Genomic DNA, 60,948 nt, shown 5'->3' with positions numbered 1-60,948 from the left:
TTATTATAGATTACAGAAATTATTCAGAGACTTACAAACACAAATCACACAAAAAAACACAAATTTCCCATACTGAAGTATTGAAAAAGAAAATTCTTTAAGGTATATATACAGTAAAATTATTTCAGATAAAAAATCAATAATACGTTTAAAAAAAAGAAAGATACACATAAAAATAGCTAGCCATGGAATACAAAAATAATAAATTCATCTTACACAAATTCATATATAGAGGGTAAGTTAATCATAATAATAGCAGGGAAGCTTATCAAATATACTTTTATAACACTCTATAAGTCTATTACTTTTCTTATTGTCTACTGTTTTTTGTATATTTACATGTTCGCCTCGCTCTGATGACGTCACTTCTAGTCTATAGCGCCCTCACATTTGGTCACATCTATGTGAGGTGAGTTCACGGCGTTTCGTATATTTACTGATTCATAAACGAATTTAACAGTTTATTCTGGATCACTTCTGTATTGTTTTCATTGCCGCTATTTGTGTGTCTTCTCTGGGTTGTGTTGACTGAAATAAACATTTAGCTTAGCGGCAATGTTAGTTGAGACCTCAGCGATTTTGTGTCTTTTTGTATAGGTGTGAATGATAGTTGCGATGTTTTGACGTTATAATGTCGATAGCCTATTCATCAGTCCTGCAACAAAGCCACTTGAAGGCAAACCTGCAATCCTAGCCGGAAAAAAGCGAACGGCTAACCTGATACACAGGGGACGAGGCCGTTTTTGTTTATTGGATGAAGGACAGGCTTCACAAATGCTGAATAAACCGCTCTTGTAGCTTTTCTTTTAATGATTCGACTGCCTGTCCTTATCTCTGACAGGTTTAACGCTAAACAATACCTTTGTTGGGAACTATAGCCTATGTAGATTTTACTATAAGGGAAATATAATTTTATTAGAGCAGAATAGGACTCATTTATGGCATTACCACTTGCAAATGTGTAGCAGTATTTAATAATAGGTGCTGTGCAATATTGAGTTATATTGTCTGAAGAAAATAAATCATATCTTTCTTTGGCTTTCAACTTGAATTGTAATGATTATGACTGCCATGTGTGCCTATAATGCTGATGTAATGCATTTTAATTAATAAAGAGAAAATGAATCATTTAATTATACATATTATAATATTTTGTATGCTTTAATGGAAATAAAATGTGTTCTCTCTATGGCTACTACTTTTTATCAAATAAATTAGACTTGAATTGTAATGATTTATGACTGCCATATGCCTTATAGTGATATTTTATTGAATGAAGATTACCAGAAATATAAAAATTTTAAGAAGTAAAAAAATAATTCTATGGCTTCCAGATTTCTACAATAAAATGAGTTACATTTTAGTGACTAGTATCACTGCTATGTATGCCCAATAACACTTTTTTTTAAAATGAACAGATTAAAATCTAATCTAAAATGTGGTTTTATGCACACTGCATTGACCAGTAATTTGCAGCTAATAGAGCAATTCACGCTATTTTTTCCCACTCGTTAAAGCACAATCCACAAACAGTGCAGTCCTACTGTACATTTACTAGTGACATCACCAAATATAGAACATTATTTGCAAGACGAACGAAAGAATAAAATCATCAGATTTCTTCTGATGATTATGTAAGGCTTTTTGTAGGTGTCTATGTTAACCTCTTATTTGCGAGTCAATATTTTCACCTCATTCATAATGCTGATGTATTCAGATCACATGTAAACTGCTACTTAAAGCTCAATTGATTGTCAACAGATTGAGTCAACCTAAATGATTATCACTTTTGATACAAAATATAAATCTATTAACAGAATTTATTCCATTTAGTCTGATGAAACAATTTTTCATGCAAAAATAAAACAATAAAAATCAATGAAAAAACAACAACAAAGAATTAAGTTGATTCCATTGGTCTGTTATTTTTGCATATCTGTACATGTATTCCATGTATTTTTCTATTATCTATTTAAAAAATGGTCAAAAATAACCATAGATACAATTACAAATATGTAGTAGAATAAATATGGTCATAAAAGAGGTACAGTCCAGTTCCAACTGTGGTAAAAAAAAAAGATATGGTCTGAGAGTTTTTAAAGCGTATCCACCAGAGGGTCAGAGGTCTATGAGAGGCATTCTCCGGAAGACTTCAGCCTTGCTTAAGTAGGTGCGCTGTTCCAGTCCTAATGTATCATTCAAAAGTTGTTTAAACAGATACATTTTTGGAGACCTTTGTAATGTCCAATGGGGTTTCCAAAATTTGGCCATCAAATCGTGTAGCCTACCTCTTTCTGAAAATGTTTAAGTTTTCTAAATTCCCATAAGATACATGCTTACGATGCTTGATCCTGTATGTTTTGCATCGACGATATCTTGATGATACATTAGGATACATTTTACACAGACAAACTGGGGTTAGGGACATCCTGTGCATTGACTTATTTTGTTACAGAATAATGAGGTGAAAACATTCTTGCATATAGTCCCTCACTGGGCTTCATCGAAGTTGACACAAGGTAACATTTTTAAGTGAGGCCTGAGAAGAAATTTGATGGTCTAAAAGAGCACAATAATATCACAGAGATTTCCCCTTTTAATGTTGTTCAATTCACCAGAATCTCCTCTATTTTGGACCACTCCAGTGATAGTTACCCTGCCTTTTCAAAAGTGGTTATCAAATGGTGAATTTACAAGTATTTGTAAAATCCCTGTTTTGTAATCTTGAACTCTGAGTTTAAATTTGAGAAGGACCTAAGGGAGCAATTGGTAAACAAATTTTGAAACTGGTGTACCACGTTCTTTCCAATTTATAACAAGGATTTTCCAAGATCGGGCGGCAGGTCTGGATTGGAGGACAGAGGAGTTAACATATATATTTCCGCAGAAACTCTTTTTTCATCTTGCCAGCCCAGAAATGTATTGTTTCTGTTTTTTTTTTAAATATAAATATTCAAATAATTTTTTATATATTTCTTTATCAGTATGCCCATATTGCAGATAAAGGTAAGAATTTAAAAAAGTGGTTAAAAAATGAATTTGTTTAAAAAACATTCAGTAATTTCACATTTATAAACGTTTAAAATGTGTGTATTAATGAAACTGTCAATTTAATAACTGATTTATTTTTTATTTTGTTTTTTATAGTTTCCTCTTAGGACCACAATTCAGCAATAAATACCCGAATATTCCCATCAAGTGAAGATTTTATGAGAGATTATGAAAGAACAGTGAGAACATGAATGATCCAGAACCCTGCAGAATAAAACATGAAGATACTGTAGAACAAAGAGGTGATCCTGAAATCTGCAGAATAAAACATGAAAATACTCGAGAACAAAGAGGTTGGTGTTTATTCTTGATTCTTTGTTAATGATGCTGAAGATCATTAAGATTATAAAATTTCTAGTAATGTCATGTTCTATTTTTCATGTTTAAAAATAAAGCTTTTTACTTTAATTTTAGACATGATGGAAGAGATCAAGGAGAGTGAAGAAATTATTGAAGCAAAAGAGAAATTTGTCAAAACTAAAGAAAGTTGCTCACAGACTGAAAGTAATTTTGAACTGAACAAAGAAGACAAAAAATATTTCACCTGCCTTCCTTGTGGAAAGAGTTTCCCATACAAGAAAAGTCTTAAACTTCACATAAGAATTCATAGTGGAGAGAAGCCTTTCACATGTGATCAGTGCGGGAAGAGCTTCACACTAAAAGGAAACCTTACGAAACACACAGCAATCCACACTGGAGCGAAGCCGCACACATGTGATCAATGTGGGAAGAGTTTCTCACGAAAAGGAAACCTTAAAGAACACATGAAAATCCACAATGGAGAGAAGCCCTACACATGTGATCAGTGTGGTAAAAACTTTGGTGGGGCAGATGCACTGAAGGTCCACTTGAACGTTCATTCAAAAGAGAAGCCTCATGTGTGTCCTTTGTGTGGAAAAAACTTCAGTCAGCTGGTTGCTTTAAAATTACACCTGGAAAGACACAGTGGTGTGAAGAATTATATGTGCTTTGATTGTGGGAAGACCTTTTTAAAAAATGTTGAATTGAAAAAGCACCAGAGAATTCACACTGGAGAAAAACCTTACAAGTGTTCACTCTGTGACAAGAGATTCAGTCAGTTAGGAAACATGAAAACACATGAGAAGACCCACACTGGAGAGAAGCCATACACATGTGATCAGTGTGGGAAGAGTTTCACACAAAAAGGAACCCTTAATGATCACATGAATATCCACACTGGAGAGAAGCCATACATATGTGAGCAGTGTGGGATGAGTTTCAAACATGTAAGCGCTTTTAAATCACATCTATATTCTCATTCGGGAGAAAGAAAATTTTTCTGTGATCAGTGTGGTAAAAACTTTTTTGGGGCAGATACCCTGAAGAAGCACTTGAAAGTTCATGCAAAGGAGAAGCCTTACATGTGTTCTTCATGTGGAAAGAATTTTAAATGGCTGGGCGCTTTTAAAATACACCAGAAAATACACACTGGTTTTAAAGCTCATGCATGCGTTGAGTGTTTGAGGACATTTGCTACACCTAACAAATTGAAACGTCACCAGAGAATTCACACTGGAGAAAAACCTTACAAGTGTTCACACTGTGACATGAGATTCAATCAGTCACAACATCTGAAAGCACACGAGAGAATCCACACTGGAGAGAAGCCGTATCACTGCCATGCATGCCGGAAGAGTTTCACTCAATTATCTACTCTACTCACCCATACAAAAAACAGTTGTCCAAAGTCAAGGTAAGTACTTAATATCTTTCAGAATCCGCAGTTTCAGGTGTGACACTGCATCCTCTTAAAATATGCGATAAGAGAAAAAAAGTTTATGTCTTAACTGCTGCAGTGTGTGGCAGGACATATTTTTGATTGCTTAGTTTCTATTATTACATTGTTATGATAGATAGGCCCGCTTACCGGGAAAATTCATTGGTCATAAATCCCTCTCCACATAACAATGTTAAACATCATATGCTTCGGTCGGTTGTTATTGTACCACATCATGCAGCATTGTGACGAATCACAGTAATCTTGTCATGTCACATATGGTTGGGACAAGATGTGAGATTCAGACAAACTCAAAAATGTTTATCAAAGTGAAAGCAAAATTATTTAGATTTGACAAATTTAAATGTTATGAAAACAAATGTGGTGCTGTGGCTTTGACAAAAAATGATGATCCATTTTATCTAGCATGACTAGAATATATTGATTCACATGATCAATGTAATGTGATTAGTCACTAAGAAAGAGTGCAGAATCTGAAATGTTTAATATTTATCTTGTGTAATGTTTTTGTAAACTGTTTTTGGCAGAACAATGACAGAGATCACAGTTACACTGGAAGAAGATGACGTTGAGGAGTGGAAAGTTCTTCATGATACTGAAAAACAAAGAGGTTGGTGTTTATTCTTGATTTCTTGTTAAAAATGCTGAAGGCTCACTAGATTTAGTGGCTGAAGATCATAATAAAAGTGAGGGGCATGTTTGGCTGCAACCTTGATCAAAATGAAACTACAAATATTTTCATGGAAAAATATTTATCACATATAGTACAATAAAAATTGACAACTGATAGCACATAAAAACCCAATTTAATTGATTATGTACAGTATGTTTGGGGAAAAGCCCAAAATACAGAAATTATGGCAGTTGTAATGTCTACATGCCCTTTCACACAAAAAAAGTAGTGTCTTTCTCTTTTTTTTTTCAGGGAGTGTATTAATTTTCAGGCACTTTTGATCAGAATTCTAAAGGGCAAGCACACTAAATTCTGTGCTCCCGCGAAAACTCCCATTAATTGTCTCAATTGTATAATGAATGTTTTATTTACATTGTGTTTACACTATTGGTTATAATGAAAAGATTTGCATTGAACAAAACAAAACCTTGTGCTTTTTCAGCAGTTAAGCAGTTTCTGCTTTCTATTATTACATCAGGCCATTTCCCTTAACATTTATCTCAGATTTATTTCATGATTTAATGAAAATTAAAGCATTTTACTTTCATTTTAGACCTGATGGAAAGTGAAGAACTGAGTGAAGCGGAGGAGAAAATTCATGTCAATACTGGAGAAAAATCATTGAGTTGCTCAGACTGGAAGTAATTTTTTACTAAAATAAAGAGTAAAAAAAAAAAAACCTGCTTACATATTGGAAACAGTTTCCCATACACAACAAATATTAAACTTCAAATTCATTTCACATGTGATCAGTGTGGGAGGACTTTCACACTAAAAGGAAACCTAAAATCCACATGAAAATTCACGCTAGACAGAAGCCGCACACATGTAAGTGCATTTAACTGTGATCAGTGCTGTAAAAACTTTTTGGCAGATTCCCTGAAGAAGTTCGAAACAGCATGCCAAAGTGAACTTTGGAAAAGTTTGCTCTGGCTGGTAAACAGCTTCGTACTACCATTGGTCTGTAGCGATTAAGTAATAGGTAGGTGTGTCTCTAAAGGGGTCCGCACACCGGACAAGAATTATTCTCTATGAGTGTACACACACCGGCGGCGCCATCCGGCGTCTGTCCGCGGCACCCAGCTATGGCTCAGGACCTTGTTCAAAATCCTGCCGCGCGCCAGAGCGCCATTTACATAGTTTAATATTAAATTTACATTTATTTGTCTCAAATTGTCGTTAATGTATATACTGACTTCACCCTGTGCTGCAATATACATTTAGTTTTACATTAATTTACAGAAATCAGCTGCTTGAATGAAAATTGCTGACGTTATCGGATCTCCAGGTGATATTCTCAATTCATTCAGTTAACAGACACTCTGTGGTAAAGTGAATTCAGACTGCAGACTAAGCAACAATTGTATAGTACAATCATAACATCGTACAGACATTATCTTAATTCCATAATTTCCTTAAACATAAGAATATTGCTGGCCATAAACTGACAAAGTGCGCGTCCGGTGTGCGATACCTCAAGTTGTCATACTTTTGTCTCAGAATTGAGTGTGTTTCACAAATCTGACTTTATAACTCACAATTGAGAGTTTATATCACACAATTCTGACTTCATAACTCACAAATTTGTCTTCATATCTCACAACTCTGACTTTTTAATTCGCAATTGTGAAAAAGTCCTTGAGTCGAGTCCTTCGTTCATCACGAGACAGCCACATATGCTTTGGCAATGCTGTCTGTACAGAAACAGATTTCTTGTTAGGAATTTGTAAACAATATGTCAGGAGAAAGGAGAAAGAAAAAAACACTAATAATAATAAATTAAATTAAAATAAAGAGCTAGGGTATATTTGTCAAATCATAATCTTCTAATTGTGTTTTTTTTTTGCATCATTTTTAGGGTTACCGGAAACAGAAATATATTTATTTTGTTCGTTCACTAAAAAATGTGTTCACCTCTTTTGTCACGTGACCTCTTCCCAGCTCACTATCTTGACACTAATACATTAGTATTTTTGACTGTATGTTGTATTATAGTTGTATACTACCTTATAATTATCAAAATACATGTGCAATAAACATTCTCTGAAACAAAAATCCACCCTGTTCTTGTTCCTGTCAGTCTTTTTTTATTGTTAAATGTTTTTGAGTATCTGTGGTGTGTGTGGGTTTACATTAGCCTGACAAGCCAGACCCACATTAAGATGTTTGGTCTGGGAACACACCATACGCTGATTTCACGCAGCCGCCATTTTGAAATAAAAAGTGAGGCTCCGGTGGGAAGAACCCCGTAAGTAAAGATAAACAACAATGCCTTGGACTACCAACCTGAAGCTGCTGCCGCGATTTACACTATTGGATGTTAATATCCAATATAGGATATGTATATAGTTCGTTCCTGCTTCTTTTTTTACTTTCTGAATTATATTAAAAAAATAAAATTATAAATGGATTTCACTGTATATAGTCTAAATTATGAAAGAAATGTGTGTACAGTTTTAGAATAACTCATTTCCACATTAAACATTCAAAGTTTAATGTCGCATTCGCGACTCTCCTGTGATTAACGCCGCCTTCACACTGGCAGTTGAAATCAGCTCCGATACGGCTCCGAAATGACCGGAAATCATTCATTTCCTATGGATATTCGCAGACCGCATGCAAATGGGTCAGAAGCGGGTCCGACCGAGTGCGGTGCGAAGAAAATCGTGTCCGTTGGTTATCTGGATGCGTTCAAAAAATTTAACTCTTGCGGACGGTTCCTATCCGACAATTACAGCGGAAGTTAGCGTTGCTATGGTACTGATTAACAAACCAGAATTCTTAACTTTTAATAAAAGAAATAATGATTTTATAATGATAAGTTGTCGTGTCATTTTTTTATTTTCATGATTTTATAATGTTATTAGGACAGTTAAAACAATTAAAATGTAGGCTATAATTAAATAATTAAAATGGATAATTAAATATTGTGGCCGTTTACCCTCACCCCGCTCATTCACATAATGTTACAGTCAGAAAATTACATGATGGCAAATTGTCGGCTGGTCAATGCTCAATCAGCCTCTCCGCCACTTTTGTTCAGCTTTTCGCGGTGTAGTACGACGGCCGCTGGGGGCGTACTGCGTATTACGGAGCTGATCTCAACTGCCAGTGTGAAGGAGGCGTAAAGGCGACACTTCCGGTTTTCTTCCCACCGGAGCCTCGCTTTCAATTTCAAAATAACGGCTGCGTGAAATCAGCGTATTGGCAGGACTCAAGCCGAGGGGTGGGATAAACGGTTGTCTTTCAAATTCCCTCTGCATGCAATAGGATAACGTTACAACCAACCAGAGCAACGAAGAAGGTGAGGTAGTCGGAGCGACGGAACACATCTTCCTTTTTTTCAGAATGACTTCAGTGCCGTTCTTTGTTCTTTTCTCAAAGAAAAGCTTAATTTCAAGTCTTCCAGAGTCACGGCCAAAGCCGATTTTAAAGACCGCTGTTCGCCAGCCGCCGCCATCTTCTTTATTTTCAAGAAGCAGGGAATTGACGCGGAACCGTAGCAACTCTGCCGTCATTATGTTAAGCCCGCCCACCAACTCTATACACGATGTGATTGGCCTGACTAGAGTTTGTTTTTTCCAACTCGCCAATAGGCTTGTTTGAGATGCGCCTCGCCTGAAATGTAGGTGAGAGTAGGCGGCTGCAGTGAGGGGAGTGAAAAAAGCGCAGGCAAGACGTACAGATCTCTCTTCTCGCAGTGGATCAGACACCTATGAGATCAGGCGGATATATCAGGATTCACACTCGTGCACTGTGTTGCTAATAAACTGGATGTAATTTAAGTTCTGTTGCTTTTATATGAAAATAAATATAATGAACAAGACACCCAAGTACTTAGTACTTGTTATTTAATTCCATTCCAAATACGTGTTTATCAGTATTTTTTTCTTTAATACAGACATGTCTTTTTATATTTTTTATTTATTTATAAAAATGACATCACATAACCCTTATCGCACTGTCAGAGAGTTTATTCACACATAACCTATACACATAAAACATGATACCAGTTTTAAAATCAAATATTTTAAAAGAGAACAATACATCACGGTTGTTTAAAACAATGAGTATTAAGCTGTCTCGTCAGCAAGTCATTTCCCATCATGCTTTTGATCAGCGCAGTCGGTGGAGAGCAACTGCGCGCGACTGCAGAATCCGACACGTGCGGACCGCTCTCGGACACATTTCTAAACGGCATGCATCTCGCGGTGATCGGTTCTGCACAGATTTTGCTAATCTCAAACAATCCTAATGGAGAGTTGCTAGCCGATCCTGGCTGCAAATTAAATTTGGTGCCGCTAGGGTTCATCTAGATTTCTAGGCTAGGTTTTACATGTGACTTCAGTTAAAAAGACTTCTAATTTTTTCATGCAATTTGAGTGAGTGACTCAAAATTATGCATGAATCCTTAATACATAACACTACATTTATATTTTCTATCCATAATGGTTCATTTTTATTGTTTTAACAATTTTAACTTGTTAAAGTCGGCATGAAACGGAAGTTGAGATTGTCATTTTTTTCCTTGTTGTGACGTATATCTGAGTGAAACGGCTTCTGAAATTAGGAAAAAATGTTGGGCGGGGCTTGATTTCGTCCTTCGTGAATAGATTGGATCATTGGAGGTTGGGCGTTGCAAACAAAATGGAGGCAGATTTGAATGCCAGTTTACATTCAGTTGTGGAGGATTTCTCTCCACCGGACTCCCCACCGTTACCCTCCCATGAAGGATTTTTTATTGAGGAGCCTGGCGACGAGAACGAGGACGAGCAGCTAAATTTTCAGACAGGAATCAGCTCTGGCTCTGGCCGCACCCTTTTGCCATGGCACGTGACCGAAAGAGAAGAGAGGTCGTTTCGATGGGGGAGGGAAGGGTAATGTATTTGATTAAAAATTATAAGGGTACATGAATATAAAATAAATAAGTGCACAGATAAATCATTTATAATAAACACTACGATATTACATATAAAAAGAAGATTTGTCAAATTTGATTTCATGCCGACTTTAATTGGACAGCCCAGAAGATACGGAGCCTAGCGATTGAGAAGACCACATAAAAATGTTAGCCTACTGCTAAATACTTCAAATTGAGCCTGAGAGGAGCCACACACAACATCATCAAACTGACACCGAGAGACAATACAGAGCAGGTTATTTATGATTAAAAATAATCTTAGGTAAAAGATTCTGTCAATTTTATCACGAAATTACAATAAATACCGCTTTGGCACTTGTAAATGCGTGATCGTTGTAGCGCCTCAGTTCAACCGATCATCTCTACTAGTTGATAGCAAAAAAAAAAACTATTTTCAAAAACTTTTTTTGATAACTCAATTCACTCTGATGTATGTCAGAACATGAAAGAAAAGATCTGTTGCACCTTCCGTTTCATTGCTACTTTAATGTGAATTTTTTAAAAAACAAAATAAAACGAGAAAATCACTCACTGTTCTTTTGTAGATTTAATAAGATTTGATGTATTTTACATTCATAGAGTGAATAAAATAAAATAAAGTTTTTGTTCATCATCATTTGCTCCCCCTCAGGTCATTCCAAATGGGCATGTTTTTATTTCCCTTTAAGCACTTTATGTCCCTTCCACTCGAAAACTTAGTAATTGAACTTCAAAAATAGAAAAAAGCCTTTATAGAAACCATTTGACAGTGGGTGAGGAGTCCGTTTTAAAACATTCACTAACCCACCCCCTCGACCGTTTTGACGGGGAGAGTTAAAAAACGAGCAGTAATTTATAACCAGATCAGAAAAAGGACCCACCTGTGTCCAAGATTCGGTTATAAACATAAAATCTAACTTGTGAAAGGAGAACAGGTTGTTCAGCAGAAATGTCTTGTTTGCCACAGAACGAACGTGGATCAAGGCCATTTTTGGTGGAGTGATGGCGCTGGGAGAGAACAGGCTCTTTCTCAGGAGACGAATATTAGCGTGATTCACTTCTCGTCGAGTGCAAAAGCCGATGCGGGCTGTACCGAACTGCGGGCTTGGAGCAGACAGGAAGAATAGGGCGAAGCCAGCGGCAGGAGAAATCCAGCGAACACCAGGCAACAGACGCGTTACACGCCGACTTCCAAGCCGGAACTGGAAGGCTGAATACAGATCCAGCCCGCAGCAGAGCTTTCCGACGTTTCCTCCTGCGCTTTCTCCATATCTATGTTTTCAGTGGTGTATAAAAACCTTGCAAAATAAACTGTTAGGTTTTCATTACCTTAGAATGAACCATTTCTATCTACATACACCGTGGGTCCCTTTTACGGTGATGCTTGCGCTTGCCTTAAACAGACTGAGCTGTCTGGTTCCTGAATACTGAAGGCAGCATAAAGTTCCTGGTCCTTAGGAAAATCTGCATCAAACATGTACAAGAGTTCAGGCTCTGGGCTCAACCTATAGAAGAAAACAGAACCAGCCTTTTGGTCCACAAACACACCGAGTTTTCTGTTGGACTCTGTTTGAAGTGGTTTAGTTAATGATTCAGTTTTTTTGTTATGATCCACACATACTTTTTTTGAGCAACATAAACTCCACGACATCACATTGCGTCCCAGACGTACTCCGTCACTCGCACCCTTTCTCTTGATTTCCTTACAGGCCACGCCCATGTGCACACCTGTCCCGATCACGTCCACCGTAAAAAAGCAGCGTCCTGAGAGCGGCTGGCAGCACAGGACCTGGTTGATCTTGTCAAATCTTCCGTCATTAGCAGGAAGCTGTTGTTTCTCTCTCTTACGAACAGCTACTGTGTTGTTCTCGCTCAGATAGATGTATTCATTAGCTGTTTGAGGGTCAAAGTTGAGTGCGACGGCATCTAAAAACAAAAAGACATTTATCAGAAAATGTCATCTTAAATATCTAGTTAGCATTTGCAGTAAGTTCTCATTTTGTCTCCAGTAGCACATCCATGTGTGTAGATTATGTGAAATACTTTTCGAAAGAAAAATGCAATTTCCATCTAAAGCTATTTTAAACAGATTTTCAGTAATTCCTTCATAATTTGAATACAGGCAGGTTAATTTAAAGAAACACTGTGGTCTGGTTTCACATACAGCCCTTAAATTAATTCAGGATTAGACTATAGTTAATCTATGACATTTAATTAGACAGTTAGAAAAGAAAATTACCAGTGTGTTAAAACAACTCAAATATGCATTTTTGTCTGGGACTAGACATGGGACTAAACCGGGCAATTAAGTATGGTTAAACTTATTTTAAAGTGACATAGTAACATTGTACTTACACAAATAAGTACAGAGTAATATTAATTAACTACATGTTCTTACTATAGTTACAGTTAGGGTTACTTTATTATAACTATGCATATTACAGTTATTATAGTAAGTACATGCAATAATGTGTAACTAGGTCACCTAAAATAAAAATAAAGTGTTACCTTAAGTATTTGTATAAATTCTTCTGTCAGACCGCAAGACATATTAAATTGAAATGGAAAAGGTGTTAAAAATACTGAAGCAGTTACAGCATCTACAAATACGCCTTCACTTACAAATTCAAATACATTTTAACCTACAATCTTTTGTGTTGATCCATGTGTATGTTTAAACTCACATTTGTACAGTCCTGGTTGGTCTTGGCACACTCCTCCAAAGGAAATTCTGATTAGAGTCAGAGTTAGAGTTAGTATGGGTATTAAGTGAAGACTTGAATCACACCATTACTCATTAATTGAAGCACATTTTAAACATGAATATAATAAGGATTCCTAAATTAATTTTGGGTCCCATGAAAAGTTCTTCAAAAAGTGTTTTTGAACAAATCTTTTAAAGATGCAGTGTGTAAATTATAGCGACATCTAGTGGTAAGGGTTGCGAATTGATACCAACAGAAGTTACGGTGGCCGACAGGAGACGTCATCGTCTGAGACAGCAGAGAGTGGCCAGTTAAGCAATGAGGTTTATCATTGGCCCTGTCCCAATTCTCACACTAAGCCCTACGAGTTTTTCAGTCGAGAATGTAGTTGTTTAAAGCTCAAATCTGTGGTTTATTTATAAAGATAGTGCCTATTCAAAAATTTGATATGACGTTTTCGGAGTTGTGAGATCCAGGTGATCACCGGGCGCTCAGCGCTCATGTAACCCGCCTGGAACAGCCTTAACTCGGCTAGTGCTTCTGACGTTTGCCACTGGCTCTGATGTCTCGAGTCTATTGGTTAAACATGAGATATAATGGCTATTATTGATCAATAAAACTGAACTTTAACAAAAAGAGACGAGGTTGTGTCATTTTATTTTATCGGTGGGACTCATCTCTTCACCACACCGGCTTCCCTTTTCTTCTGAGTTTTCGAGGTTTCCTGCTGCCGACCAGCACCACGGCAGCGGGATAGTTAGTGTAGATAGATAGTTAGGACATTGTGTCAGTATTGTATTAGCTGACTTTAGCTAGCTTCTTTGTGCGAAGAACAACATACAGACAAAACATGTCTGTAGTAGTTTGTCCGTTTAGGGCTACTGTAGAAACAGGCGCAAAATTTCAATGTGAGGGGATCACCACCTACAGTACTTGTGCAAAAAAAAGCAGCCTATAGGAAGTATACCTGAATATAACAGTGAATAATTCACTGAATAACTAGGGCAAATCAATGCATCCAGTGGATGTTCATTCCAAACTTCCACATGAACATACAAAATAGATGCTACAGTACCTCAGTGAGGGCAGCTTAGCCTTCAGTTGATTAATTTTCTGTTTGATGTTTCCAAGATCATTATACTGCAGGTCCAGCTCTGTCAAAAAGGATTTGGCTTTCAAAGACGACAGCAACTTAGAAACTCCTTGTTTAATTTGACAGCCTGATAGTCTATAGAGCAAAACAAGATTATGTTTAGATCAACTGGTCAAGGAATAACATTCATGACATTCATTTGTTTGCCTATTTCAAGGACCAACCAGCTTTGGTTGTAATGTTTCCTTACATTTTTAGATTTATGCATTTAGCAAATGATTTTGCATTCACGCTACACATTTTTTGATAAGCGAGTGATTCCTGATAATCAAACCTATGACCTTGGTATGGCTAATGTCATACTCTACCAGTAAGAGTACATCAAGGATTCCCAAATGTTTTTGTCAGCCAAACCTTAGTCTCAGCCTCAAATTTTACGCCCATGGATCGTTGGCTAAGCATCCGATGAATAAGGCACATAAATGGGAAACACTTCAGGAGTTTCAAAATCGTTATCGTAATCGGTTGAATTCTACAGGATTTCCAGAAGATGTGTGTGTCGTGTTCTTTAAAGGGGAATATGGCAACTTAAGCCATTTCTTCACTGATTTTCACTTTTGCTGTCGCATGTTTTCTCAACGAGCTCCCCCTACAGCTGTGGGCCGTATATTTCACAACACTGTTGTAAAAAAAACTTCACTTGCGGCACCCTCCTCCCCCTTTATACCACTGCTCATGTGCATTTGTTATTATCGGAGCCGGCCAACTTTATTGTGTGGAGTTGTGTTTACCAAGGTGGGTAATACATCATCCACAGTATCGTATGCCGTGTGTGTTTATGTCGAAATATCATAAATCAGTTCAATTCTGGCTCGTTCTCGCTTCTCACGAGACTTCCTATTTCCATCTGACCGGGACGTTAGTCCCCATGTTGCAAAGTTGGTTTTCCGCCTGGGAACGCTGGGGTGTGCGGGGAAAGTCACCATTCTCTCCAGAACAGGTTATTTAACGATCCAAATGATTTCAAAACGTTTTTATTAAGTTGAGATAGTTGCCAAGTTCCCTTTTACGGTCCGCCTGGAAGCAAAGCCGTTGTGATGCCAAATCCCCTCATGGAAGAAAAATGCCATTGTGTTTACAATGTGACATTGATAGCTTATCAGGACCAACGAAATGCTGGATTTTTAAAAGTTTGTGAATCTTGCGGCTCCATTGTTGCAGTAAACTTGCACAATGTTCTTGAATGAATAATTTATTAGATGTATGTCGGTCTGTTATCTTAGAGACATCAAATTTACATTTTTACGCTGCTTAAAATTAGTTGCTTTACATGTTGGTCAAATGTCCTCTTGGGCGGTCCGTGGCCACTCTTACATAATCTATTTAACTGTTTATTTTATCCATCTGTCTCGACCCTGATGTTTGCAGTTAGTTTTACCTACTTCAGAACCTCAAGATGACACTTGGCACTCCGCAGCCCAGCTGAGAGAATCTCCACTCCTAGATCTCCTACATGATTGTCGCTGAGGTCCAGGATTTTCAGATTAACATTTGATCCTGAAAGCACATCCTTGATCAGCTCCATGTCCTGACTATGGAGGTTGTCGTGGCTGAGATTTAGCATCTGAATCTGGCATTTGGGATCACATAGGACTTTAGAAAGCTGCTTCACTGCACACAGACCCAGACTATTGTGGCTTAGATCAAGATGAGTCAGGTGAGAGTTTGGAGAGATCAGGAAAGACACCAGGATTTTACAGTGTTTCTCTGTAAAGCCGCTTCCTTCAAGTCTGTCAATAATAATGTAATTGCTGTTAACAGATGTTCTATGCATTTGTTTCATAATTAATTCATTTATAAGTAAATCCACAATTGTATGCATTCATCTATTAGAGGTACAATGTAGAAATGTGTATTTGATGTAATGTTATGTAAATTATTCTCTGATGGTGTGAGAATGCGTCACTTTAGCGGAAATGGCGAAAAATATTGCGTCGCCCTTGATGGACTGATCATGAGGGGATGCCTAACGAGGCTTTGAGAGTTGAATTTAGGTTTAAAATAAGTGTTGTCTCAAGTCAAAAGGACAGTAAAGAGGATTTTGTAAAACAAAGGACTCAAAGATCTCTTTTCATGACAAGCAACCAACAAGGTCTTTGTTTCACATGTATATTTGTTTGTGTGAAAATAATAATTTTTTGTTGCATCTCGTTTCCTTTAAGACTGTTTTGTATAATATGCTGATGTGTTTGTACTATGTTAATTTATGAATGCAGTTCTCACGGCGTAAAAAAAACGAGCCAAATAATTAAACGCCCGTTTTAAGGAACCAACCTGTGTCTGTGTTGTTGTGAAGAGAGCTACAATTGAATTTAAACCGTTACAGTTTTACATTTATACCCTGTTGCAAATTTTGCATTTATACCCTGTTACGGTAACAATTTTACATTTAAACTGATAGAATTGAGCATTTAAACAGTTACACTAAGGCCTGGGACACACTAGATGTTTTTCAAATCTTAACCGATTTTAAAACTATGGAAGACCACATACTTAAGGGCAGTTTCAACCTAGTATAGCATTATAATCTCCCACACCCACGAAGATTCGTCCAGACCACGAGACCACACACATTTTCACAGTGAGATGAGGTCTCACGGATACTCACAAGATCAAACTTGACTTGAGAAGAGAAACAAATGGAGGACGAGTTTTGTTTTACGGGGAGTAAAAAAAAAGAAAAGAATATTTGTGATCTTTCTCAATATTGTGGCATGTTTGTGGCTGCCAAGTTTCAGCTATAGAAGCATGAAACATCCCATTGGAGAAGCTTGCTTGATCTCATTGGCTATCGTGGGTATCACATCAGAGGCGGTCCGATCAAGAGTTGGGATCGTGCAGCTCCAACGTGATCAGGAGCAGTGAAATAATCGTAATGACACCACACTTTGAGGATTTTTCGGGTCAAAAAGTCGTTTGAGACAAGCCTCGAATATGCAAATCAGACTCAAAATGTGGCTTAAAATCTTCAAGTTTGTCTCCAGCCTAACTTTGACTGGGAATGTTTAATGATACATAATGAAGATTTTCACACCGTCATAATACTTACTGAGCTTTTCTGAAGCACTTGATGGCTGGAGAGAATCTCTGAAATCCTTCTAAAGTGATGTTGTATTTCCTGAGGACAAACTCTTTGTGGTCTGTATCTGACATCACAAACCGGAAAGCCAGAAACGTGCACTGGAACAGTGTAAGGGGCTTTTTAGTCCGTGAGCGTTCAAGATTTTTCATCTGCAAAAAAGAAATGTCTTTGAGCTCCACAAGGCAACGAACAAGACTGAAGCATCTCTCAGGGGTCAGGTCTTTCCTCCTCAAAGACTTAATGTACTTTGTCACTTTTTTGTGATCTTCTGAACTACTGCCTTGCAATGGAGGCAGGAATCCTTCAAGTATTTTTCTGCTGGAATCACAAGAAATTCCGAAGAGAAAACAGTTAAAAAGATCCAGGTGTTCATTTTTGGTTTGCACGGCCACGTCGATCACGCCTTTGAGAAAATCCGACAAATAAGACTTTTGCCCCTTTTTAGCTTTAATCAATCCCAGGGAGTCTTGATTTCCTGATAGAAATTCATGAAAAACAAACATAGCTGCAAAGAATTCCTGGACACTGAGATGGACAAAGCTGTAAAGTTTAGTCCTTCTATATCCAATCTTGTCCTCAGAGACACAGGTAATGATGCCAGGATATCGGAGAGCTTCTTCAGGAGTGATACAATATTTCCTCAAGTCTTCTTTACTGAAGATTGCATTTTGTTCCTTTAGCTTCCAGTATGCCAGCTCTGCCAGTTTCTTAATCATTGCTTTGTGCTGTATGAGAGCATCTTGTGATGGCAGTTCTTTCCCTTGATATTTGTTGTGGCTTAACCTGGTCTGATTGTGCAGATAGTGTATATACATTTCTGTCTGATTTGAGGGCATGTCGCTATTTTTATTTTGACTTTTAACGTTTTTGAGAACAACCGACGAAATCCAACAAAAGAGAGGTATGTGGCACAATATCCACAGGCTCTTATGAGACTTCAGGTGACAGATGACTTTTTGGGTTAGATCTGGATCCTCAAACTGCCTCATGAAGTACTCCTCCTTTTGTTCACATGTGAATCCTCTGATCTGTGTAATGTACCCCTGTCTGAAGATCTCAGATGGAAGCTGTCCAGCTGCCACAGGCCGGCTGGTGATCCACAGGTGTGCGGATGGGAGCAGTTTTCCTCGCAGAAGGTTTACTAGAAGAACATTGAGTGTGTTTTTTTTTTTAACATTTGACAAAATGTTGGTTTGAAAGTCTAAATCCTTTTTATATTCATCCAGACCATCTAAGATGAAAAGGACTTTTCTATCACAGATCCAGTCAGAGATCTGTCTTGCATCTTTGAACTCTGGGTAAAAGACACAAAGCAGGTCAAAAAGACTCTGCTTTTCTCCCTCATGCAAGTTCAGCTCTCGGAACGGGAGCAGAAAAACAAGCTCTAGATCATCATTGGCTTCTCCGCTTGCCCAGTCGTGGACAAACTTCTGCACAGTGACCGTTTTTCCAATTCCGGCGATTCCTTTCGTTAAAACAATCTTTATGGGTCTATTTTCATTCGGTGGTTTAAGAATTTTATTGTAGTTTATGACTTCCTGCAATGATGTGTTTGAATCATTCGTCTCGATCTGCCAGATCTCATGTTCTCTATTGATGGGGTCCGACTCGTCATTGATGATAAACAGTTGTGTGTAGATCTTATTTAGATTGACTGACTGTTGTGCACTTCCCTCCAAAATCCTCTCAGAATCCTGCATCATTCTTAATTTCATCTTATTCTTTATGCTCTGAAGAGTGTCTAAAAATGTTGGAAAGTCATATTATTAACAGGAGCATTGCACTTATGAACAGTTTTATGCAGCAACAGTTTTGAAATGTATTTATGGCCCTTACCATTTTTGTTTATTGAGGTAGAGTGAGACTCTTGTTGCTGAAAAAAAACATGTACATATAAATATACAGCATTTATAATATACACCTCTTAACTTAGCAACTCTGTATAATGTACAAAGTGTACAATATTACAGTGTATTAATGATCAGACACTCACCACTTGTAGGTTAAATGCAACACCACCAGCTATTTTGCATCCTTGTATGGTTGGAGCATTTATTGTGCCACCATTCCTCTGTTTAATAAGACTATTTACCATTTTGAGTACTTTTTTCCCTCCACATTCATTTTCCTGCATTGTTCCACTGTGGTAAGATAAATAGTTTATGATTAATTCTTATGTTTTATGATTAATGTTTACATTTGACAGCAAATGCACACAGTACTATTCAAAAGTTTGGAATCTTTAAGATGTATTAATGTTTTTAAAAGACGTTTCTTATGCTAACCAAAGCAGCATTTATCTGATCAAAAACGGCAATATAAATATTTTTATGGAAACATTTTCAGGATTCTTTAATGATCAATATTCAATATCAATCAATATTCTTGAGCTAAACATTGTTAAAACACAAATGACATCTATTTACAATCAGAGTAACCTAGGCAACAAGCTACAACCCAATTCTCCTCAAAACGAGCTTTATAATATAGGCTAAATGGATCTCTATGAGCAGGCGGCTGAGAGACAAGTCCGAAGGGACCATCTGCAAAGTGCAATATAACCCAAAAAACGACTACAGCATCAACTCAAAGTCAAAAATATAAAAATAGTCATTAACTTCAATGTTACAAACTGTAGTGCCACCCAATTAAGTTTACACATCAATAGTGATCCACTGGTCATACTAAACTGCTTTTGCACATTTTGTATTAGGAAAAATATTCTATAACTTCACTGTAATACACCAAATTTAGTTCACACACTGCTCTAATGTTGGTTATACACTTATAGCAAAATAGGTAGGCCTATTCTTTACACAAATTATATTGGTACCGTACTCCGCTAACATAACTTTACAACCATAGCTTTTGCATTATATTTGCTTACTGAATTCGATGGTATTACACTGTATAACAATGTGAAGTTATTCAATATTTTTTCTAAAAAGGGTAAATTGATTTTATTTTATAATAAATAATCATAAAAATCATGCTTTTTTTTTATCAAACTAAGTAGCCTATTTTAGTGTAACCAGCAGGAGAGCAGTGATATGTGAACTGAATTTGGTGACAGTACAGTGTATCACAGTGAAGCTATTGAATGTTTAATAATATAAAATGTGCAGAAGGGTTTTGGGATTTGCACTTTGCAGACGGTCTCTCAATCGGCTGTTTAGAGACACATATTAAAGCTGTTTTGAGGGAGATTGGGATGTAGCTCGTTGTCCGGTTTACTGTGATTCTAAATAGGTGTCGTTTGTGTTTTAACAACGTTTAGCTCAAGAATATTGGTCCTGACCGCATTTCTTTATATTCGAGTCCAAGTTCAAACATATGAAACGCTCCATTAACGTACGGAGCTCTGAAGCACTACCACCACTAAGCAGGAAGTGTCTGTCCGAGCTCACAACAGGTTTTGAGAACGCATATTTTGCGAGGGAACGCAAAAATGAACTTTGCGCGGGAACCCAATTTTCTCGGGGGAAAGCAAACGTTTTGCGCGGGAACGCAAAAGATTGATAGAAAATATTCTCCCATCAAAAAGAAATTTCACCACCACGTTACTTTAGGGGCTCCGTACATTAATTATTGCCATAACTACACAATAACTTTTATTAGCCTATATTTTTATATTTTAAATGCGTTCATTGTTTCATATTGGGGATATAATGACATGCCAAGCCTGTTTAAACACCTCGTTGTACCTAACAATCACTGTCCCTTTTTCTCAACAGTCTGAAACAAATATGTTAATGGGGTATTAGCCTACCTGTTCTTCCGCTTAGTCGGTTTCTTCTGTAATAAAGGGAAGTTATTCTCAGTCATATCTTTCATGTTCACGTGCTCCATCACTAAACATTTGTTTGTGTGTTTGTTTCTTAATAGCTTTTAACCTAAACTGTAAAAGCGCCTCGCCTGAAATCTTCTTCTTCTTTCTTCTTCTTTTGTTTTATTTATGGCGGTTGGCAAACCAACTTAACGGTGCATTACCGCCACCGACTGGGCTGGAGTGTGAATCAAGAGATATTGGAACTTAGAGAAAAAAAAAAAAAAAAAATTAAATCCTCTTGGCTAAGTCTATGTCTCTCAGATACTTAATAACAAAGTGATAAGTGTTACTAGATGTTTTCCCTAATAAACCTTGCATTGTGAAATTATTCTGATTGATCATTCTGAGAGACTGAAAAAGCTGGTTTCTTTCTTGACTGTATTTTGTGCACTGAAATAAAATATGCTCCACAGTTTCTAAATGAGTACAATGTTGGCATTTCCCTGTTGGATGTTTCCCTATTAATTTCAATGAAGAATTGAGCCCTGTGTGTCCTATTCTTAACCGTGTAATTATACTTTCCTCTCTTCTACTCCTACACTCTATCCTTCCTATACCCACTTCTGGTTGTATATTATATAAATGTCTCCCTTTATCCTGATCCACCCAATACTCCTGCCATTTTGATCTTGCATATGCTTTAATTAATATTTTAGCTTCAGTTTTGCTATATGGAACTTGTAATATTCTATTATGTTTTAGTGTTTGTTTTGCAAGTTTATCAACCTCCTCATTCCCTTTCACTCCAACATGTGCAGGTACCCAAAGAAACCTGATTTTTAAATCCTTTACATTTAACTTACGTAAAACCATACATATTTTATGAATTATATCATTTCTTATAGATTTCCCAGATTTCATGCTTTCTAAAGCTGAATAACTATCAGATATAATCACGGAGTTATTTAAATCATTTCCCTCTACCCATTCCAGGGCCAACAAAATTGCAACCAGCTCTGTTGTGTATACTGATAAATTATCTGTTATTCTTTCCTGACATATTACCCCATTCTTTGGAATATATACTGCTGACCCAGCATGTCCTGTCTTTGGATCCTTGGAACCATCTGTAAATATAAATGTATATTCAGAAAAATGCATATCCAGATAACAATTAACAATATCATTCACTGCTACTTCCTTTGATTTATTTTTGATTTCCTTATGAATGCCTAAATCTACATCTGGTATAGAGAAAAACCATGGAGGAATAGGAGGGACTGAAACCGTTGAACAGTACTGTAACTTATGTAACCCTATATTCTCAGCTTTCACATCACCAATCCACCCAAAACTTCTGTAATTGGACTTACTGTGTTCCCAGCAGTCTTTTAAGATAGCTTTAGCTGGGTGGCTATCAACTTGTCCCCTCACATTAACCCAGTATGCCAACATCAGTTGCATCCTTCTGATCCTCAAAGGCATCTCACCCATTTCCACTTGCATAGAAGACACTGGGGATGTTTTAAAAGATCCACTACATATCCTTAAAGCCTGAGCTTGCATGACATCCAATGCTTTGACATTAGACTCTGCTGATGACATATATGCTATACACCCATAATCAAAGACAGACCTCATTAGTGCCCAATATATATTTTGTAATGATGCCCTGCTTGCTCCCCATGCTTGTCCTGATAGACATCGTAGGATATTAACAATCTTTTTACATTTATTAACCATTTTTTCCAAATGAATCTTCCATGTCAACTTTTCATCAAACCACATCCCAAGAAATCTAATAACCTTCACTTGCTCAAGAGGCTGAGTGTACAACTTTAAGGATACAGGTGTGATCTTATGCTTTTTTGAAAAACATATGACTTGTGTTTTAGACACTGATAATCTAAATCCCCATTTATTTGTCCATTTTTCCACTTCCTTAATTGCATTTTGCATTTTTGATTTAACATACAATTCATTACGACCTCTAAACCATAATGCTCCATCATCAGCATACAAGGATTTCCCAATTTTCTGGTCAATATTTGAGAATATATCATTAATCATAATATTGAATAATAATGGGCTACATACACTACCTTGTGGAGTTCCATTCTCAACTATATATACCTCAGATAATTCTGCACCTACTCTTACCTGTATATTCCTATTAAACAAAAAATCCAAAATCCAATTGTATACTTTACCACCAATTCCTAATTGTTGTAATTTAATTAATAACCCTTCTTTCCAAAGCATATCATATGCCTTCTCAACATCAAAAAATACTGCTATTACCACCTCCCTATTAGTCTGTGCTTTCCTAATATCTGATTCTAAACATATTAATGAATCCATTGTACTTCGTCCCTTACGAAACCCACTCTGATACGGGGAAAGAAGGTCATTGCTTTCTAAATAATGAGTCATTCTATCTGTAATTATTCTTTCCATTATTTTACACAACTGCGATGTTAATGCAATTGGTCTATAACTAGATGGGTCAGATGGGTTTTTCCCTGGCTTTAAAATAGGCACTATAATTGCATGTTTCCACACTGATGGAAGCTGACCAATTTCCCAAATTTTATTAAAAAAATTTAGTACTATTTCTAATGTTTCTTCTGTCATATTTGCTACCATTTTATAACATACCATGTCTTTTCCTGGAGTAGTTTGTTTTGCATTAAGGACTGCTTTTTTCAATTCAAACATATTTAAAGGTACATCTAATGGATTTCCTGAATGTCCTTTCTTTTCTAAAACATCAGGGACACTTTCTAACACTTCCCTTCTATTCACTTGTGCTTCCTTAGTGAGGTTCTCACAACTATGCACTTTCTTAAATGTTTGAGCTAAAACTTCAGCCTTTTCTAAATTAGTAACTGCCACTTTATCACCACTATTTAATACAGGTAATTCATAATTCCTTCTAACTCCTCCCATCCTCCTTATCATTCCCCATATATCAGATAACTTCACATCCCTTCCTATACTATTACAAAATTTCCTCCAAAAGTTGTGCTTTTGTTTCTTAATTGTTTTTCTAACTTCTGCCTGCTTTCTTTTGTACTCTATCAGAGCATCCTGAGAATGATATTTTTTAACATATTTAAAAGCTTTGTTTCTTGCTTTAACTACTTTACTGCACTCATCATTCCACCATGGTACATTCTTACATTTCCTATTTCCTTTACTTTTTGGTATTGATTCCTCAGCTGACAATATTATTTCATTTACTAATACATTAAACTCATTTATTTCTATTTCTTTAATCTCATTAAGTTTAAGACATTTAACTGCACAAATGATCTGAAAAAGTTCCCAATTCGCATTCTCTATTTTCCACCTTGGAATATTTTTAATCCTTTCTTGACACGTCCCTGATCCAACTTTAATTATAATAGGGAAATGATCACTACCTATTGTAGTTTCCTTATCTACATTCCATGTACTAATACCTGCTATTATACTGGACACAAAAGTTAAATCAAGTACTGATTCAGTATTATTTATACAGTTAAACCGCGTTCCCTCTCCATTGTTAAGACATACCAACCATTTGTCATCGATATACTCTTCTAAAACTAAACCATTTGCATCTGTACTGTTGCTACCCCATAACGTATTGTGTGCATTAAAATCCCCACACCATATTACCTCACCAAGTGGTGATCCCAAAATATTTTCCAAATTACTACCCTCTATTTTCCCACAAGGGTTATAATAATTTATTACATCAATAGAACCTTTACTAGTCCATATCCTTATTGTAATTGATTCCTTCTTATCATTTATTTTAATAATTTCATAGCTTAAACCATTTTGTATGAACGTTGCTAATCCTCCCCCTCTACCATTCTCTCTATCTCTTCTAACTGCTGAATATCCCTTAATAATAAAATCTAACTCTGATTTCAACCATGTTTCTTGCACACATATTATATTTGGTTTCTCTCTTAACTCATCTACATATTTCTTAAATTCTTGGCCGTTTGCTATCAAACTTCTAGCATTCCATTGTAGTATGCCAACATTTACCACCATTTAATCTACACCAGCACTGTGCTGGGAAGACTGAGTATCTGTACTTAAGTTATCCCTAACTGTTTCCCAAACCATTCCTTTTATCCCCAAATATTTTTCAGCTGCTTTCACAATAATTTTAATCCTTTCGGTACGACTCGTTGTCTGTGCAGAACAATTGATAATTTCAACCATAAAAATCACAAAATCATGTTTGCTGACAACTAAATTGTCTTTCCTTGTCTTTCCATCATCTTCATTTATTATGTCATTTCCAATGCCCTCCCTTTGTTGTGGTATTACATTCACTCTGGGGACTAGCTTTACTGCTTCAGAGTAGCTAATGCCTTCAGTTACCTTGATCCTTTGTACCTCTTTGTCTCTCTTACTAAATTCACAGCCCTGATATGCTGCACTGTGCTCCCCTCCACAATTGCAGCATCGATTGCGAACTTTGTCACATTCATCATAATCATGTTCTCCTCCACACTTACTACACCTCTTCTTTCCTTTACATACAGCCGCGATATGCCCAAACCGTTGACATTTATAACATCGAAGTGGTGGAGGGATGTACAACTTAACCACATAACTCATAACACCAACAAAAACCTTATCTGGTAACGTTTCCCCTTCAAACGTAAGCATAACTGATAAGCTGTCGCAAATGTCTCCAAATCTCTTAGTTTTGAGTCTTTTGGCTTCACATACTTTAACATGCTTAATGTTTGCCATTATATCATCTGTTTGTACATTTACCGGAATGCCGGTAATGACTCCTCTAACTAACTTTTTATCATTAGCCTTTGAACATTGCACTAGTTTGCCATGAATTTTACTCATCTTAACTGCTCTTTTGAGTTGTTCTTCGCTTTTACAAAATACCAGTAGTTGTCCATCTCTTAATATTTTTGCACTCCTTACCTCTCCAATTTCTTTACTTAGACCTTTTGTAAGTTGTATCGGATTCCACTCTCTGAACGTGGTACCTTCTTGCCCCAACTTAACAAATACCTTAAATTGTTCCCCATCATCCTTTAAAGAAGCCCTTTCACCACATTCTGTTGTATTATTCTTTTTCTTTTTTTTCTTTTGATTAACTTTCCACTCTTTGTTACCCTCGTTGTCTTCCAATTCTCCAGTGTTCCCCAACTCTCCTGTCTCACTACCTACTCCGTCACTTCCTTCCTCCATCTCCTGACCATTCCCAGCCCAGCTGTTGCCATGATCCACCTGACACGGAGTCAGTTTCCGTTTGTGCTGACGTTCACCCGTCATCGTTCCGCCGCGCGCGCACGAGACCCAAAAAACTCGACAGGGTTTGCTGTTGTTTCTCTCAGACTAAACACTCATCAGTTTATCACTCAGACTCGGTAGTGTATCAAACTTATGTCGCCTCGCCTGAAATGTAGTCGAAAGTTGGAGTGAGGGGAGGAGTGAAAAGACGAGATCAAAGGTGGATATCGCGAGATTCACACTTTGAACTCGATGTAGGCCTAAGTTCTGTTGCTTTTATAGGCTATGCAAATAAATATAATGAACAAGACACCAAAAGTACTAGTTATTTATTTCCATTCGAAAGACGTGTTTGTCAATCATTTTTACTTTAATTACAATTTATTTATAAATATGACAACAATTAGTACATAACCCATAGAGAGATCTGTTAGCAGAATTAGATTGTTCAACGGTTCTGGCGTGCACACCCAGTGTGTTATAAATATTGACGGAGGAATAAAACACGGTGGGGCATCAGCGCTGGACCTCTCACCCAGGAGAAAACTTTATTGTAAAAAAACAACAACAACAACATCACATGTCACATGTCAATCACAGCACATCTTATTGGTTGTTGGCATTGCTCATCACACAAGATCTGGGGCCTGTACCATGATGGTAGTTGAACAAACTCAGGGTTACAGGATTAGTTTAGAGTTGACAAAACCAAACCAATCCTACCAGGCTTTGTTGGTACCATCATGCTGATCATCAACTTTCTCTGTCAACTCAGGCTTTGATCCTGAGTTTAGGAGTTTAAGTGTGATATCAGTAGCGAACAGCCAATCACATGCTGAGAAAGAGTGAAACTGAGATTAATTTCTCGCGAGAGAAGCAGTGCAATTCACTTATTAAATAAAAGTATTCAAATAGTAAGAATTTAAACAAATTTACACAGCAAGAAAACAGCTGTCTATGAAAGAGTACAACTAAAAGAAAAAGTCTCGCTACTGTATATCAGTGCAAGTAAAAGTTGTGAAGTTATTTTATACAGTTGATAAAGGTATAGAGAGAATTGAACATTTAAGCTCACATGTAGTCATTTTATAGCTTCATCTATTGATGCTAAAGCGTATTTATATTACCTTTATATATTTATTCATTTAAATTGCGTAATAATAATTGATGAACTAAAATTGTACATGTGTGATTGATAAAGGGTATAATAATTACATAAATAATACCTAAATCATTCAAATGTATTATTCTAAATAAGCATCACTAAAAACCAGACTATTTTGTCTTTAAAAATAATTTGCTATGTAGTGACCTTTAATTTGGAGTAGAAACAGGTGGAGTGACTTTATCGCATCAGACATGTGTCACTTTGCTCACAGCTGATTGGTCCAAGTTCAGTTTGCAACCTCTTAACTAGAACATAACCTGCCCCGGACCAAGTTCGCCGTGGAGCGTAAGTTACTATGGCGATGAACACTGCTAAAAGCCAAACCACTTTCATGGTCCCTAAAACCCACGGTTGTCGCAAACTAAACTGAAACATAGCTGGCTAGGCACCTAAACCGGCTTCATGGTATAGGCCCCTGTTGAGAGCACATTTGTTTCTATTATGTCAACAAGATCGCACTCGCGGACCGGTGATCGGTTCTGCGCAGATTTTACTCATCATCTCAAACGAGCCTATCTTGAGATGCGCCTCGTCTATGGCAAGTAGAAAAAAATATGGTAACACTTTACTTGAAGGGGTGTGCATATATAAGACCGACATGACACCTTCATGTCATGATTATGAAGTAGGGTTTATGCATGTTTATGATAAATGTCATTAAGTGTCATTCGCTCAATTATGACATTTTTAATACTAATATGACATTGTTTGAGATGTCTTTGTTATGACACCTTGATATAAACCTATACATCATAACCTGTCAGTGTCTTGGTAATGACAACTTGACATTACTAAAGACAACACAACCTAAGACAACATAAACATGACTTTCAAACTTAAGAAACCAGTTATAGCTTTATTGGTTAACATTACATTAAACTGTCAGGTGGTTGGTTTTGACATTGGCTGTCATGAAGCCATTATAACATTTTAATGACAAATTCAATTTGTACCTCTGTAGTTGAGGTCAAGAAAAATATTATGACAGCCAATCTCAAAACCAACCCCATGACAGTTTAACTTAATTTAATGTTAAGTTGTTATGACAAAGACACTGACAGGTTATGATGTTATGGTTTATGTCAAGATGTCATTACAAAGACATCTTCAAAATGTTATTATTTAGCGAAAGACACTTAATGACAGTTGTCATAAACATGCATAAACCCTACTTCATATTCATGACATGTGTCATGTCATGGTTATTAAGGTGTCATGTTAGTCTTATGCACACCCCTTCAAGTAAAGTGTTACCAAAAATATTACAAAATTAGGTTTCCACTTTTTACTCGGATAAATTATAACTTGTGTTGTGAACCCAACTGTTATAGATATAATCTGTGCTGCAAGTATGCAAAATGAAACATTTGAGAAGTGAACCCAACTGTTACATGTACTGTATATTATAATAACCATCTCTTTAACTTAAGATAAGCTATACATTTGAACAAAGCATGCTGCAAAATATCATTAAAAAACTTAACTAAATCTGGACTATTGAAATATTAATGAAAACATGCAAAGTCTTTTTATGTTTCTGGATTTTAATATTGCAAAGCAAAATGAAAATCCAAACTGTAATCACGACAGTTCAGGCTAATTAGAGAGGCACTTCAAGAGGCACACTCCAAAGACAAGAGAAGTCAAAAAGCTAAATAAAATCAAATGCTTTAACTGAAAAAAGTGTCACATTGTAAGCTTTTATTGAGTAAGGTCACATTCGACCAAAATATTTGGCACTTTTTCAGTAAAAGCATTTTATCTTTTGATGTCTTGTTTTATCTTTTGATGTCTTTGGTAGTGTGTGGACTCTCTTGAAGGGCCTCTCTTTTTGTCTACGTACCTCATATGTACTAATACACTAAAGTCGTGGTGAATATACTCTTCTGTTGTAGAGGTGTGGACACATGGAGGGGGAATAAAGGTGGTCAACTTTTATAATCCATGCAATCATTTAACATTAGATTAATTTAATCATTAGAACCAAGGCTGGGGATAATTTGATATGGTGTGGGGAAAATTCCCTTTGGTGAAGTTTATGCACATAATGGGAGGGTTGTTGAAGAGTTTATGGAGGAACACGCTTTATAATGTGATGGGAAGGGACCCCAGATTCAATATAAGGGATTCATCAAATTCATATTGTCCAGATCTAAAAATAGTTCCTGGAACTATAGCTTTATATGCAGTGGGAAGTTCTAGATCACTCAACATTAGGAAGTGATCATTTTCCAATAATAAGTGCTGTTGGAATGGAAATTTATCAACAAAATAAAACAAAGCAAACTAGGTGGAGATAAAGCTGATAAATGTAACAAGTTATGCACAGATGGAATAGTGAATTTCCATGGCAACTACAATTGAAGAGAAATAAATCTGATGAGATGTCTTTAAAATCAGATAAGGCTTAAATCAGATAATCCTACAAAATCAATAATAGAGGGGAGTTGGGAGACATTAAACTTAACAGGAACAGGGTTTGCATGGAAAGCAAAGGAATGGCGTACAGGAATGTCACTGAATAATATATCATTTTCATCAATGTTACAATTTCCCCAAAACCTCCTTGGTTTTTTAATAAACCTGAAGTTGATTTTACAAATTTGTGATAGTTTTCAAAAAGGACATAATGACATTAATATGAAGGACTAAACAATAGAATAGGCCTTTATCAGAACAGTTTATGATTTCTTCCAATATACACAGATGGCTCAAGAAACCTACTGTCGTACTAGAGCATGCAGCACTCTATGTTCCTGAATTTAAATTAGGAAAATATGGCAGGTTAACTGATTGGACTTCAGTATACACTCCAGATAAGGTGGCAATTCAGATGGCACTTTGTTGGGTAGAAGAAGTGATGCCAAATAAGGTTGTAATTTGTTCAGATTCAATGGCATCACTCACCAACAAACATTTCAAACAGTTAGATATGAAATCTTCATAGAAATAATGAACATATTATTAAGACAATCTGGGAAAATAGTTAATAATGTTTGGGTACCAGGACATGATGATTTACCAGGAAATGAAAAATGTGATAAAAATGTCTAAATTGTCAATTAAACACTCCTACTATTACAGTTTCATTAAGTAAAAACAGGCAGACATTTTTATAATATAAACGGCGCTAGAGAAAATAAAATTATACAAAACTTAAGTATAGAAATCAGATAATTTTAACAAAACTAAGGATGGGCCATAAAAAAACAAAATACTAGGAAACCACGTTATAAGATTATGTGATCTATGCCAAGTGAAGGAAACAGTTGATCATGTGTTGCTGTTATTCTGACCTAGTTATGAACAGGAAAGGAATGAACTGCAAAAGAACAACAGAATATAGGATGCAAAGAATTTACAATCAGCAACATATTAAGCATGAAACAAGGATCTGGTAAGATTATAAAGGCAGTTTTAAAATTCATCAAGAATAGCAGACATAGATCTCATCATGCACACTCACTCTGCATTACAGGAGGTGGCGGTATGAACCTAAAAAGCTGGTATGTGACCCACCAGTAAAAAGAAGATGATGTGTCATCGCTCGCCAAACTCTTCTGACTGAGAGCTGTGGAAGTTTTATTCTTCACTTATACAGAGCAGTTTTCTACTCTTTTAGCAGCTTCCTGACTCAAATAATCTCTTTCTACCTCAAACACTAGGTCAGATCTATGATGTTGTTTCAGGAGTGTCACTATTAACAGCTGCTGAAAAGTATATGCCAATATTTCATGCCAATAGTTTGTTTCCTCACCTCATTCATCATACTGATGTGTTTAAATTACCTGTAAATTGGCACTTAAAGCTCATTTCATTGTTGTCAGTCAGAGTTGGGTGTGATTAAAATGACTAATAATTAAATTACTTTTCACTTGAAAAAGGAAATGGATTACTCTTAATTTTCTGTTATTTAATCACAGTTATTTCTGATGTAATTGCATTAAATACTGTATAGACTATAGAACAATTCTATGTGACAAAACAGTGGATTTAACATCAGAAATTAAAGCCTAATGTTAAAATGTATGTTTTGTAATGTTTTTTTTTTTTAAATACTTTGGTCAGTTTAAGAATAATATATGCTGTTGTATATTATTTATTTGAAATAATTCATTGTGCAGTTTCGTGTTTATCCTTGTGATGTTCAACTGGTTGAGGTTGATATAGGATTTAGAAAGTATTTAGTATTGCAGTACTTTTTAGAGTAAAACATAATAATTAATACAGTAATCTAATGATACTGTTGAAGATGTAATTAATTGCTTTTTTAGAGTAACTTACCGAACACTGGTGTCAACATACTGAAGCAAACTACATGATACTACGGTACATATCACCACTTTTTATAAGATACACGTGCCTTAAGAGAATTCATTGTCTTATAGTCTGCACTGATTCCTCATTTTCATATAAAAACCAGCTAAAAAAGGCCCTGGTATGGTAAATTAGAAGAAATCGATTGGATTGCTATTTGTTTCTTACAAATCTGTACATTTATTTCTACAGTAAGTTTGTTTATTTTTTATTATGGTATAAAATAAAACAATTCAGTAACTTTACATTTTGATACATGGATATTTAAACAACACATGAATACTTAAAATGTATAAAATGTGAATTAAGGAAAACATCAATTAAATAACTGACTTATATGTTTATTTTTATTTTCACAGATCTGTTTCTGTCACGCAGCAATTCACCTTCAGTGAAGCTCCTCCTGCAGGACATTACCAATAAATGCTGGAATATTTTCATCTGCCTACAAGTGAAGAACGAGTTTATGAAAGAACAGTGAGAACATCACTGTGAGAATGATCCAGAGTCCTGTAGAATGGAACCAGAAGATACTGAAAGATACTGGCGTTTATTCTTGATTCTTCATGCTGAAGGTCATTAAGGTTATAAAACTTCATCAGTTTATCAGTGGTAATGGTGAATTTTTTTTTTTTTTTTTGTCGTTAGAACAGTCATAAGAGTTGTGAAATAACACTTAAAGTAGCAAATAATATATGGGACACGTTCCATGAACTGGGTACAAAATGGAGCCTGAAACTTAATTTTATTTTCTTGACATTTTGTACTATTTTTGTTTCTGACAAATATTCAAGGGACCTTTCAAGTCACCTTTAGATCTATAGCACTTTATACAATACAGATTGCTTTAAAGCAGCATTTTAATTGTTTTTTACTGATTTTTTTTTGGGAATTCCCTGAATGCATGGCGTGTTGCAAAAAAAGAAGTGAGACTAGACTGGTTAGCTGGCTTGTTTCTTTTTGTTGGTAGATCAGACAAACCCAGACTGATGATTTGTTTGTGTTGTCAAGTTTTAAACTCTTGTTGTTTGACCAAACATCAAAGGGGTTCTGACCAATTAGACCTTGTCTTTAGTCCAGGTTGTAATTATGCTCTCCTCCCCTCACATTAATCAACAAATTATCGTCTTCCCACCCCTGGAGTGTACAATTCAAGCCCAGTGTATACTTCTGTGTCGAACTCACGCCGTAGCTACGTCGTAGGCTGTGTGTACCACGTGTACGGCGTACCCTGACGTGCACCTCTCCAAAAATGCACCAATTCTACGCGGACCGCAAGTGCTGTTATTGGTCTGCTAGAACCGCTCCCTTGGGTTTAGCATGCTCCATCTGCATGTAATAATTGCTCTCTAAGTAAGTATAGTATAAGTATAAATAAAAACCAATGCGTAGCTGCGTAGAGGCTCCGGCGTAGGTCCGACGCAGAAGTAAAAATCAGCCTTAAGACCTGATTTTTATAATAAACAAATTATTCATTTTTACCTAGAATTTATTAATATCAGCATTTCGGAAATTAATTACTAATCACAAACATACCAAACACTGCATACTTTCTATAAACTATTCAAAAGTTAGTTATAATGGCATGAATAATAAGTTGAACGGTTTAAATCTATAGATAATTTAAATCTAAAGAATAATTAGACATTTTCAGGAAAGTAACAAACAAAACAGTAAACACATAATTGCATTAGTGTCCATCTCGAATGGCATGTTATAATTATTAATAATGTTTTTATTTGTATAATTTAATTTTCTCAGTCTAGATCATGAAATACATGCTTACAGCACTATTTTTAGTAATTAAAGCAAAGAAAGTTACTTTATCTGTGAATACTGTGTGAATCCATCAAAGGCATTTCCCTGTTTGCCGCCTGAGACACTGGGATCCAGCATCCCTTTGTGACCCTAGGACAAACAGTTTAGTAACTAGATGATATCTGATTAAAGAAAAATGCCTAAATATCAGAAAAATATTAATAAATACAATTAACGGTCAATCTCTAATATAAATGCATAAAACTAATTGTTGTGTAGCATTTGTTTTCTTTATGTTTCTATATTTCACCTGCCTCCAGTGTGGAAAGAGTTTCCCATATAGCTCGCTGTACGTGAGCTGTATCGTTCAGTTTCGTTCCGACAAACGGGGCACTACATTTTCTTTTGCTCAATATGTTCAACGTTATGAAAAGGTATCCAAGCAAAAAGTTCTCCACGCATTATCCTGCAGTTAATGAAAAAAAGTGTAATTTATTGGCGCACTATATTGACTGCGTATTGAGACATATAAAACTGTTTAGCTAGATTTTCAACCAATCAGCATCGAAAATGTAAGTAGGCCAGAGCCAAAATCAAGCCAATATCACTACGCACATGTAAACATGGAGGAGGACGTAAGTAGCGCTTCTTCATCTGATAGCGGCGATCAAGCTCGATTAACACTCGTAAAGTGTATTCTTCATGTCGGAAAAGATGGTGGGAAAGGCCCGCAGCCCTTTATAGGCCGCTGTCGGTAGCCTAAAAGAGGCCTAGAAATAGGGTTTCGTTCCACCAAGTGGGGCACTACTTACTTTTTTTATATTTAACATCAGAAATATATAGAGATTCCTTAGGAAAAAGTTCTCCGCACACAACCTTGCAGTTTTTGAGAAAATTATGCTAAAGGTGCCCATTTTGAAAAAAAGGGAAAACAGGGAATTTTTCACTTTCAAACTTTTTTATCATAGGCTATAAACGCTATAAACCCAAAAATGCCGAATTACCACTTGAGGTACAAAATAAACCAGTTTGAAATGTGTGATATACCTGAAGTTGCTATCTAGGCACAGTAAACATGATAAGATTATCAAGAAAACTTCTACTGTAGCATTAACATCCCAATTACTTCTCATTATGTTGTTCCAATTCAAAGGTAATATTTGAGGTAAAATCGGAATAACAGATAGAATTAAGCCAAAATATAATAGGTCTATATATAAAACAAAAAACAAATATTGTGATCAAAATAACACATTTAATGGTGAATTGTCAATTTGCATACACGAGCAGTAACTGCACTACATGTACACTGTACAAAATATTACATGCTATCTACTTAAAATTATGGTAACAATATTACACGTATTATATTTGAGTAGATTTTAAGGTTGGTTTTTTTGTGTGCAATCTACCCAAATAGGCTTAATTAAGTAAAATTTCCTAAATTATATAGTCTATGGCACATGATGAATTTAATATTATTAGTGGAATGTGCTTTTTTAATTTAAGTTGTCTCACAAATAAATCAAGCAGAATTTACTCATTTGTATTAATGAAATTTACTTTATTATAACATTTACTGCCTTTTTCAGGTTAAGATAGTAATGAATACATAATGCACTTTTTGTTATCAAACATGCTTTTATTCTGTATTTTTTGCACAAATAAAACAAATCTATATAACATGTAAGACAGCAGTTTTAAGATATGAAAAATAAAAGCAAAAAAATGCTAACATTTTCCATGTCATTGAGAAAGATCATTTTGTTACACAAAAACATTTGCATACAAATTTCTGTTGGAAAAGTCACATTCTTGACTAAAACTTGTGAATAACTTGTAGCAAAACATATAAAATAATTTGTACTTGATGAAAGCTTGTATGTAGAACAATATTAAACGTTCATCAATCAATACAGTTTTTTTTCAGCAGAACTTGGTCATAATGCATTGTCTCAATCTAAGTCATGAGTTTGTTTTTAAGTGTTATAATTTCGGGGAAAACTTGCAAACATCCAGTACCAAGAAGAGCTTCTGAAAGGCCTCAAAAGTGTGCCTCAGTTATTTCGGGTAGGTGAGGTTTAGTGTATACGTGAGTCCAAGAAGAACAGCATAGGCTCTTGCCAGATTTTCCAAGCCATGCCATGACTTGCATCACCTCCAAGATGATGCTGAAATCCTCCGGATAATCCCTCTTGCAGATGACAATTTTCATTATGTGCTGCAGGATATCTCCATTGTCACACTGTAAAACAAACATTAAAGAAGTATTTTTTTATCTTGTCTGTCTCATTAAAAGTCTGTCCATAATTATAAAGTCGATTTGTGTACGGTTGTAAAAATGTCTTATAACAGCTTAAAATGCTAAGACAACTACAAGTAAACCATTATAGTTTATTTTCTTTGTAATCACTGAAACATAAAAATAGTATGTTTCAGTGGACCACAAAGACTAGTCTTTCACAATAACATAAGTAAAGTTTCACCAATGACAGAGGGTGTATTCAGGAAGAAAAAATAAAATAAATGTAAAATTACATTTGGTGACACTATTGTGTGTGTGGGGGAGGGGCTTGGGGGATTAAATTATATTTAATTAATATATTAAAAAATATTTAACACAAAATTGATTTTTGTCAGCCACTATATGAAAAAATGTAACACTTTATTTTGATGGTCCACTATAGACATTCTACTAACTGTAAGTAACTACATGTCAACTAACTCAGAGTATTAGTAGACTGCTAGGTTAGGGTTAATAGATTAAGTTAACATGTAGTTGCAGTTACTTATAGTCAGTAGAATGTCTAAAGTGGACCATCAAAATAAAGTGTTACCTTTTTTCATATAATGGCTGACAAAAATCTATTTTGTGTTAAATATTTTCACATTAGCTTTATATAATTTAATTGGAAAAAAGATTATTGTTTAAGTTGCATTTCTATTTTTATAAATAAAAACAATGTACAAAATACATTTCTCAAAACACCATCAATATATAGAATAATTCTAGTCAATTACATTGTACTCTTGGATGAGATCATCCTCTTTTTCACCCAGATAACAGATCAAGCAACGGAGGACAACGTCTCTCATTATGTCGACGTTTTTATCGAGATTCTGATGTGACAAAAGTTTGTAAATTAGCATCACCCAAAAATAATGAAAAAATATTCATATGTTATGAAAGTAACTTACCTGCAGCATGGGATCAATAGCTATAGCTCCGTAGTGTCCGACGTTTTGAGCCATTCCTTCGCACATTGCTTGATTTTTTCCCATCGGAGTCAGTAAAGGGCTGCGGACCTTTCCCACCATCTTTTCCGACATGAAGAATACACTTTACGAGTGTTAATCGAGCTTGATCGCCGCTATCAGATGAAGATGCGCTACTTCTGTCCTCCTCCATGTTTACATGTGCGTAGTGATATTGGCTTGATTTTGGCTCTGGCCTACTTACATTTTCGATGCTGATTGGTTGAAAATCTAGCTAAACAGTTTTATATGTCTCAATACGCAGTCAATATAGTGGGCCAATAAATAACACTTTTCTCATTAACTGCAGGATAATGCGTGGAGAACTTTTTGCTTGGATACCTTTTATTAACGTTGAACATATTGAGCAAAAGAAAATGTAGTGTCCCGTTTGTCGGAACGAAACCCTATTTCTAGGCCTCTTTTAGGCTACCGACAGCGGCCTAATACAAAGAAAGTCTTGAACGTCACATGAGAGTTCATAGTGGAGAGAAGCCGCACATATGTGATTAGTGTGGGAAGAGTTTCACACATAAAGGACACCTTAAGCAACACATGAAAATCCATACTGGAGAGAAGCCGTACTCATGTGATCAGTGTGGGAAGAGTTTTAGAAAAGCAGACACTTTAAAATAACATCTACATTCTCATTCTGGAGAAAGACCATTTAACTGTGATCAGTGCGATAAAAACTTTGTTTGGGCCGATTGTCACGGTTGGTAAATCCTATGTCTGCTCCTTGTCTCGTGGTTCTGTTATCAGAATCAGAATCAGAATCAGAAAGAGCTTTATTGCCAAGTGTGCTTGCACACACAAGGAATTTGTTTTGGTACTGAGGCTTCCAGTGGACATATACAAATACAACATGAAACATAATACTACAAATTATAAGAATAAAAAATAAAAATATAAATATATGAGAATAAAACTATCACAGTTGGGTTTAGTCAGAATAGACATTTTCAGATTTACAGATTATGAACCTATTTACAGTGTTTTGAATATTATAAATAAATAAATCTACATATAAGTATCACCTGAGTTGTGGGATATTGCACTAAACAGTGGGAGTATTGCACTTACAGGCATATGCCTTGGGAGGAGTGTTAACTGTTCAGGAGGGAAATGGCCTGTGGGAAGAAACTGTTCCTGTGCCGAGATGTTGCAGGATATAATGCAGTCCAATGTTGACTGCATCATCCACAGACCTGTTTGCTCTGTAAGCAAACTGAAAGGGATCCAGCAGGGGTCCGGTGATGTCCTTCAGGTGGGCCAGCACCAGTCTTTCAAACGACTTCATGACCACAGACGTGAGAGCGACAGGTCTGTAGTCATTAAGTCCAGTGATTTTGGGTTTTTTGGGGACAGGAATGATAGTGGAGCGTTTGAAGCAGCAGGGAACTTCACACTGCTCCAATGATCTGTTGAAGATCTGCGTGAAGACCGGGGCCAGTTGGTCAGCGCAGGCTTTTAAACAAGCAGATGAGATGCCGTCTGGGCCTGAGGCTTTCCTAGTCTTCTGTTTTTTGAAGACTCGGCTCACGTCCTCCACACAGACCTTAAGCTCAGGTTGGATGGCAGGAGGGGGGAGTGATAATTGGAGAACAGGAGGTGATGCAGAATGTGTGAAGTGCAGATCAGACCGGGTGTGTGGTGTGAATGAGGGCTTTTCAAACCGGCAGTAAAATGAATTTAAATCGTCAGCCAGGTGTTGATTGTCCACAGATCGAGGGGATGGTGACTTGTAGTTGGTAATGTTCCTCAGGCCATTCCAGACTGATGATGGGTCGTTGGATGAAAACTGGTTTTTCAGTTTATCAGAGTAGTTCCTTTTAGCAACTCTGATCTCCTTTGTCAATCTGTTTCTGGCCTGGTTATACAAGATTTTATCCCCACTTCTGTAAGCATCCTCTTTGGCATGACGAAGGTGTTTGAGTTTCCCAGTAAACCATGGTTTATCATTAGTGAATGATAAGAATGTCCTGGTAGGAATGCATGTATCCTCACAGAAACTTATATATGATGTTACAGTATCTGTGAGCTCATCCAGATCATTGGTAGCAGCTTCAAAAACAGTCCAATCAGTGCAATCAAAGCAGGCCTGTAGATTCTGCTCTGCTTCATTAGTCCATCTTTTTACAGTCCTTATTCCAGGTTTAGCTGATTTCAGTTTCTGCCTGTAGGTCGGTATGAGATGAACCAAACAGTGATCAGAGAGCCCCAAAGCTGCCCGTGGGACGGAGTGATATGCATTTCTTATTGTGGTGTAACAGTGGTCCAGTATATTACTGTCTCTGGTGGGACATGTAACGTGCTGTCTGTATTTTGGTAGTTCACGGGAAAGATTTGCTTTGTTAAAATCCCCAAGAATGATTAAAAGAGAGTCTGGGTACCTTTGTTCCGTTTCAGATATTTGTTCAGCCAGCTGTTGTAGCGCCGCGCTCACGCACGCGTCTGGTGGGATGTAAACATTCACGAGAATGAAAGAGGAAAATTCCCGAGGCGAGTAGAAGGGTTTACAGTTTATGAAATGTGCCTCTAAATTAGGAGAGCACATCTTCTTCAGTGTTGTTACATCTGAACACCAACTTTCGTTAATGTAGAAACACAATCCACCACCTCTCGTTTTCCCCGTTAGCTCCGCGATGCGATCCGCTCGGAACAGCTGGAAGCCCGGCAGATGTATTGCGTTGTCCGGTATGGCTTCACTCAGCCAGGTTTCAGTGAAGCACAAAGCAGCAGAGTTTAAAAAATCCTTGTTAGTGTGGGTGAGGAGAAGAAGTTCATCCGTTTTGTTAGGAAGGGATCGGAGATTCGCGAGATGAATGCTGGGGAGTGCAGTGCGCAGGCCGCGCTCGCGGAGTTTAACCAGCGCGCCGGCTCGCTTCCCGCGTTTGCGTCTGAACGCGCGTTTGAAAAACAACGCTGCCCCTCCGACGAGAATGTCCAGCAAAACGTCTGAATAATCAAAAACTGTAGAAAAGGTTTCTGGTGTGTGTTTCCTAATGTCCAGTAGTTCGTCTTTGGTGAAACTGATAGGAAAAGAATGACTAAACGCAGAACAAACGAACAAAAACAACACAATAGCTGGAGAGCTCCACACCGAGGCAGCCATCCGCGGCGCCATCTTGGATCTTATTGTATTGTGTGTGCTGACTAGAGGGGCGTGCCGCTCATCAGCGCTCGTCAGCAATCACCCATCACCAGCTGCAGTCTATTATTCATGTGTATATATTCTCATCAACTTCTCATCTCCTTTGTCAGATCGTTGTTTGTGGTTCCCGGTGTGTGTGTTCCCAGTCTCGTTCAGTCGTGTGCTTCTCTTGTTCCGGTTCTTGTTCGTTGGATGTTGGATTACTGTTCGTCAGGATTGCACGCTGCACTGTCATCTGACCATCGGAGTCCCTGCGCTACTAACCTGTTTGCCTGAACTTTGGACTGCCTATCTATATCATGATTTAAATAAAAGAGTTAACTAAAATTGCTTCCGTTTGATCACTCCTGACAGAACGATCTGACCTAAGCATGGAAGCAGCGGGAAACTCCTCGAGCTCACTGGATGATTTTGTGAGTAGCAGTATTCAACGAATGGACACTCAAGAAAATAATCTCTATGATACTGCTCGCGCTGTCCAGGCGTTAGTGGCGCAGGTGTCTGGGCTCACCCAACAGCTTCAACATCTTCGTGTTCCCACAGCGCAACCCCTGCCACTGATTCCCCCATCACCACCAGCGGACCCATCCCAGTCAGAGTCTCGTCTTCCGGTCCCCGAGCCTTACTCAGGTGAAGCAAACTTCTGTTGAACATTTTTAACCAGATGTTCTATGCATTTTTCCCTGCAACCCAGGACGTTTCACGAAGAACAGACCAAGGTGGCATTCGTGCTGATGCTTCTGACTGGGAAAGCGGCGCTATGGGGAACAGCGGTGTGGGAGAACCAAGACGAATACTGTTCCTCGTTCCAGAGGCTCTCCGAAGAGATGTGGCGAGTCTTTGACTGGGCCGCGTCAGGAAGAGAGGATGCCAGGGTACTGGCGGAACTTCGCCAAGGAGAGAGGTCCGTATCTGACTTTTCTATTGAATTCCGAACCCTGGCAGCCGAGAGCCGATGGAACGAGGAGGCGCAGTGGGACATGTTCCTGCATGGGCTGGCTGACCGCGTCCAGAAGGAGATCTACGCCCTGGACCTGCCCACCGTACTTAACGATCTCATCGCACTGGCTCTGAGAGTGGATGCACGGCTGTCTCGAGTCAGCAAACCATTTCATCCTGATCGTTTTCCTGGAGGGATCAAGGGGCAGCGTCCAGGAGGCGAGGGCGCAGTCAGCCCCATCCACGATCACAAGCCCATGCAGGTGGCTCGAGCCCGGCTTTCCCGGGAGGAGAAGGAGAGGCGGAGATCCCTGGGCCTTTGTCTATACTGTGGTGGAGCGGGACATTTTGCTTTCAATTGTCCGTTAAAAAGGCCCAGCCCGGCAGTAAATATGAGGCTACTGTCGGGTGGGATCTCTGCCAAGAAGACCTCATCGACATCTACCTTCCTCCCGGTAAGGCTCCGATAGTCAACTCACCTCCACGATTGTCGGGCACTACTGGACTCAGGGGCGGAGGGTAATTTCATGGACCATTCATTTGCAATAAGATTTCAAATTCCCCTAAAACCCCTTTCACACCAGATCGACGTTCACGCCCTCAATGGACAAAGACTCCCCACGATTTCACTGATCACCGAAGACATCACACTCATCACATCCGGCAATCATTCTGAGACTATTTCCTTTTACATTCTGGACACTCCACTAGCACCCATCGTTCTTGGTCACCCATGGCTCACCCGTCACAACCCCAAAATAGATCAAATCAAATCAAATCGGTGGCATCATGGAGCAGTTTTTGTCATAAGTCTTGTCTTGTGTCTGCCTGTCCGTCTGTTCCTGTTCATGTGTTACAGGAGGAGACAGTGGATTTATCAAACGTGCCCACGGAGTATCGGGATCTGAAGGAGGTGTTCAGTAAGTCTCGGGCTGATTCTCTTCCTCCGAATCGTCCCTATGACTGTGCTATAGACTTACTGCCATGCATTACTCTATGTAATACTCTCTATATTCACTCTCTGTCACAGAGAGAGAGAGGTCATGGAGAAATACATTTCTGATTCTCTAGCAATGGGATTCATCCGCCCTTCCTCTTCTCCAGCGGGGGCGGGGTTCGTTTTTGTGGGGAAGAATGATGGATCGTTGCGACCTTGTATTGATTACCGGGGGTTGAACACTATCACGGTAAAGAATACTTATCCTTTGCCGTTGATGTCTTCAGCTTTCGAGAGGTTGCAAAGAGCATCTATCTTCACAAAACTGGATTTAAGGAATGCTTATCATTTGGTCCGCATCAGGGAGGGGGATGAATGGAAGACCGCTTTTAACACCCCTAGGGGGCACTTTGAATATTTGGTTATGCCGTTCGGCCTTTCCAACTCCCCAGCGGTCTTCCAAGCACTTGTCAATGACGTGTTACGAGACATAATCGATCAGTTCATATATGTCTACCAGGATGATATATTGATTTTTTCTTCGTCTCTCCAGGAACACGTGCAACACGTTCGACAAGTGCTTCAGAGGTTGCTAGAGAATGGGCTTTTTGTCAAGGCGGAGAAATGCGTTTTTCATCCACAGTCTGTTCCTTTTCTAGGTCACATCATCTCGGTTGAGGGAATGCGCATGGATCCTGACAAGGTTAAGGCTGTGGTGAATTGGCCAAGTCCAGATTCCCATAAGGCCCTACTGAGGTTTCTGGGGTTCGCCAATTTTTATCGGCGTTTTATTCGTAATTTCAGCCGACTAGCCGCGCCTCTGACCGCCTTGACCTCCCCCAGAACGACATTCAGGTGGTCAGACGCAGCAGAAGCTGCGTTTGCCAAACTGAAGGGTTTCTTCGTTTCAGCCCCCATCCTGATAACCCCTGATCCATCATGTCAGTTCGTGGTGGAGGTTGATGCGTCAGAGGTGGGGATAGGCGCAGTGTTATCCCAGCGCTCTCCTTCAGACGACAAGATGCACCCTTGCAAGTTTTTTTCACATCGTTTATCCCCTGCCGAAAGCAATTATGACATTGGCAACAGAGAGTTGTTGGCGGTCAAGTTAGCTTTGGAGGAGTGACGCCACTGGTTAGAAGGGTCAGGGGTACCTTTTATCGTCTGGACCGACCACAATAATCTGGAATACATTCGTACTGCTAAAAGACTTAATTCCAGGCAGGCTCGGTGGGCTCTTTGACTTTACTCTCTCGTACCGCCCGGGTTCCAAAAACATCAAACCCAATTCTTTATCGTGCATTTTTGACCGTTCCGATCGCCCGTCTACTCCAGAGTGCATTTCACCAGAGAATCTATTCATCTCTACACTCACATGGGAGGTCGAATCGAAGGTCAAGAAGGCCTTAGAAGGGGTAACGCCTCCGACTCGTTGCCCACTGAACCGTTTGTTTGTGCCGGAGAGTTTACGGTCCAGCGTCATTCAGTGGGGTCATTGTTCCAATGTGGCTTGTCATCCAGGAGTCAATCGTACTATGTTTTTGGTTAAGCAACGATTCTGGTGGCCTCTCATGGCTCGTGACGTTCGCAGTTTTGTATTGGCTTGCTCAGTTTGTGCCACGGGTAAGACTTCCAATCAACCTCCAGATGGGTTACTCCAACCGCTGCCGGTGCCTTCAAGACCCTGGTCCCATATCGCGCTAGATTTTATCACCGCCCTCCCAGGGTCACACGGTAGTTTTGGCCGTGGTGGACCGTTTCTCGAAGGTGGCCCATTTCATTCCCTTGCCCAAATTACCTTCAGCCAAGGAGACAGCGTTGGTTGTCGTTGACCACGTCTTTCGGCTTCATGGCCTCCCGACAGACGTGGTTTCTGACAGAGGACCCCAATTTGTGTCCAAATTTTGGCGAGAGTTTTGTAAACTTCTGGGGGCGACTGTCAGTCTGTCCTCCGGGTTCCATCCCCAGAGCAATGGTCAAACTGAGCGAGCCAACCAAGATTTGGAGAGAACGTTGCGATGTTTAGTGTCCAAGAATCCTTCCTCCTGGAGTCAGCAATTGTCTATGGTGGAGTACGCCCACAACACGTTGCCGGTGTCATCCATGGGCCTATCACCATTTGAGTGTAGTGTAGGTTACCAGCCACCAATTTTTCCTAGTCTGGAATCCGAAGCCGCGGTCCCATCCGCCCACGCCTTCGTCCAGAGGTGTCACCGCACTTGGACTAGAGCCCTTGAGACTCTACTCCAAGTCGGGGCACGCACCAAGGCCAAAGCCGATCGCCACCGGCGGAGGCCTCCCGTATACGTCGTCAGTTCTAAAGTGTGGCTTTCTACCAAGGACATTCCTCTCGGCTCCGTTTCAAATAAGCTCGCACCTAAATTTATTGTCCCGTTCTCTGTCACCAAAATCATTAGTCCGGTGACAGTCCGCCTTAATCTTCCTCCAGTGTACAGGAGGATTCATCCCATCTTTCACGTTTCCAGAATTAAGCCCCTATTTTTTTTGCTCGTATCAATCCGCCTGTCCCTGACCGTCGGAGTCCCTGCGCTACTAACCTGTTTGCCTGGACTTTGGACTGCTTATCTATATCATCATTTAAATAAAAGAGTTAACTGCAATTGCTTCCGTTTGATCACTCCTGACACCGATACCATGAAGAAGCACATGAAAGTTCATGCAAAGGAGAAGCCTCATGTGTGTTATTTTTGTGGAAAGGGTTTTAGTGAGCTGGGTACTCTAAATTTACACCAGAAAAGACACAGCGGTGTGAAAAATTATATGTACCTTGATTGTGGGAATATTTTTTTATAGTGTTGAACTAAAACGGCACCAGAGAATTCACACTGGAGAAAAACCTTTTAAGTGTTTACACTGTGACAAGAGATTCCGTCAGTCAGTACACCTGAAAACACACGAGAGGGTCCACACTGGAGAGAAACCTTTCATGTGATCAGTGTGGAAAGAGTTTTGCACGAAAAGGACACTGTAAGAGTCACATGAAAATCCACACTGGAGAGAAGCCGTATCACTGCCTTCAATGTGGGGAACGTTTTGCTTGGTTCTACTTTATCATACAAAAAAACAAATGTCTAAAATCTGAGTAAGCAGTTCATCTTAAGATTCATCAACACTACGTCCTCACCAAATGTGACAATGCATCAAGCAATATCTTCAGTATAAATCTGCTGTAACCAGCTGCTAAGAGACAGAACAAAGAAACATTATCATTTTCATCATTAACATCATTAAAGTTGTCAAAGTGAACAAAGTTCCAGAAGTTTCAAATATGTTTCAGATCAAGTCAAAAGATGAAGTTTCTCCTAAAATAGCAACTAAAAAAAATAAAAAAAACCAAATGACCATTACTTTTTAATTTACTTGAGCATGTTACTTTCGAAGACAGGAGAAAGGGTGTGCTAGAGAAGTATGTGCAGAAATCAGAAGATAAAAAACCAAACCGACGGTGTTATGATTCCTGTATGTTTTTCACACGAATAACCCTGCGGCCTGTACCATTAAGGTAGTTGAACAAACTCAGGGTTACAGGATTAGTTTTGAGTTGACAAAACCAAATCAATCCAACCAAGCTTTGTACCATGATGCTGATCATAAACTTTCTCTGTCAACTCAGGCTTTAATCCTGAGTTTAGGAGTTTAGGTGTGACATCAGTGGCGAACAGCCAATCACATGCTGAGAAAGAGTGAAACTGAGATTCATTTCTCGTGAGACAAGCTGCGTGATTCACTTCTCTCTTCTGCAGAATATTACGAGATTCAAAAAATAAGAAGAATTTAAACAAATTTAAACACCAAGAAGAAAATATGTCTATGAAAGAGGACAATTAAAAGACAAAATCTTGCTATATCATTGCAAGTAAAAGTTATGAAGTTAGTTTATACAGTTGATAAAGGTATAGAGAGAATTGAATATTTAAGCTAACATGTAGTCATTTTATAGCTTTATCTATTGATTCTAAAGCTTATTTATATTACCTTTATATATTTATTAATTTAAACTGTGCATAATAATAATGAATAAATTAAAATTATACATGTGTGATCGATTAAGGGTATGATAATTACATAAATTTTATCTAAATCATACAAAATTATTATTCTAAATAATTCATTACTAAGCCAGACGCTGCTATGTAGTGACCTTTAATTTGGAGTAGAAACAGGTGGAGTGACTTTATCGCATCAGGCATGTGTCACTTTGCTCACAGCTGATTGGTCCAAGTTCGGTCTGCAACCTCTTACCTGGAACATACTGTAACCTGCCCCGGACCAGGTTAGCCGTGGAGCGTAAGTTACTATGGCGATGAACACTGCTAAAAGCCAAACCACTTTCAGGGTGAACTCAAACCCAGGGTTGGTACAATATAAACTGAAACATACCAGGCTAGCCACAAACCTGCTTCATGGTATAGGTTTAAAATTTGTAGAAATAAAGATTAGACTGTGAGATTAAATTGACTGATCTGATTTCTGCATTTTATAAGGCTGAGTGCTTTGTTACACTTATCTTAGTCATGTAATTTGACAATTATGTAGTTTATAATTATGAAATGCAGATGCAAATGAAGTGTTAGGAATAATTTTTGGTATTTTGATGTTTTAATTTTCCCAATAGAGCTTCTGAACATCTGATAAATTATTTTACTGGTATTTCAAACAACATTCACTCTTTTACCCTTCATGTCCAGTATCATATAAAACCAAAAATTCGTTTTAAAGCATTGTTCTAGTCAGGTAATGTGGACCATTTACATTATGTGGAATCAGAACCGAACGGCACAGGTTACTAGCATGCTAGCATGACAGTTTCCTAATTAATTAAGTGTTATTTGTATATATTGTTGAGCTAATTTAATATTCATTGTAATACAAATGCTGAGGTGTCTCTCGTCCATCAGCTGACCTGATATTCCCAATGAAGATGAACGTAACTTTTATAAAGCACAAGATATTCCAGACTTTAAACAAATAATGATTTAAATGTTTTGAACATTTGCATTGTAAGAATGTACAGACATATAAAAACACAGACTCGTTAATGTTTTCTCATAAAAAACAAGGCGATTTCCTATTAATTCAATAGAATTTGGGGGAATACCAATATGCCAGCGCGTGACGTCACTTGTTTTTTATTTTTATTTTTATTTTTTTTAAACAACAATTTTATTTGTCAAAAATTGTCACACAAGTTTAAACAACATTTCCATTTTCCATTACAACTAAATAAAAAATAAAATAAAAATGAGCAAATAATGATACAAAATAATAATACTAATAATACTAATATATATATATATATATATATATATATATATATATATATATATATATATATAAATAAATAAATTAAATAAATAAAAAACATACAGCAATAACATAGGCTACTTGTCTATATACTCTCAATGTCCATCAATTCCACGAAGGAGTCACCATCTAGACTCTCCAAAAAGTTATAAAACACTTTCCAAATGGACCAAAAGGTATCTGGCTTGTTTTTCAAAAAGTAGGTAGCCTAATCTTTTCTAAGGCAAGGTGTGAGGTCATCCCCTTTATCCATTGAGACACGCCGGGACTTTCTTCTTTTTTCCAAGTACATGCTATTACACGCTTAGCCTCTAGCAAACAGAGAATCAACAATAATCTTTCATGTTTGGTGATTTTAAAATTCAGAGGACAAACATGCAATATACACAGCTTTGGATCAAGAGGAATTGCTTTACTAATGATTTGGCTTATAATATTCAGTATTTTAACCCAAAAGCAATTAACTTTAGTGCATTCCCACATACAGTGGAATAAAGTTCCCTTTTCTTGTTTACATTTGTAACACATATCAGGAATATTCGGGTTGAACGTGACGTCACTTGTTATGACTTCATGATTGTAGTGAAGGTTCCGTGTAGGTGTGATGGAAGACAGGGGTTGGCGTGACTGGGACTCGTACACTTTTATTTGGTCCAAAAACAGAAAAAATGCGCTGTGCGCGCTTTAACATATACCTCGCTCACGTTCAGAGAACACTCTTTCCACTATATAAAATATCACTCTTTCCACTATATAAAATATCACTCTTTCCACTATGTAAAACATCATTCTTTCCACTATATCAGGCAACACTCTTTCCACTTTCGTTCTCAGCGCTCAGCTCGCGTGTCGTGCACGAGACGAGTACCCAGTCCTTCTCTCTCCGCTCTTCTTCTTCTTCTTCTGGGACTTTTATTGGCAGTTTGCAATCAATGTGCATTACCGCCATCTACTGGAATAAGGTGTGATCACATTGGGACGTGAAAAAAAAAAAAAAAATTGGAACCAGAGCCCAAGCTTCAGCTGGCGCTACGTGTTTAGCTCCTCCAGCTTCAACCTCAACTCAACCTCCATATAAAAAAAATAAAAATAAAAATAAATTTAAAAATTAAAATAAAAAAAAACCCCACTAAAGTCTTCTTGCTAACTGTGTTTTTTAAAGAAATTATATCACTGCTTTTATTGTAGAGTGTGTTCCTGGTACCCTCTTAATTTTTTCTCTCTCTTCAAGGTACTGCCTACATGTCAAAAGTACATGCTTCACAGTTTCAGTTTCCGTACAATATGGGCACATTCCTGTCTCATGTTTCCCTATTATATGTAGGTTGCTGTTCAGTCCTGTATGTCCTAACCTTAGCCCACTGTAAAAAAAAATCCTAATTTTACAGAAAATTACTGTGATTTTTTGACGATCATTTTCTTTCTTTTTAAATTATACTCAAAACACTGTAAAATTACAAATAATATCTGTAAAATAAAAATTCAGCTGTTATTTTAGGTATTGTGACATTAATGACAAATTACAGTAATTCACATTTTTTATACAGAAAATTGATTGTATTTTTCATACAGTCTTTTTTCTGTTTTCTTAAATTACATAAAAATGTATGTAAAATTACAAATATAATCTGTAATTTAACAGAAACAAAACAGTTAAATGATAAAATGGTCAAATGACTGTCAGCTCCCCAAAAAACTGTAAAACATCCTAAATTAAATAAACTGAAAAACACTGTTATTTTACAGGTATTTCCTGAATAATCACGATCATATACCTTCATTGTAAAAAAAAATCGTAAAAAAATGGTCAAATGACTGGCAGCTGCGGCTGCCAAACAAAAACCATAAAATTAAAGTAAAATATGCTAATTTAAATAAACCAAAAAAACACTGTTATTTTACAGGTATTTCCTGCATTATTATGATCAAATACCTTAATTGTAAAAAAAATCGTAAAAAAAGGGTCAAATGACTGGCAGCTGCGGCTGCCAAACAAAAACCATAAAATTAAAGTAAAATATGCTAATTTAAATAAAGTGTAAAAAACTTTAAAATAAATTTGATGTCACCATGATTGGGATCAGTGTCTGCTTTAGTTGGGCTCATGACCCTTGAGATTTAACTTATGCTTTTCTTTGGATGCTTTAAAGGTATTGTAGGTAGAAATCCCCAAAAATACTTTTTTCCAATTTTTTTCAAACTGTCTTTATATATCAATGCATAATTAAAATGTAAGTACTCTGGAAAATAAATTATAAAAATCGAGTGTCTGTAGTTCTCTCAGGACTGTAATAAACACAGCTCATTATTCCATTCGGGACGAAAGAAATGATTGGCTGGGGCGACTGTCACTCTCCCTCGCTACCATGGATACCACCTCTGCTGATACAGGAGGAGCCCAAATGCGCGCACCCGTTTGAAAAGGAACGGAAGCTAGTAATAACAAACAATTATGGCAGAGAAAGAACAGTCACAATTCTCAGTAACGTTACCTGCATATAGAGGCAGCGAAGTCAAACGAGTTAAAAAAAGGAAGACAGTATTTGAAAAGGCTATGAACAAAAAGTCTTTGGATAAATAAAGAAATCATAAGAGAGTCGGCGTGGCTTTCCAGCGTCGGCTACTACTGAGTGATCTCAAGGGGCTGAAAAGTGACTCCATGATGGCTTTATTTCTGCTGGACAGGTAATCTTGCTGTTTTCATTTTGATGGCATTTATTTTTTCATGAAGCATGTATCACTAGCACACCTAACTACCTAATATTAGCTAACTAACGTTACGTAGCATAACTAACGGTACTGGCTTAGCTATGACAGTGTAACTTTGGTGTCGACTAGTATAACGTTACTGTTAGTGAGCCAGGGTTGAGACGATAAATAAGCAATAGGCCTATCTGCAGTCGAAAGCTGTTTTATTTAATTTCGCCAAATCTAACTTTAGGTTAAAAAGTTTAGGGGATCTATTTTTATACCTAGCTTTACCCTCTGCCTAAACTGTGTTCCTATTTTCACCGTGAACTCTACCTACTCCGTTTTTTCACGTTTGGTTTGTTGTTATATGCTCTACATATGTTTACATATGTCTTTATGTTGTATCTGTATGTGCTATACAATATATGTTGTGTGTGTGTGTTATATTATCTTGGGTCTGCAATGCAGTTGTGAGAAGGTGTTTGAGTGTATGTAATTCAGTTTATCTGTAAACAATCTTATGTTATGAATCTTACAAATTCACCTTCATCACAGTGTAACTGATAGTAACGGCAAACGTGTATCAATGAAGCTATTTATAGCTTTGCCTTATATTGAGTTTGATTCCGTTACGAGCTAGTAAAATATTTTAAACTTTACAAGTATCGTTATGCGAGCTGGATAGTGAGTACTAACAGCCATGTTAATTGTTTATATTCATACTGATAAAGTTAGTTATTTTATTACTTGTGATTCTGACATGATGTCACTACATCTGGTAAAGCTGGTAAACACGTCCGACTCTTCCAGCTGAGCGAATGGCCGGGATCGCGCGTTCATTTGTTTTGGGGGCGTGGCTTTGGAAGGAGCCGAGTAGGGAGGGAGTGGGAGTTAATGGAATAATGAGCTGTGTTTATTGTAGTCCTAAGAGGACTACAGACACTCGATTTTTATAATTTCTTTTCCAGAGTACTTACATTTTAATTATGCATTGATATATAAAGACAGTTTAAACAAATTTTGACAAAAAGTATTTTTGTGGATTTCTACCTACAATACCTTTAACTGTGTATTTGATACACGTTTTTCATAAATGCTGAAGAAAATATCATATGATCTCGGTCATTAATTGATGATGTTATAGTCATCATATGATGATCTGATTCACTGATATGACAGTGAAATCTCTGTATATGATAACTTAGATTACAGAGTATGTAGATGGAATTTAGCTTTATACAAAGTCTTTAATTAATGTCATAATTTTTCACATGACCCTTGAATATTGTGGTATCAGTATTATAACAACCTGCATTTAAAATATATATATATATATATATATATATATATATATATATATATATATATACTACACAAAAGTTTTGTCGTTTTTTTAGTTGTATAGAGACATCAAGAATCAACATATGAATCTCAACAATGGTCACAACCAAAAAAGTTTTTTTTTCATTGTCACCATTGTTGTGATTCATACGCTGATTCTTGATGTCTGAGTGAGTCTATATGTTCCTGTCAAATATTTTCTGTATAATGACTTCATAAAATCTGAGTTCACAGCACTGGAGAATGTTTTATAGAAGCTTTGTCATGCAAAATGAATAACTAATATTTAATGACATAATCAGATATTATACTTCAGATGGTATCAATGGAGCTGGACTCTACATGATGACTATTCTCACTACGAAGTGACCAGCATTATCTGATCTGAGTTTCTCTTAGACTCTTACCATAACAAATATGCATCAGAGACACACAGTTAATGCAGCCAGAGAAACATTAAAGTTCAACACTAAAAGTTCAAGAGCCCAACTAAAGCAAATACTGATCTCCATCATGGTGACATCAAACTTTATTCTTTTCAATAAAGCTTCAACTTCTAAACCTCTGTTAATTCTCAATAATAATGTTAGTATGAAAGAAATAAAGTCTGGATTGTAATAAGTGAAGATGCTGCGATCCTGAGAGATCTGGTAGTGTTTAATGTTCTGTTGGGGTTTAAAGTGTTTCTGTATGGTGTGTTTCGTGTGTCACCATTGTGTTGAAGCGTAGAGCCTGAGCTCCAGTCCAGGATGAGCAAATAAACACTGTTGAAATGCTGCATGTTTCTTTATTTAAGTGACAGTAACTGTGTAGTTGCTGATGTAGTGACGTATACTGTATAGTCAAAGCAAATCATGCATGTAATTAACTGCATGTTTTTCAGTAAATAAATGTGAAATAACTGTTTTAACTGTGTGTTTCTGTTAAAAAAGATTAATGAAGATTTCTGTAAAAGTATTTTGCACTTATTTAAATTAAGATATTTTACATTCATTTTATGGTTTTTGTATGGCAGCCGTTGCTGACAGTCATTTGACTGTTTTTTTATGGGATTTTTTACAATGAAGGTGTTTGATCGTAATAATTCAGGAAATAGTTGTAAAATAACAGTGTTTTTCTGTAAAAAAAAATTAAGGACAATTTCTGTAAAAGTTTTTTGCATTTCATTTAAATTACGATATTTTACTTTATTTTTACGTTTTTTGTTTGGCAGCCGCAGCTGCCAGTCATTGACCGTTTTTTTACGATTTTTTTTTTACAGTGTAGTGAACCATGTTTCCTCCTGTCGTGATAATGAACTCATTTTTTTAACTGTCACATTTTGTTGAATACTATATAAATGCCTACCTTTTTCCCCCTTATCCCATTTATCCTGCCAGAGTTTATGAATACCATCTTTAATTATTGTTTTAATTTCTGATTTGCTGAGTGGTCCCTGTATTTCTACTTGTTCTGCTTTAAGTGCTTCTTTTGCCAACTCGTCTGCCTTCTCATTCCCCTCAATACCTGTGTGCGCTGGAACCCAAGTGAACTGTGTTATTAGCTTCTGTTGCTTTATTCTGAATAATATCTGATGAACTTCGTCTAAAAGATCCTGCCTGCATTCAGATTTCCCAGTCTGGATGCTAGTTAAGGAGGACATAGAGTCTGAACAAATAACCGATTTATATGGCTTCACTTCTTCTACCCACTGTAGTGCCATTATGATGGCCGTCATTTCTGCAGAGAAGATTGAGAGGTGGTTTGAGGTTCTTTTTTGTATTGTGACTTTATATTTAGGAATGTATACAGCCACCCCCGTTTTACCTGCTGGTTCTTTGGATGCATCTGTAAATATTTGTACTGTATCATTATATTTTACTTCTATATACTGTTGTACACTTTGACACAATCCCGTCTTAACTATGTTTTTAGTCTCTAAATTAACTACAGGATAGCAAAAAAACCAAGGAGGAGTTATGCTCAAGTTAACAGTTTTGCTGCAGGATATATTACTGATTCCCATTTCATCTGCCTCTTTTTTACTACTCCATCCAAAACTATTTTCCACAATGCGACCATATTCCCACTATTCCTCTAACACCAATTTTGTAGGATGTATATTCTCATGCCCTTGTAAGTTTACCCAATATGCTAGAGAGAGCTTTAACCTCCTAAGATCTAAAGGCATTTCCCCTACTTCCACCTGCAGCGCTGAGATAGGTGATGTTCGGAAAGCTCCACTACACAGCCGGAGAGCTTTGGCCTGCAGCCTGTCCAATTCAGCCAATGTCGTTTTAGCTGCTGTTTTATATACTGTACATCCATAATCAAACACTGATCGGATTATTGCTATATAAATTATTTTCAAAGAAGAGCCTGATGCCCCCCAATTATAACCTGATAGACACTTTAAAAGATTAATTGCTTTCTTACATTTTTCCACCATTTTCTGTACATGATTTCTAAAAGTGAGTTTACTATCAAACCACACACCAAGATATCTTAACTCATAAACCTGTTTGAGAGATTGCCCATATATCTTAAGATCTATTGTTGGTTTTACCCTTTTCTTAGAAAAACAGATGAATTGCGTTTTTTCTACTGACAGATGGAACCCCCATTCAAATGACCATTTTCCAACCTGACTAATTGCTGTTTGCATCCTTTGCTGTAAATTATCTATATTACGGCCCCTCACCCACAATGCTCCATCATCTGCATATAATGCCCTGTTTATCCTTTGATTCACTCCATCAAACACATCATTAATCATTATATTAAAAAGAATTGGACTGCATACACTACCTTGTGGGGTGCCATTATCTATTGTGTAAGTACTTGATAACTCTGATCCTATCCTTACCTCTATGGTTCTATCCTTTAAAAAATCTTTAATCCAGTTAAACATTTTACCACCTATTTCCATTTTATTCAACTTAATTAAAAGTCCTTCTTTCCACAGCATGTCATAAGCCTTCTCTATATCAAAAAATATTGCCAAAACAGATTCATTATTAACTTGTGCTTTACGTATCTCATTCTCTAGGCAGACTACAGGATCCATAGTTGTTCTTCCAGTACGAAAACCACTCTGGTATGGTGTGATCAGCCCTCTGCTTTCTAATGTGTGCCCTAACCTTTTAGTAATCATCCTCTCCATGAGTTTACATAAATTAGACGTTAACGCTATTGGTCTGTAGCTTTTGACATTCGTTTTATCCTTTCCTGGTTTCCCTATAGGGACTATTACTGAATGTTTCCACCCAGTGGGTAATTTCCCTCGCTCCCAAATTTTATTATATACCACCAGTATCACATTTTTTGCCACATCAGATATTTCTTCAATCATTTTATAGCATATCCCGTCTCTCCCTGGTGAGGTATTTTTTACACCAATCAATGCTCTTTTTAGTTCAAACAATGTAAAATCTGCATCTAGTGAGTTCTCCCCCACCACTTTCATCCCCAGCATATCTTTATTATCTTCCATGATCCTCATTCTTATATCTAGCTCTTCACTAGAAAGGTTCTTTGAACTATGTATTTTTACAAAAGATTTTGCGAGCATCTCAGCTTTTTCTCTACTAGTTACTGCCTCAATACCACTATCTATTAATACTGGTAGTGAAAAGTCCCTTCTTATGCCACCCATCTTTCTAACCATTCCCCATATATCATTTATTTTAATTCCTGTCCCAATATTACTACAGAAATCTCTCCAGTATTTCCTTTTAGTTTCTTTTATAATTCTTTTAGTTTTAGCTTGTGTTCTTTTGTACTCCAATAATTTATCAAATGAATGATTAGTTTTAACACCTTTAAAAGCTTTATTCCTGTTTTTAACAGCCTCTCTACACTCATCAGACCACCATGGTATCATTTTCTTCTTCTTTGCTCCAGATGTTTTACTTATTGTTTCCTCAGCTGACTTATGCATTACGTTAATAATCAAATTGTTTAATTCCTCAATGTCTTCACTCAAATTTGGCATCATTTCAATTAATTTGCTGCTTGTTTTAAAATTATACAGTCCCCAATTGACCTCTTTCATTCTCCATCTTGGAATCCAATTTTCTTCAAAACTAACATTTTGACTCCTTATCTTTACCCAGATAGGATAATGATCACTACCCATTGCATTATCACTTCTCACATCCCACATGCAAGAACCTGCTAGTTGTTGTGATACAAAAGTAAGATCTATTGCAGTTTCTGCACCATGTGCTACATCGTATCTAGTGCCTCTTCCATCATTTAAACACACTAACTGATTATCATCCATAAAATCCTCAATAATGTACCCATCTCCATCTGTTCTAGCACTTCCCCACAGGGTATTATTTGCATTAAAATCTCCACATATTATAACTTTGGATTTATCCACATCATATATACTCTCCAACATGTCTCTAGTTATTTTTTTACAAGGATTATAAAAATTTATTATTCTAGTTTTTGTTTTATTCACCCATACTTCAATTATAATTATCTCAAGCTCTTCACTACTGTTGATAACTCTATAATTAACACCATGTTGAATGAAGGTTATAACTCCACCACCCATAGCAAGGGTTCTATCCTTACGTACTGCTGTATATCCATACAATATAAAATCAAGTGAAGGTTTTAGCCAAGATTCCTGAATACAAATAATGTTAGGTATGACAGATTACTCCTGAATGTGCTGTTTTAATTCTTGTCCATTCGCAATTAGACTCCTCGCATTCCATTGTAGAATGCTTAGCATCATTATTAATCTCCACCACCACATGTTGATTGTGAATCTGATATCCCCATTCTAATTTTTGCATTGATGATCTCTACTGACATCTCTTCCATTTCAAAATATTTTTCTGCCGCTTTTGCAATTATCTTAATTCTCTCTGTTCGGCTACATGCTTGGGCAGAGCAGTTAATGATTTCCACCATAAATGCTACAAACTTTTTCTTCTCCACTATAAGTGTATCCTTGGTAATATTGCTACACTTATGCAAATTTTGAACTGGGGATTGAATCACAGGTGCTAATCTACTATTATCCTCATTAGATTTAACCTTTCTAATTGCCTCAACGTACGTTAGTTTTTCTTTTACCTTCACATTCTGAATTTGAACCGCTTTTTTATGTGCATCACATCCTTTGTAGGCAGCACTGTGCTCTCCTCCACAATTACAACACTTGATTTTAGCTCCTCTCTCACATTTCCCGTATTCATGTTCCCCTCCGCATTTGGCACAACGGAGTTTACTCTTAAAAGCTGCTGCAATATGCCCAAAATGCTGGCATTTAAAGCATCTCATAGGGGGAGCGATATATGGTCTTACTATATAGCTGACAAACCCAATTCTGATTCTTTCAGGAATTTTATCTTCCTCTAGAGTCAACAATACAGACAAGCTGGGCCCCTTAACACCATCTCTTGTAAAAGGTAAACGTATAACTCTCATTACTTTCACTCCTCTTACATTATCCCTGATTTCTTCTTCAGTTATCTCAGTTGATACTCCAGATATTACTCCCATAACCTTCCTTCTGTCTTCCCATACTTGTGGTTTAACCTCCTTGCCAAGCAATGATTTACACTTCATTAATCCATGCTGCTGAACTCTATCTCTACATATAATCAGTAGATTCCCATCTCTTAAAGTTTTAACAAACCGTACTTCACCTACCAATTTATATATTGCATCACTAACCTTCAAGGGATTTGATGTACAAGGAGATTGAAATCGCAGAATGACTTTAATTTCAGAACTTTGTTCTTCCTCTCCTTTTTCTCCTTCAGATTCTCTCTGCTTTCTTTTCATTTTTTTCCGATTCACTATCCTCCATTCTTCGTTGTTTGATTTTCCCTCGTTACCTGTGTCTACCTCAATCTCACTTCCTTCATCCACCTCACTTCCTGCACCTCCCGGATCACACCTCATTCCTCTCAACTCAGCCATTGACATCGTCAACAGCGTCCTCCGAAAATCCCACTCGACACGGGACGGTTGAACTTTTTTTAAACGTCCGGGTTCTGTGTCTTGACCCACTCCTCTCTCCGCTCTCTCGCACCAGCCGGCTTTTATGCGGTCTCCCCACGCCAATTACTGCAATCAGAGACAGGTGTTCGTCATTTTTCACTTGGCCTACTTACTCACCGCTCGGCTCTGTCCTTGCTCTCCCACTACAGACTTCGCTGAACCACGCCCCCCCTTGCCACAATGATCAATCCAATCATTTATATAGATCAGTGAGATGATGGCTGTGTTCGAAATTGCACACTATTATACTACTCTTACTATTTCTGCAGTATCCAGTATGTGCTATGTGTACTATGCAGATTGTCTGTATTTGTCAGTATCTGCTATACAACTCAAAAACACTAAAATCGTTCTTCGGAATGGCATACTACCACACAACTATTATTTTACAATGTGTATATTGTGAATAGTATGTGAGTTGCATAAACTGCACTGTGAATGTAACATCATGTCAAATAGTTCAGATGGGGATGAGATTGGAGTGGACATTGCCCAGATCTGTGAAATTGATAAGGGATTTGAGAGAAAGGGATAGAAGGAAAAGTTGGTCGGATCATAGCGAGACCGGCGAGGGAAGTAATAGCAAGAAAATGAGAGCTAGTCAGTGCGAGAAACAGAAGCCTGAGAATATAAACAAAGCACAAGGAAACGAATGGAAAGTTATAATTGACTTCAACCAGGATGGTGGACACTATCACCCAATTAAAATTACCAAGGCGATTGAGAAGGAGATTGGCAAAATTAAATTTGCTAAATTCTTGAACAATAAACGAATACTGATACATGCAAGCAGCAAACAGCAACAAGAAAAGATTCTTAGTAAGTCCACACTTCAAGGGGAAAGAATGAAGGCACATATCCCAGGAGCAATGGCAAAGGTTAGTTGAGTTATCTTGGGAGTCCCACTGAATATGTCAATGGAAGATGTTAAAAATGAGATTCAGGGAGACAAAGTAGTTGAAGCTACTAGATTAAAAAGTAAACATGATGGATCATTAAAAGACACATTATCTGTGCTTGTGCAATTTGAGAGAACCCTTCCTAAGGCAGTTTTAAATGGGATACTTGAATTACAGCGTGAGAGAATACATCCCTCCCCCTATCAGATGTTATAAATGTCAAAGAACGGGGCACACAGCTCAGCAGTGCAAAGGAAAGCTAAGGTGTGCTAGATATGGGGGCCAGCACGAATATGGAAAATGTGAAAAGGATGCAAATATTAAATGTTGTAACCGTGGAGGAGAGCACAGCGCTGCATTTGGTGGATGTGAAGTACAAAGAGAAGCTAGAGAAGCCCAAAAGGTGAAAGTGTTGAACAAAGTATCATATGCAGAAGCTCTAAAGAAAGTAAGAGAAACAGGATCAAGGAACAAAATCACCAGTGGTACTATCCAAAGTAGCAAGACATCAGTTAATCAGACACCAAACCAGGTTCCAGCTCCCACACAGAATAGCTGCAAGCATAAATGCAAAGTCGACAATGATACTTTGATAGTGAAAAAAGTGAACTTTGTGGGTTTCATATGTCATACCATCAACGTTGCATCCCAGTTGAAAAAGAAAAGTGACAGAATTAAGTGTACTGTAGAAGCAGCAGGAAAATTCCTTGAGATGAAATATCATAGTTGACCATAACTGAAAATGGAAATACACAAACTGAGGATTAGGACACTTATAATGGTTCTTCACATACTACAGTGGAACGCAAGAAGCCTTATAGCTAATGGTCAAGAATCCAAAAAGTACATCCATGAATTAGATGTTGTTCCAGATGTAATATGTGTACAAGAAACATGGCTACAAGACAGACTGGAATTTGTGATACCAGGATTTAGCTCTATAAGGTATGATAGACCTAACAAACAAACTGGTGGAGGGTGCATCACCTTTATTAAGGATGGGTTGGCCTATAGGGAGGTCCCTTGCTCAGAAGGTTTAGAATGTATATTAGTTGAAATCTATAGTCCAAGGAAATAGGGAAATATTAAATTGATTAATTTCTATAACCCATGCAAAAATTTGGATATTAACACACTTAATGAAATGGCAGAGACTGTATGCAGGAAAGAAATATGTTGTGGGGATTTTAATGCACATAACAGCTTTTGGGGCAGTAAGCATACAGATAATAATGGCAATATAATTGAAGAAAGATGGAAGAAAGATCGCTGGTATGCATTAATAATGGACAGGGAACACGAGTAGATTTGAGAAGGGGTAATACATCATGTTTAGATATTACACTGGTATCAGATAACTTGGTAAATGCGTGCCAATGGTTTGTAATGAATGATTCTACCATAGGAAGTGACCATTTTCCAGTTCTCACAATAATCAACACGAATGTATGTTTTCAAGAAGGAAGTACCATTAACAGATGGTACTTTGAGAAAGCAGAATGGGAAAATTTTAAGATATGTTGTATGAAGTCAGCAGACCTTGTGACATTAGAAGGTGATATAGAGGAATGCACAAAGCAAATTACAGAACACATTATAAATACAGCGAATTTAAATATTCCAAAAGGATCAACAAAGGGCAGGAAGAAAGTGGTCCCCTGCTGGAATGAGGAATGCAGCAGAGCCGTAAAAGAAAGAAACAAAGCTTGTAAAACATTAAAGAATAATTTGTCACAAGAGAATGTTTTGGATTTTCAAAGAAAAAGGGCAGTGGGTCGTAGGACAATTAAGTTAACCAAAAGGAAAATTGGAGAGAGTTTTGTTTCACCATAGAGGAGTAAAGTTAGGGGATATTTGGTCTATGTTTAAAAGAATGAGTGGGAAAAGGAAAGTGACTAAAATCCCAGCTTTGATTGATGGAGGAAAGGCGGTAGTGACGGACAAAGAAAAGGCAGAGATGTTGGGGCGGGCTTTTGTGACTGTGCATATTGGTGATCACCTTATGGATATTCATAAACAACAGAAAGAATTGGCACTCAGAGAAAATAAGGACGGGAAGCTGAAGAGGGAGGATGGTACATCAACTTTAGATGTGGATTTTACAATATCAGAACTCAATATAGCTCTGCTAGGCACGGGATATACAGCCCCAGGAAAAGATCAGCTATGTTATGCCATGTTCCGACAGTTACCAGTTGAGTCAATTAAGCTAGTGCAAAGACTGTTCAATAAAATATGGAAGGATGGAATAATACCAAGAAGTTGGAAAAGTGCAGTTATATTACCATTTAGCAAACCTGGTAAAGACCCAACCAAACCTGGTAATGATAGACCCATAGCTCTGACATCTCACTTATGCAAATGGATGAAGAGGATAAAGTTCGTAGGCTATCACATGTAATGGAACAAAGAGGCCTACTGAGCAATATTCAAAATGGATTTCAGAAAGGACGCTCCACAACAGATGCTCTAGTTAGAGTAAGTAATGAGATATAAAAAGCATTGAAAATGAAAGAGCTGATGATAATAGTGTATTTTGACATTGAGAAGGCATATGATATGTGGAGGGAAGGATTACTTATTAAACTAAATAGAATGGGTTTTGGAGGAAGGATTTATAACTGGATATTAGACTTTCTAACTGACAGAAAATTTTGAGTAAAGGTTGGATCAGAAGTTTCTACAGAGTTTAAGGTAAATAATGGTATTCCACAGGGGAGCGCAATTAGTCCTATATTATTCAACATCATGATTAATGACATATTTTCAGATTTAGATGGACACATCAAATCAGCATT

At 37.2% G+C, this 60,948-nt stretch overlaps 2 protein-coding genes and 1 long non-coding RNA gene across 7 annotated transcripts; 1 reads left to right on the top strand and 2 right to left on the bottom strand.

Moving 5' to 3' along the window:
• The first annotated feature begins 337 nt into the window (after positions 1-337).
• Positions 338-7,538, top strand: LOC143735421 (uncharacterized). Of its 2 annotated transcripts, XM_077225556.1 has the most exons (5): positions 338-409; positions 3,148-3,344; positions 3,466-4,765; positions 5,338-5,420; positions 6,037-7,538. In XM_077225556.1, the coding sequence occupies exons 2-5, from the start codon at positions 3,239-3,241 to the stop codon at positions 6,126-6,128; spliced, it is 1,581 nt and encodes a 526-aa protein (XP_077081671.1). In that variant the 5' UTR covers positions 338-409; positions 3,148-3,238; the 3' UTR covers positions 6,129-7,538. The 2 variants fall into 2 exon arrangements, with proteins under 2 accessions (XP_077081671.1, XP_077081672.1); XM_077225557.1 differs by lacking the exon at positions 338-409 and having other exon boundaries at positions 3,134-3,344.
• Positions 7,539-9,442: 1,904 nt separating this feature from the next.
• On the bottom strand, positions 9,443-45,062 carry LOC143735402 (protein NLRC3-like). 4 transcript variants are annotated; one of them, XM_077225517.1, is made up of 10 exons: positions 26,523-26,948; positions 21,093-21,238; positions 19,317-19,464; positions 19,160-19,196; positions 17,291-19,064; positions 15,624-15,971; positions 14,164-14,316; positions 13,068-13,114; positions 12,892-12,914; positions 9,443-12,309 (listed from the first exon to the last, which is right to left on the bottom strand). In XM_077225517.1, coding segments are annotated over exons 2-9 (2,589 nt in total). In that variant the 5' UTR covers positions 21,173-21,238; positions 26,523-26,948; the 3' UTR covers positions 9,443-12,309; positions 12,892-12,912. The 4 variants fall into 4 exon arrangements, with proteins under 4 accessions (XP_077081632.1, XP_077081629.1, XP_077081631.1 ...); XM_077225514.1 differs by lacking the exon at positions 12,892-12,914; XM_077225516.1 differs by lacking the exons at positions 12,892-12,914; positions 21,093-21,238; positions 26,523-26,948 and adding an exon at positions 45,031-45,062.
• On the bottom strand, positions 35,256-37,039 carry LOC143735503 (uncharacterized). The gene is made up of 3 exons (XR_013203192.1): positions 36,799-37,039; positions 36,622-36,720; positions 35,256-35,845 (listed from the first exon to the last, which is right to left on the bottom strand). It is a non-coding gene; the product is annotated as an uncharacterized LOC143735503 (long non-coding RNA).
• Positions 45,063-60,948: the final 15,886 nt, after the last annotated feature.

Source organism: Siphateles boraxobius, unplaced genomic scaffold (genome assembly GCF_051911475.1).
Source record: "Siphateles boraxobius isolate OS27281-9 unplaced genomic scaffold, OSU_SipBor_1 13, whole genome shotgun sequence".
Taxonomy (NCBI): domain Eukaryota; kingdom Metazoa; phylum Chordata; class Actinopteri; order Cypriniformes; family Leuciscidae; genus Siphateles; species Siphateles boraxobius.
Note: the sequence above shows the minus strand (reverse complement) of the source record. Positions and strands in the feature narration are given on the sequence as shown.

Excerpts from the sequence above, each read along its gene's own strand:
- LOC143735421 (XM_077225556.1), top strand. The coding sequence starts at position 3,239 with ATGAATGATCCAGAACCCTGCAGAATAAAACATGAAGATACTGTAGAA. Across the intron at positions 3,345-3,465 it reads AAATACTCGAGAACAAAGAG|ACATGATGGAAGAGATCAAG; the intron begins GTTGGTGTTTAT and ends CTTTAATTTTAG. Across the intron at positions 5,421-6,036 it reads TGATACTGAAAAACAAAGAG|ACCTGATGGAAAGTGAAGAA; the intron begins GTTGGTGTTTAT and ends CTTTCATTTTAG.
- LOC143735402 (XM_077225514.1), bottom strand. The coding sequence starts at position 21,172 with ATGGAGCACGTGAACATGAAAGATATGACTGAGAATAACTTCCCTTTA. Across the intron at positions 19,197-19,316 it reads TTGCATTTAACCTACAAGTG|CAACAAGAGTCTCACTCTAC; the intron begins GTGAGTGTCTGA and ends GTTTTTTTTCAG. Across the intron at positions 14,317-15,623 it reads TGTCATCTTGAGGTTCTGAA|ACTATCAGGCTGTCAAATTA; the intron begins GTAGGTAAAACT and ends TTTGCTCTATAG.